The sequence below is a fragment of the Aegilops tauschii genome, chromosome 5 (assembly GCF_002575655.3).
Source record: "Aegilops tauschii subsp. strangulata cultivar AL8/78 chromosome 5, Aet v6.0, whole genome shotgun sequence".
NCBI classification, from domain to species: Eukaryota; Viridiplantae; Streptophyta; class Magnoliopsida; order Poales; family Poaceae; genus Aegilops; species Aegilops tauschii.
Window position 1 is genome coordinate 552,797,112 of NC_053039.3, and position 71,716 is coordinate 552,868,827.

The 71,716-nt window shown below is 44.7% G+C and overlaps 4 protein-coding genes across 4 annotated transcripts; 3 read left to right on the forward strand and 1 right to left on the reverse strand.

The window, feature by feature from the left end:
• Positions 1 to 5,917: 5,917 nt before the first annotated feature.
• On the forward strand, positions 5,918 to 10,796 carry LOC109752770 (elongation factor 2). The gene is made up of 3 exons (XM_020311701.4): positions 5,918 to 6,063; positions 7,411 to 7,539; positions 8,115 to 10,796. The coding sequence occupies exons 2-3, from the start codon at positions 7,449 to 7,451 to the stop codon at positions 10,553 to 10,555; spliced, it is 2,532 nt and encodes an 843-aa protein (XP_020167290.1). The 5' UTR covers positions 5,918 to 6,063; positions 7,411 to 7,448; the 3' UTR covers positions 10,556 to 10,796.
• A 3,081-nt stretch (positions 10,797 to 13,877) lies between these two features.
• Positions 13,878 to 18,903, forward strand: LOC109752678 (elongation factor 2). Its single transcript, XM_020311608.4, has 3 exons — positions 13,878 to 14,037; positions 15,474 to 15,602; positions 16,239 to 18,903. Exons 2-3 carry the CDS (start codon positions 15,512 to 15,514, stop codon positions 18,677 to 18,679), a joined length of 2,532 nt encoding a protein of 843 aa, XP_020167197.1. The 5' UTR covers positions 13,878 to 14,037; positions 15,474 to 15,511; the 3' UTR covers positions 18,680 to 18,903.
• Positions 18,904 to 54,288: 35,385 nt separating this feature from the next.
• On the forward strand, positions 54,289 to 54,684 carry LOC141023146 (uncharacterized). The gene has a single exon (XM_073499478.1). It carries the CDS (start codon positions 54,289 to 54,291, stop codon positions 54,682 to 54,684), a length of 396 nt encoding a protein of 131 aa, XP_073355579.1.
• A 1,052-nt stretch (positions 54,685 to 55,736) lies between these two features.
• LOC141023147 (uncharacterized) lies at positions 55,737 to 56,420 on the reverse strand. The gene has a single exon (XM_073499479.1). The coding sequence runs from the start codon at positions 56,418 to 56,420 to the stop codon at positions 55,737 to 55,739; it is 684 nt and encodes a 227-aa protein (XP_073355580.1).
• Positions 56,421 to 71,716: the final 15,296 nt, after the last annotated feature.

The following is a 71,716-nucleotide window of genomic DNA, read 5'->3' on the forward strand; positions in this document are numbered from 1 at the left end:
TCGGGTTCAGTAACGCGTAGCCTGCAGTGCAATCGCTCGGGTTCAGTTAGAGCCCAACGCCTCGCTCGGGTTTAGTTAGAGCCAACGCCTCGCACACACGCGCGTACGTGTACGAGAGAAACGCGCATCGCTCGGCCCCCGACCTCCCACCGTAACCGGGAACTCCCCGAAATTTTCCTCGCCCTTGCTTCTACCACGGTTTTTTTCCGTCATGGACGGCCCAAAGAATGTCATGCAGCTGCGTCTCCGGCCCGCCCAGGACGAAAAGCCCATTTTCTGTCATAATTTTGTCATAGAAGTAGGAGCCCACCACATTTATGATGATACCGGGTTTGTCACAATTATCGTCATAGAAGTGTCATATGTATGACAGAATTTTTTTTCGTTCGGCCCAAAATGTCACGGATGTGTCTTTTTTTTGTAGTGTGGGCTGGCTAGCTGGGTTGCGCCGGCTGGCTGAGGCCCGGGGGGCAGGGGGTTGTGGCCTTTTTTACTTTTGTTTTGTTTTTCTTTTGAAAAAGTTTTCTGTTTTGTTTTATTTCCTATTTATTGTGACCTTATAAAATATACAATTAGCTCCTACATTAGTGATCCTAAATATACCACAGCCACTAAAAGTTTTGTGCAAATTAAAATAATTTGCATATTTTTATCATTTTAAAAGGCATTTAAATATTTGTTTTAGCCATTGATTTATTTATTTTAGTGCATTTAAATACTTTATAAAAATGTTGGTTCACCACCATTATTAACAAATGATTATTTACCACAATTTGAACATTTTAGTATTGACTTTGGATTTTTTTATTGTTTGACTTTATTTTAAATTTGAATTTTGGTTTGGTTTGGATCAACCTGGGACCTAGCAATAACAAAAGTGATGACATGACATCATTAGCATGGGATTACTGTAGTTTAATTATCTGGCCGTTACATATGTATCATAAAACGCGATGATTTCTTCTCTTTGATGTTATTTCTGAACGAATAGGTACTTATGGACTTGGAGTTAGGGTTGCAGGAGCTGCCAGGGACCCACAAGCCTGTCAGGCGCGGCATGGGGGGTGGGCGCGCCCCCTGGGCTTGTGGAGCCCTGGTGGCTCTCCTCTGGTAATTTCCTTCGCCGATATTTTATATATATTATGAAATAATTCTCAGTAAATTTTCAGCTCAATCTGAGAACTTTTATTTCTGCACAAAAAATAACACCATGGCAATTCTGCTGAAAACAACGTCAGTCTGGATTAGTTACATTCAAATCATGTAAATTAGAGTCCAAAATAAGAGAAAAAATGATTGGAAAAGTAGATACGTTTGGGACGTATCATGAACCATGACTTTGTTCAAATGAAATTCTAAGAAAAATTTAGGGGCTTGAAGTTTTGAGAGAACAAGTGATACGCCTTAAACGTATCTTATTTTCTAAACACTTTTGCTCTTATTTTTTACTCTAATTTTCATGATTTGAATGAAACTAACCCGGACTGATGTTATTTTCAGCAGAACTACCATAGTGTTATTTTTGTGCAGAAATAAAGTTTCGGATGGAGCAGAAATTTGACATATAATTTTTCTGGAATATATAAAAATACTGGTGTGAAGATATACCCGAGGGGGGCACCATAGAGCCACAAGCTCCCGTGGCGCCCCTTAGGGCGCGCCACCCAGGCTTGTGGGACCCTCAGGACTCTGTTCGCCCTACCTCCAACTCCATAAATACAATCTTGTGGAGAAACAAATAAGAGAAAATGTTTCATCGCGTCTTACAATATGGAGCCGTCGCCACCTCCCGATCTTCATCAGGAGGGCTATTTTGGAGGCCGTTTAGGGCTCCGGAGAGGGGATTCGTCGTCATCATCATCACCAACCCATTTTCACCATCAATTTCATGATGCTCGCCGCCAGGAGTGAGTAATTCCTTCGTAGGTTTGCTGGACGGTGATGGAGTTGGAAGGGCTTGATCCCTAGTATCGACTATATTTTGAGATTAATGTTGCTATGACTTTTCTATACTCAATGCTTATCGCTAGCCCAACCGCCCTGATTTCAGATCTGAACACTCTATGTTTTCATGAATATATTTGAGTTCTTGATCCTATCTAGTTATATGCACTTGTTATTGTTATGATCCATAAACCCCAAAGTGACAACAGTTTGGGATACTCTCCGGGGATGACTGTGATTCGAGGAGTTCATGTGTATTCATCATATGTTGATGCTTTGTTCTGGTTTTTTATTAAAAGAAGGCTTTAATATCTCTTAGCTTCCTTATGAACCCCGCTGCCACGGGAGGGTACGACAACAGATGACATGCAAGTTCTTATAATAAGCATGTATGACTATATACGAAATACATGCCTATATTAAATTGATGAATTGGAGTTGTTGTGTATCACTCTAGGTTGTGACTGTTATATGATGAATGTCATCCAACACAAATATCCATCGCTGATCCAATGCCTATGCTTTGCTCATATTGATTTTGCTAAGTTACTATTATTATCGTTGCTGTTAGAATCACTTCAAAACTGTTATTGTTACTCTTCCTGCGACTACTACTAATATCAAAACTATCAAACTACTGTGCCACTAAATACTTTGCTGCAGATATTTAGCTCTCGAGGTGTGGTTGAATTTACAACTCAACTGCTAAGACTTATAAATATTGTTTGGATCCCCTTGTGTTGAACCAATAAATTGGGTAAAATACTACCCGCGAAGACTGTCGCGACCCCTTATACCATTGTATTTCCCCCTTGTTTTACTATTCCTGCATTTTCATTAGGGGGAGAAAAAATCATGTCCTTGTATAAACATGATTTTTTGAATAGTTTGGTATAATTTTGTTCACTTTCCCTTGTTTTATTATTCTTGCATTTTCACCCGGCAGAGTCGCTCATTTTTTTGGACGCCTATAACGAATGAGTCATTCATTTAGGAGGGGAGATCAATGCGAACGAATTCGTTCGGGGGGAGAACCACCCCCGGCGGGAAGGCACCTCCGCGTGACTCTACAGCCTGGTAGTGAAAAAGCCGAACTATTTTTTTGTTGTGCTAGACTAAAGCTCAGATTTTGCTATGCTACGAAACAATAATGTCAACAACTTTAAAAGCACAAAATATGCCACGGGTAAAAAGATTTGTTTTTCAATGACCCAAAAGAAAATTTTCCATGGAAGATTCATAGTAAAAAATGCCATGGTATGTTTAATTAATTTTCGTTATATTGTATACACAATTTGAACACAAAATTATGTGTGAGGTATTTGCCATGGTGTGGTAGTATAAATTGCCATGTTTAAAAAATACAATTGCCATGGTACTAAAGAATAAAATTTACATCACAAAAATTAAAGAAAAAAGGGAATTTGCTATGGTCCATCATCTCATACATAATTTTTCATGATCTCAAAAACTAAATTTGTAGTGGATTAAAATTTTTATCACACTACATATAATGAAATGTTTATGCATGGAAAACTTAGTTAGTTTTTCTTCAAAAAAATATGGCAAAATTAGAAGAGTTTTCACTAAAACACATGTCAACTTTTTGAAAATGTAACGGTACATGGATTTTTGTTAAAAAGATGGCAACAATATACTCATGAAAAATAATCTAGGAAATCCATACTGCACAACCAAGAAGTTGCCATGCTATATAGTGCATGAAATAAAAAATTTCCATGGCAATACATGTTAAATATTTGACATGGCTATTTAGGTAAAGTTGCCATGTCAATTAAGCTAAATTTACCTTGGCAAAAATAAAAGGTAAAACTTGCCATGGCAATGAATGTTAAGAGTTGCCATGGCGATTTAGGTAAATTTGACATGTCAAGTAAAGTAATTTTGCCATGGCAAAAATAAAGAGTTAATTTTATTGCCATGATTTTTACCATATACATGAAGACACAAAAAATGCCGATTGAAAAATGCCATGGCAACTAAAAAGTAAAATTTGACATGGATGTAAAGGTTAATTTGCCATGGCAAGTAAAGAAGTAAACTTGCCATGAGCAAAAGTAAAAGTAAAAAAGTTGCCATGTATGTAAAAAAGTGAATTTCCATGTATGTAAAGGTCAAGTTGCCATGGCAAAACAGAAAAGGTTAATTTGGCATGGCACTTTTAAAAAGGGTAAATTTACCATTGGCAAAAAGAAAGGTAAAATTGCCATGGTTATAAAGTAAAACTTACCATGGCTATAAAACTAAATTTACTATTACATAAATTGCCATGAAGGTAAATAAGCCATGGCAGAAAGGAAAAGTAAATTTTAATTAGCCATGATCGACTAAAAAGTAAAATTAGGCATGTATGTAAAAGTTAAATTGCTATGATATCATAGATAATTCTGCCATGGTAAAAAATAAATGTAAAGTTAAAATTCGCCATGGAAAAAATAGAAGTATAAATTGCCATGTCAATAAAAGTTAAAATTTGCCATGGAAATTAAGGTGAATTTGCCATGGAAAAAGAAAAGTAAATTAATTAGCCATGATGGGCTGAAGTAAAAAAAATTGACATTATATGTAACAGGAAAATGCCATAGTAGTGTAGATATTTTTTTCATAGCCAAAAAAATATTGACATTATATGTAAAAGGAAAAATGCCATATTAGTGTAGATATTTTTTTCATAGCCAAAAAATTGCAAATTTGCCATTAAAAAGCATACATTTCAATGGAATAAAACTTCCCATGGCGATTTATGTTAAATTACCATGTTAAAAAGGTAAATTTGTCATGTCAGCATAGATAATTTTGCCATGGCCAAAAAAATGTAAAAGTAGAAACTGCCATGCTAATAAAATTGAAATTTGCCATGGCGATTTACGTAAAATTGCCATGTCAATGAAGGCAAATCTGCCATGTGACTAAGATACAATTCTAAAAATATCGTTAGATTTGCCATCGTCTTAATCAAAATTTAGACATAGGCCTAAAATGTCAAAATGCTTGTACGTTGAGGGACATGGCTACAAATTATGAACAAAAAAATGACATGTCATATGCATATTAAAATCTTGCTATGACGTTTCAGTTATAATTCCATTCTTTGTGTAAGAAAATTGCCATGAACATATTCATTCATATATTAAAACAACACCTGGCATGCTCCATGCTGGCTCTCAAAAACATTCATAGCAAAAAATATATAAAAAATTGCCATGGCAAAACTAGTTACAAAAAAGAGAGATGGTAGGAGGTTTTAAATTGAAAATTTGCCATGGCAAATGATATCTAATTCGAAATGATTTGCCATGGTATATGCAATTAAATGATGTGTAATTCATGAGAAAATGTAGAAGAAAAGTGGTGAATTAATCACTAGGGTGGAGCTGCATCGCTGGGCGGCGGCTAAAATGAAAGCTGGCGATTAGTGGCGGAGTCCCCTCCCGGCGACGCTCGGCAGATGCTCGGGCTCTGCCAAAAAACTTCCATTAGATTACAGTAGGAGCTGGATAATTAATCACCAGTCTTAGTGGCAAATGCCCATGAAGCACATCCCGTTGTATTATGCCCAGGCTCCATGGAAGGGCTAGCTCCATCACCGGCGACGGTGGAATTGGAGCTGGAGAAAGTGAGGGACGGCAGGGAGAGAAGAGGGGTAAGGTGGAGCCGTACGCGTTCGTTTCGGTCGCGTGTCGCACCGAACAACCGCGAAAAGTGACGTGGACACTGAGCTAACATTAAGATTAGTGCGAATTAAACGGACGGCGGAAACAGCGTTCGGCCTGAAACGTCCAAAATCTGACGTTCGGCACTTATTGTTTCCAAGAAAGAGTCGCTCGTTCATCTCACATCACTCGGCTGGTCTCTGGGCCATCCCTCGGGCCGGGCCACACACGACTACCCTTCACTTCCGCGGGCCGCAGTCGCGTGCCCATTCCCCCCTTTCGGCCCTCACGTATCCGGGCCGGGAGACTAGCACTATATATACCGGGCAAGCGATGCCGCCCTAGGGTTCTTCCTTCACCCCTGCTTCCATTCTCTTCCTCCGGGAGCGCCGCCGCTTCCTCATCTCCCACCTCTCGGCTCGGGAGCCGGAAGCGAAACCCCAAGGTGAGCCGGACCTCCCCCTCCTTCCTTCCTCCCCGCGCTCCGGTCGCCTCGTTGGTGCGTCGCTTCTCCGTAGTCCGTGCTAACTGCTGCCTAGTCGTTCGATCGATTCCACCGGTTTTAGTCTCCTCGCTAGCTCGACGCGCTTCAGTTCACGTCGCTGGATCTGTCGTCGTTCTTCCGTGTTTTTCATGTTCTCAAGCGCCGTAGATCTACTGCCTTGTTCGTCCTGCTCGCCTGTTCGAACGGTTTTGTTCTGACGTCTGTAGATGCGCGCTAGGTTGTTGTTCCGTCGTGATTCACGTGGATCTGTTGTCCCGGTGTTGGTTTTGGCCATTTTGCTATGCTGTTGGTTCATGAGGTTTGCTAGAATGCTCGATCTGTAGGGTATTTGCTCGCTCGCTTGCCTGCCTATCGTAACCTGGTCGGTGTTATTCTCTGCTCTCATGCTCAGATCGGAGAAAATTGTATCACTGCTTTGCATGTTCATTTTAACTTGAAAGAGAGCTACCGATATTTATCATCTGTGTGTTTCAGTGTTTTATGTAAGTTCAGTTCAGGCACTCTGCATGAATTTCGGTCTGATCTGATCATTATTTCGTTTGGATGAATATGTGCTAGTATTTTCTGTGTTTTCCTTGGTATTTGATGGTTGCACCACTTGAGAGTTCCAACTCAATGACGTTCTGTTCCATTATTTATAGCGTTTATGTTGGTAGTTACATGATATCACAGTCATTAGCGCATAAAACTGTGATTCCATGACAAATCAGCCTCTATTACATTTACCCAAGTCTTGACTTTGTCTGTAATCACCTTTACACTGTTTTGCCATTTGACATAATCTTCTGGAGAAGTTTTTATCTATGTACCACCCCTTTATAAGCTCCACAGACCTGGAAGTACTTGGGGTTTTAGTTAGTGAATCCATTTCCTGTTTTTGCTTCATAGTTGCTTCAGTGCTTTTGCATGTATGCTCTGCATAATATTTCTTTGTTATTGCTGTGTTGTTTTTTCTCATACTGTGACTGTCAGTTCTCTTAATATTGTTTGGGCTTGCTTTGTTGCTGCCTTCTCAGTGCACTTCTATTAGTCCTAATATATTAAATTTAATAAGCTCAGTTGACCATATTATATATTTCAGGGGATGTTGGTGGAAGTGTTGGTTAAAGTAGTTTTGTAGCAGTGTATGAACCTTATTGTTGTACACCAATGTTAAGTGCACTTTCGAGTGGACAATTGTGGTTTTAATTACTTGGACATCCATTATTATATTACTGCCAGATTTCATGTATAGTTATTCGAACTGTATTAGTGCTTGATTCTGATAGCTTGCTATTCTTTGAACAGGTACTGTAGTCCTGGCGTGACATTCAAAAGCAGTCAAGATGGTGAAGTTCACAGCGGAGGAGCTCCGTGGAATTATGGATAAAAAGAATAATATTCGTAACATGTCTGTTATTGCTCATGTTGACCACGGTATGTGATTGAACAGTGTCAGTTGTCTCTAATTATAATGTTTATACAGTATAATCTTTTAGATTGATGTTTTTGTAGCCTGCTCTTAGTTGTGCCATATTATTTCTAGAACCTGGATCTCTATATTAATAACTGTTTCACTGTTTTAATACAAGTTTCAGCTCTTGCTGTCTCCTGGAGCTTATTCTTACTGCTTGTATGATTGATTAATGCTTTAACAAGCTTAAATGCAACTATTAGAATATAATCGCATGGCTCAAAATCTCCCCAGTTTGGTGTATGCTCCTGCTAGTTGCTGAATGTATTTCAATTTACACGGTTATACTTAGTAACACAAAAATGCATTTCCTTCTATTAATGTTGTTTGCAATGTCCCACCAGATTTTGTTAACCATGTTACTAAATACCTGGTTTGTCCTCTTTTAATCATGGTTTGTTTCAATGTACTTTAATGTTGTGCTGTACTTTACATCTCTCAGTGGTTAATATGTTCAAGTGTATATTAATGTATATCACGTTCAACTGTCAATCTGGATGCTTTTGCACCGTCCTCACCCATATTTACATGTTTGCAGGCAAGTCTACGCTTACGGATTCCCTTGTGGCAGCTGCTGGGATTATCGCCCAGGAAGTTGCTGGTGATGTTCGCATGACTGATACCCGTGCAGATGAGGCAGAACGTGGTATTACAATCAAATCCACGGGTATCTCTCTGTTCTATCAGATGACTCCTGAATCACTTGAGATGTACAAGGGCGACAGGGATGGGGATGAATACCTGATCAACCTTATTGACTCACCTGGTCACGTTGACTTCTCTTCGGAAGTGACAGCTGCTCTTCGTATCACTGATGGTGCTTTGGTGGTGGTTGACTGTATTGAGGGTGTCTGTGTGCAGACCGAAACTGTGCTGCGCCAAGCTCTTGGTGAGAGGATTAGGCCTGTCCTCACCGTGAACAAGATGGACAGATGCTTCCTTGAGCTTCAAGTGGAAGGTGAGGAAGCATACCAGACTTTCTCCCGTGTCATTGAAAATGCCAATGTCATCATGGCAACATATGAAGATGTGCTCCTTGGTGATGTCCAAGTGTACCCGGAGAAGGGGACTGTTGCATTCTCTGCTGGTTTGCATGGGTGGGCTTTCACCCTTACAAACTTCGCTAAGATGTATGCCTCCAAGTTTGGAGTTGATGAGGCGAAGATGATGGAGAGGCTTTGGGGTGAGAACTTCTTTGACCCAGCCACAAAGAAATGGACCTCCAAGAACACTGGGACAGCTACCTGCAAGAGAGGTTTTGTTCAGTTCTGCTACGAGCCAATCAAGCAAATCATCGCCACCTGCATGAATGATCAGAAGGATAAGTTGTGGCCTATGTTGAAGAAGCTGGGTGTGACCATGAAGAATGATGAGAAGGACTTGATGGGCAAGGCTCTCATGAAGCGTGTGATGCAAACTTGGCTGCCTGCCAGTCGTGCTCTGCTTGAGATGATGATATTTCACCTCCCCTCTCCTTCAAAGGCACAGAGGTATCGTGTGGAGAACTTATATGAGGGGCCTCTTGATGATATATATGCAAATGCTATCAGGAACTGTGACCCTGACGGTCCTCTTATGTTGTATGTCTCTAAGATGATTCCAGCATCTGACAAGGGTAGATTCTTTGCCTTTGGACGTGTTTTTGCTGGGAGGGTTGCAACTGGCATGAAGGTCCGTATCATGGGTCCTAACTTTGTTCCTGGCCAGAAGAAGGATCTGTATGTGAAGAGTGTCCAGCGTACTGTTATCTGGATGGGAAAGAAGCAAGAGTCTGTTGAGGATGTTCCCTGTGGTAACACTGTTGCTTTGGTTGGTTTGGATCAGTTCATCACCAAGAATGCAACCCTGACAAATGAGAAGGAAGTTGATGCCTGCCCAATCAGGGCAATGAAGTTTTCTGTGTCCCCTGTTGTGCGTGTTGCCGTTCAGTGCAAGGTGGCATCTGATCTTCCTAAGCTTGTTGAGGGTTTGAAGCGGCTGGCGAAGTCTGACCCTATGGTTCTCTGTAGCATTGAAGAGTCTGGTGAGCATATCATTGCTGGAGCTGGAGAGCTTCACCTTGAAATCTGTTTGAAGGATCTGCAGGAGGACTTCATGGGTGGTGCTGAAATTATTGTTTCCCCTCCCGTCGTCTCCTTCCGTGAGACTGTTCTTGAGAAGTCCTGTCGCACTGTCATGAGCAAGTCCCCCAACAAGCATAACCGTCTTTACATGGAAGCTCGCCCATTGGAGGAGGGATTGGCTGAGGCTATTGATGATGGCCGCATTGGCCCGCGTGATGATCCTAAGGTTCGCTCCAAGATCCTGTCCGAGGAGTTTGGGTGGGACAAGGATCTCGCCAAGAAGATTTGGTGCTTTGGACCTGAGACGACTGGCCCCAACATGGTTGTTGACATGTGTAAGGGAGTGCAGTATCTGAATGAAATCAAGGACTCTGTTGTGGCTGGGTTCCAATGGGCATCGAAAGAAGGTGCTCTGGCTGAGGAGAACATGCGTGGCATTTGCTTTGAGGTCTGTGATGTTGTTCTGCACACTGATGCTATTCACAGGGGTGGTGGTCAGGTCATCCCAACAGCCAGGAGGGTCATTTACGCTTCTCAGCTCACTGCCAAGCCAAGGCTGCTGGAGCCTGTGTACCTGGTTGAGATCCAGGCCCCGGAGAATGCACTTGGCGGTATCTATGGTGTTCTGAATCAGAAGAGAGGGCACGTGTTTGAGGAGATGCAGAGGCCTGGTACCCCGCTGTACAACATCAAGGCTTACCTCCCGGTCATCGAGTCGTTTGGGTTCTCAAGTACCCTCAGGGCGGCGACATCTGGCCAGGCTTTCCCCCAGTGTGTGTTCGACCATTGGGACATCATGTCTTCTGATCCTTTGGAGGCCGGCTCCCAGTCCGCGACCCTTGTCACAGAGATCCGCAAGCGCAAGGGTCTCAAGGAACAGATGACCCCTCTATCTGATTTCGAGGACAAGCTCTAAACTTTTGCTTCTGTTACATGGTCTAGTTTGCTTTTGCTGCTAAGAGAGCTGCACTATTATCTGTCTATTGAGTCGTCGTCGCTGTATTGCTATTGGAATGTACTCCTATCTGTCGTGATACTGGCACTTTGTTTTGATGTCTGTCGATGTTAAAACTTAGATTATATATCTGTCGCGATACTTTTGATGTCTATCAATGTTAAAACTTAGACTATATATCTGTTATGGTAGTTCTTGTTGATGTCTTGTTTGCTTTTGTGTTATATCTTGAGATCTCTGCCTGGTTCTTTATTTTGCTCTAGTCTTGCTCTATATTTTTAATGATCTTGAGAGCTCCTCTACTTGCAGTATTTCTTCCTGCTCTTATCATCATTTTACCTTCCATGTTTTATGCCCATCAAAATGTGTTCCATCTTCTGTCAGTTGTATTTCAATCTATGCTGTACTTGTTTTTCTCCATTTTCACGAGACACGCACTGATGATGAGAAATTGCTCCCTAGTGCTAGATACATCTGTTGAGCAAACAACATTTCAGACGGAGGATGTAGTACATTAGAGGAACTTGCCGAGAGAATATACTGTAGTAGAAGCATCTGTTAATGCCGAGAGTATCCGAACTTGTATCTCTTCGGAATACTACAGATTGAACCTTTGTAGGCATGAAAGAATATTCACATAATTTTCATGCTCAGTAACTCTCTTACTCCACGGTCATAGCAATATTGAGTTCTGAAGTTGTTCATGGTAAATTCTGGCATATAATTGATTTGTCTGCTATTTCTTTACTGTTACTGGATGCAATGTACTGAGTAGTTGTACACGGGCTCTATGTAATTATGACACTTGCAAATAAGCTTCAACCTTTTAATTTTTGCTGAAACATAGGCATGCCATTTAATGACTTGTTTTCATGACCAACTTTGCCACAATTAAGCTTAGGCAAAGAGTGGCTAACAAAATGTTTACTACAAGTGTGGCAAGATTTGGCAAAAAATTTGAGCCTATGACATGTGGATCATATAGCTAGAAAAGTGTGGCAGCTAAGTGTGGCAATAAACTAAATACATGCCTAAGATGTTGTGGCACGACTAAGGTTAGACGCGGAAACCTTACGCTGCAAATCAAACATACCTTAACTAAAATAAAGTGATCTCAGGTTTCTTAATTTGGACACGATGTTCATAAATACAAATAATACTCTCTCCGTATCTAATACTAAAACGTGACTTGATACATCCGTATTTAGACAAATCTAAGACAAGAATTTTGGGACGGGGGGAGTAGATGATTGGCTTTGGTCAGTGTGTTCTGGCCGCTTTATGGATGCTTACTTTTATCTTTTATGAAATTTCAATACTTTTCAAAAGACAAGACAGACTTTTAATTGCCAACAAAAATAGTACGGGAAAATAGGGCTGAGGCTCGTCCATCAAATTCTCCGCTAAAAGGGAAAATATAAAGTGGCGGAGCTAACAATAATTTTGATTGATTGCATTCATCTTTGGATGAAAGCTTAGTTTGAGCATGATTCTCCAAAAATATTACCTAAATGATAAGCTTAAAATCCGTAGCCTCCTATTCACCATCTCTAGTCAATCATGTCGATCATTTCAATGGATATTAGAGTTATGGATCTTTATTACGGCTTACCGCCTAAAGAGAATAAGGTCGATGCCGGGAAATCCACCGGTGGTGCCCCTATGGTACATGGTGAGCTTCCCGTCACCACACAACTGTTGCCTTGACCATGGTGGACTTTACGTTAATGTTGGATTTTTAAGTCCGCCATGATAAAAGAAGTTCATTCCATTTTCAAGGAAGAGGTGGGCTCGAAAGTCAAAGCCTCTACATCCGCACAATCCTCATTTGCTCCAAGTGAGGTTCGTGATGTGGACGATGTAAGAGAACATCTTGCTCTCCCCGAACCTACAATTGCACCCCTCGCAATTCCATAGAGTGCCACTACACACTATGACCTATCCAACATCCGGATATTAATCATGTTGGGCCTCCGCCCCCTTTGAAAGCTAACACATTTTCTAAGCGGAAACTCACTCTGGAGTCTCACATTTACAGTGCCTCTACACAACTCTCATGGGTGATTGCGAATGGTTTCAAGCCCAAGGACCCATCAAGCCTTACACCAAGGGAAGCCGTTGATGATCGATTCATTACCACCGCCTTCAACATGCTCCGGCTTGCCACCACCGATGAGTATGCCAATTCCATTGCTATCTTCAAGCCCCCCAAAGAAATTTGAGATTGCATTGAGGATATATTTGAAGGACATGACAATGTTCAGAGATCTAGGTTGGTCATTGTTCGTCAATTTGTCCATAAGGAATGTGAGAGAGACCACTGAAGAGGTGTTCTGGAGATTGAAGTCACTTGTGTTGGATTCGAGAAACTTTTGGAGCCATGGTCTTTACGAATCATACTATGATCATGATGATCCACCAACATCCCGACTATGACCGAATGACTCCCAATCGAGTTGTGTCTTCTTTTGGAGATCAAGTCCAAGAACACAATGGCGATTGATCAAGAAATAAAGAACTCCAATCTAGCGCTAAAGGCCAAGAAGGTGGTCGATGTGCTACGAGAGAAGAAGTTGATACCTCGTGTCAGGTTGACTTTGAGGAAGACTTGACCCTCTAGGTCAAGAAATATTCGGGCACAAAAGCAAAGAAAAGGGGAAGCATCTTAAGGGAACATCCTTTGGGAGAAGAACGTGCCACAATCTTATTAATGTTACATGGAGAAGATTTCGTTTTGCGATTGACTTCTCTCTCGCGCCATCCGCCTCGCGAGCCGTCCGATCAAGGTTGATCGTGCTGCACTCATCGTATGTCACCCGTCCACCTGGGGCCCATGCACCACCGTCCGCATTATATCCAGCGCAACAACGAGAGCCACTCGCTCCCCCCCACATGAGTGAGATCCCCATTTTTCCTCTTCATATTTGAATCCCTCTTTGCACGGCCCCGTCGGAGCAGCCGCAAGCGGCATGTAGCACCTGACGGGGAACCTGCTGCACCCTAGCAGCCGGCGACCCACAGCACCCGCGTCGGCGTTGCCCAGCATCGTCGACCGTTCCCGTGCCCTATGTTGCCGAGCATCGTTGGCCGTTGCTGCGGTCGGTGTTGCCGAGCACGTCTGCGCTCAGCTCTCATCTTCTTTTTTTTTTGAGGCACGCTCAGCTCTCATCTGAAATTCTCACCACGCCTGGACATCATCCCTTTCGGCCCGACTCCACAGTGGACAACAGACAGGCCAGCTTCACTTGCGGGCCGCATTTCGCGTGGCCGGCCTTCCCCCTCCGCTCCGCGCGCATCTTGGCCCGCACGGAACCAACAAAATAGCATATATAACGGCCAGCAAATGCGACCTAGAGAGTCCTCACTTCCTTGAACCCTTTCCATTCTCACGGATCGGGAGCGCCGCCGCTTCCCCACCTCTCGTCTCTCGGCGAACCCCCAAGGTGAGCCGAACCTCCCCTCCCGCCTCCTCCCCCGCGCCCTCCGGCTGCTTCTCCGGCTGCTCCGTCGGCGGGCGCGTCCCTGCTAGCTAGCTACTGGCTGCTACCTGGCCGACCGATTTCACGGGCTCTAGTCCAGCCTCCTCGCTAGCTCGATGCGGTCCAGTCCCCTTTGCTGGGTTCGTGGCCGCTGGGATTATTCCTATGTGGTTTCGATGCTCTTAGACGCGGTAGATCTGCTGCTTCGTTCGTCCCGCTCGCTTGTTCCTGGCGACGACTTTGTGCTGACGTCACTAGATAGATAAGCTCGTCGCTTCCGATGCGCTTCTGCGGTGGCTAAGGGTGTTTGCCCCGTCGTGTTTAGCGAGGATCTGCCCGCTCCGCCGTGGTGGACGGCGATCTGTTTTATGTGGTGTTCCGTTAGCTTTTTTCGCCATTTTTTGCTGCGCTGCTGTTCATCCACGGGCTCTTAGCATGCTCAAGCTGCAGGGTTTTGCTCACTCGGTTGCCTGCCTGCCGTACCCTGGTTGGTTTCGTTCTCTGTTCTCATGTTCAGGGCGGAGGAAATGGTGATGCATACCTTTGCTTGGCATGTTTAATTTAATTTGATTGTGTATATAGAACGGGAGACTCTTATAGAATGGTGTGTCAGTTCTTATCTACTTATAGTTGAGGTATTATGGGTGAATTTATCCCTCATCTGTTTTATTTGGTTAAATTGATCCTATGTGACTATCTTCTGGTGTTCTTCTCAGTGCTCCCCATGCATGGTTGGTTGCACCTATTTCAGAGCTCAACATTATGACCTTCTGTGCATCGCATTGTTTCTAGTGTTTACAGTGGTAGTTACTACTACATGATAATACAGTCAGCACGTGTGCATAAAACTAAAACTACCTTCTGTCACAAATCAACTTTGCATAAAACTACGATTCTGTTTCGAATCTGATTTGTTTTCTCCATCCACATATGATTGATTCATGAGAGATGTTTCTATGATCCACAAAGTTATACAGATCTGTAGGTACTTGAAGGTTTAGCTAGTGAAATCCATTACCTGTTTGTGCTTCATACTTGCGCACACTTCAGATAATGGACTGCTTTTCTTTCTTATCTTTCTTACTGTTTTGTGCTTTCTTTCGCATACTGTCATGTCGAGTGCTCTAAAAATTGGTTGCCATTGTTGCTTTCTGGCTTCCTTTTGAACGCACTTTGGGCAATTAAGTTTTCAGAACATGGTCTTCAGTTCCCATAAGTTAGTTTTAGTATGCTTGGTTGACTGTAACACATATTTCATTTTAGTGGGTGTGGTTGTGGAAGTGTTGGTTAAAGTATTTTTGGTACTGTACTTGAAGCTAATGTGTGCCCAACAGTAGTAAGAGCCTTCTGTTTATTCAGTTGTGGTTTTAATTACTTAATTTTTGTTCCATTCTGAACAGGAACTATATTCCCAGCGTGATATCCAAAACCAGTCAAGATGGTGAAGTTTACTGCGGAGGAGCTCCGCGGAATTATGGACAAGAAAAATAATATTCGTAACATGTCTGTTATTGCTCATGTCGACCATGGTATGTGCCTGAACATACAGTTGTCTCTAATTATTGAGTTCATACAGTAGAATCTTTGTTAATCAATGTTTTCAGCCTCTTAATTTTACTGTATTTAATTCTAAATACTGAAACTATTTAAATGGGTCAATTTAACAAGTGGAGCATAATTAGTTTCATCCCTAAAACCAATCCATCTTATTGTGTCCTGGAGTTTACTACCACTGCTTATTATATGATTGATTTCTGCTTCACCAATATGACTGATTTCTGCTTCACCAAGCTTAAATGTTACTGTTGACATACCATCCCAGGGCTTATATCTCCCCAGTTTGGTGTATTCTCACATTGTCCCTGAATGCATTACACTTGTAGGATCTGAAATTTACATGATTGTACTTAGTTACTTCAATATTGATGTCCTTATATTCTGTTTGCAATGTCCCACTAGATTTTGCTTAACCATGTTGCTAAAAACCTTGTTGAGCTTATTTGTACCTTCTTTTGTTTCCTGATTGTTTGAAAGTACTGTACTGCTGTTTCCTACTTCTGCCTTATATGAGTTAACATGTTCAATTTTCTATTCATATAGGTTGTGTTCAACTGTCAAACCAGATGCTTGTGCACTGTTCTCACATATTATTTACATATTTGCAGGCAAGTCTACGCTTACGGATTCCCTTGTGGCAGCTGCTGGGATTATCGCCCAGGAAGTTGCTGGGGATGTTCGCATGACCGATACCCGTGCAGATGAGGCAGAGCGTGGTATTACAATCAAATCCACGGGTATCTCTCTTTTCTATCAGATGACTCCTGAATCACTTGAGATGTACAAGGGCGACAGGGATGGAGATGAATACCTGATCAACCTTATTGATTCACCTGGCCACGTTGACTTTTCTTCGGAAGTCACAGCTGCTCTTCGTATCACTGATGGTGCTTTGGTGGTTGTTGACTGTATTGAGGGTGTCTGTGTGCAGACCGAAACTGTGCTGCGCCAAGCTCTTGGTGAGAGGATTAGGCCCGTCCTCACCGTGAACAAGATGGACAGATGCTTCCTTGAGCTTCAGTTTGAAGGTGAGGAAGCATATCAGACTTTCTCCCGTGTCATCGAAAATGCCAATGTCATCATGGCAACATATGAAGATGTGCTCCTTGGTGATGTCCAAGTGTACCCAGAAAAGGGGACTGTTGCATTCTCTGCTGGTTTGCATGGGTGGGCTTTCACCCTTACAAACTTTGCTAAGATGTATGCCTCCAAGTTTGGTGTTGATGAGGTGAAGATGATGGAGAGGCTGTGGGGTGAGAACTTCTTTGACCCAGCCACAAAGAAATGGACCACCAAGAACACTGGGACAGCTACCTGCAAGAGAGGTTTTGTTCAGTTCTGCTATGAGCCAATCAAGCAAATCATCGCCACCTGCATGAATGATCAGAAGGAGAAGTTGTGGCCTATGTTGAAGAAGCTTGGTGTGACCATGAAGAATGATGAGAAGGACTTGATGGGAAAGGCTCTCATGAAGCGTGTGATGCAGACTTGGCTGCCTGCCAGTCGTGCTCTGCTTGAGATGATGATATTTCACCTCCCCTCTCCTTCAAAGGCACAGAGGTATCGTGTGGAGAACTTATACGAGGGCCCCCTTGATGATGTATATGCAAATGCTATCAGAAACTGTGACCCTGACGGTCCTCTTATGCTGTATGTCTCCAAGATGATTCCAGCATCTGACAAGGGTAGATTCTTTGCCTTTGGACGTGTTTTTGCCGGGAGGGTTGCAACTGGCATGAAGGTCCGTATCATGGGTCCCAACTTTGTTCCTGGCCAGAAGAAGGATCTGTATGTGAAGAGTGTCCAGCGTACTGTTATCTGGATGGGAAAGAAGCAAGAGTCTGTTGAGGATGTTCCCTGTGGTAACACTGTTGCTTTGGTTGGTTTGGATCAGTTCATCACCAAGAATGCAACCCTGACAAATGAGAAGGAAGTTGATGCCTGCCCAATCAGGGCAATGAAGTTCTCTGTGTCCCCTGTTGTGCGTGTTGCTGTTCAGTGCAAGGTGGCTTCTGATCTTCCTAAGCTTGTTGAGGGTTTGAAGCGTCTGGCCAAGTCTGATCCTATGGTTCTCTGTACCATTGAAGAGTCTGGTGAGCATATCATTGCTGGAGCTGGAGAGCTTCACCTTGAAATCTGTCTGAAGGATCTGCAGGATGACTTCATGGGTGGTGCTGAAATTATTGTTTCCCCTCCTGTTGTCTCCTTCCGTGAGACTGTTCTGGAGAAGTCCTGCCGTACCGTTATGAGCAAGTCCCCCAACAAGCACAACCGTCTTTACATGGAAGCTCGCCCGTTGGAGGAGGGATTGGCTGAGGCTATCGATGATGGCCGCATTGGCCCGCGTGATGATCCTAAGGTGCGCTCCAAGATCCTGTCTGAGGAGTTTGGGTGGGACAAGGATCTCGCCAAGAAGATTTGGTGCTTTGGACCTGAGACGACTGGCCCCAACATGGTTGTTGACATGTGTAAGGGAGTGCAGTATCTGAATGAAATCAAGGACTCTGTTGTGGCTGGGTTCCAGTGGGCATCAAAAGAAGGAGCATTGTGTGAGGAGAACATGCGTGGTATCTGCTATGAGGTCTGTGATGTTGTTCTCCACACTGATGCTATTCACAGGGGTGGTGGTCAGGTTATCCCAACGGCGAGGAGGGTCATTTACGCTTCTCAGCTCACTGCCAAGCCAAGGCTGCTGGAGCCCGTGTACCTGGTTGAGATCCAGGCCCCGGAGAACGCACTTGGTGGTATCTATGGTGTGCTGAATCAGAAGAGAGGCCACGTGTTCGAGGAGATGCAGAGGCAAGGTACCCCACTCTACAACATCAAGGCCTACCTGCCTGTTATCGAGTCCTTCGGGTTCTCGAGCACCCTGAGGGCCGCGACGTCCGGCCAGGCCTTCCCCCAGTGTGTGTTTGACCACTGGGACATCATGGCCTCCGATCCTTTGGACCCTGGCACCCAGTCGGCGACGCTCGTGACGGAGATCCGCAAGAGGAAGGGTCTCAAGGAGCAGATGACCCCCCTATCCGACTTCGAGGACAAGCTCTAAATTTTGGGGCTTCGAGGACAAGCTCTAAATTTTGGGGCCATGTTTTGGTACTGGCTCTTGCTGTGAAGGGAGGCGCGGTATTTTTCTCCCTATGTGTCTTCCTTACTATGTTGTTGTTTGTATGTGGTGCTACTGAGACTATGGTTTTGATGATGGTTGTGGTGATGTAACAGATGTTAAACTTAGATCATACATTTCTGGCATCCCATGGTGGTTTATTTTTACTGTGCTGTGTTTGCTTTTGTGCTAGATCTTGCTTTCATTTACGTATATTTGACTGTCGTCTCTCGCAATTGCGTGGTGCGTGTTGTTACGTTTGTGAGTTCCAGCCATTGTTGCGTTCTGGTTCATTCATAATCTCTTGGGCTGTTTTTTTCTTTCCTTTGCTCTTAGTTTCATGTTGTTATGATGATTTCCACCAGCCCCTTGTGTTCTTGCCCGGCCGCTCTCTATTTGCTGCTCTGTGGCTGAGCAGTATCGTTTTGCGATAGAAGCTTTCAGTCTATTATACTATATGTGAAACTCAAATGCTTGATGGTTTTGTTTGTTATGATCTATTTTTGGAGTGCCATTGCTACTACAGTACGTACATGGCAGAGAAATGCTGCTGATATTAATGATCTGTATCAACGCCTTTCAGATCTTACCACTGTAGCGAAATTGGCTGATAACCCGCGTTACATTTTTTACGACGGGAATCGGAATGAACATAGCTAGAGAGCGCAGTGCTTGGCAGTTGTTGCCCTGGGTGAAGATCGTTGCGGCAACAGCAATGGAGGCCGCATCTTTGTGTACAATCAGGGTGACCAGTGCCGGCTTTTGTCAGCTGGTCTTTGTGTTCAAAAAATTCACAAAGACTCTTTGTCAAAGAGCATATGACAAAAGACAGCACCGACAGACATGGAAGATGAGGGCCGGCAAAACAGAACCGCATCGCATATGCGGGAGTATATTCCTATTCCGTTTCTCAAGCGACGCGTCAGCGATGACGTGCGACCGGACGACTGACTTAACCAAGCAAGCACCAGAGGCATATGCCGATTGGAGCAGTTGAAGCGCCGCCAGGGAAGACCAAAAACCTGTCCTTTGCATAGTTTGTACTGCATTCCATGGTTTTACCAGATATGGAAAAATATCCAATTATATCAGTCCTTAGAGCATGTACAATTGTTGATAAGACTGTTTTATCTTATGGCTGTAACGTTATTTAGAAAGGACAATAAAAAATGATGTGCAATTCGTTATTCTTACTTACCCTCGTCTTCAATAACTAGATATCTCTAATATGTCGTGAGACAATTGTTTCTAAAAATTCTTTTTTTGGGGGGACAGGACAAGCGTGTACAACCCCTAAAAATTCAAAATACACACGAAGAAACAAAAAGGAGAAATTCAGGTATGAATAGGCCATTTTGCTTTTGTCTTCGTTTTACACTAATCATGATGGATTTGTCTTTTATGTTTTTCAATGTGTATTTAGATTTTGGATCTGAGTTTTTTTAGGGATTTGTATACATATGTGTTGCGAACGTTCATAGTTTTTATCAATTTTTTCAAAATGTTCAAATTTGAATTTCATAAAATTGGGAGCATGTAAGGTTTGGTGCAGTGGCGGAGCTTCATGGGGCCCAAAGGGGGCCATTGCCCCCCTACTCTATAAAATCTCTTTAAGTGTACCCCTAATTAATTGTTGGCTTGAATATCCAAGGTTTATGACCCCGCGAAAAGAAAAAAGAAAATCCAAGGTTTATGCATAACTTGTCTTCGTCGCGCCCTCAACAATCTTCATCAAGCTCTTCTGGTCCCTGATGCTTTCTGCACCAGATATATCTTTCTTCCTGTGTTAGCGCACATTTCTTTCTTCATGCTCTCAAACAATTTTTGCGATGGGGACACCGGCTTCCAAGTCATGTTGATTGGTTAGCACGCACTCTCGAAACATGTTCTGGACGAGTCGAGGCATAATTTTTGCTACATCTTAATTACTTTTCTTTAAAAAATCCATTTACTTCAATTTTTTGATAAAATCCATTTACTTCGTGGATGCTAGTAAGAATTATCATGGGGGGGGGGGGGGGGGGGGGAGGGATAAAACGTCGCACATGATCGAGGTACAGACTGGGCTTATAGCCCGCTTACATGTCAGTTTTGCCTATATGGAGGGCAGAGACATTAGAAGATGACGGAAATGATTCTCATGCAAGAGTTTAACTATATGCGTACTTCTATGCAAATACAATAAATATGAAGAAAGAGATAGAGAGAAGGTGAAAAGAAGTACTACTCTTATAGCCAAACTTGTTGTATGAGTGACTATAAGTGATGATTATATATGACATGACAACATCAGATAACTAGTAGTTGATTATACTATTAACCATGCTATAATCAGGGGATCGTATTCCTCATTCTCCATACGCGGCTGTTATGATCCCGTGCTTTTGTGAGCTTGGTTGAACAGTAAAATTTAAAAAAACAATTTAGAAATTTCTGGATTTTTTTTATGAAACTTTGACAAATATTTTGATAGCTTGCAGAATTTCATCGCTAGATGAAATTTGTGTAAAATGTGGCAAAAAACAAAACCGATGTTCCAAAAATATTATTTTCAAACGCATTTTGGCAATTCCTTGTCCTATTTTTTTTTCTCTGACGTGAAACGGAGATCCAACTGGCCCATGAGACGGAAAATCTGGCGATCTTCTTTTACGGATCTGGTCAATTACCTCTGTAACCACGGCCCCCTAAACCCTTGCTCGATCTCCCCCAAATCCCAACCGGCCGATCATCATGCCGCCGTCACGGCCGCCACGTCGCCGCTGCGGCCGACGGCGGCGCTCGGCCACCGCAGCAGGGACGGATCCCTCCGCAGGCGGGAGCAGAGGGTGGCTCGCCGCCCGCCGCAGGCCGTTCAAGCGGCCCGGGCCCGAGCACGGCGACCAGGCGCTGCCCCTGTGCGACGAGACCCTGCTCCTCGTCTTCTCCGCCCTCTCCGACGCCGGGGACCTCGTCCGCTGCGCGTCCACCTGCAGGCGCTGGCGCCGCCTCGTCTCCTCCGACGCCGCCTTCATCTGCCGCCGCGGCCCCCCGCGCTGCGACCGCTTCGCCCGCCGCCTCGCGGTCGGCGTCTTCCTGCACGGCGCCCGCGGCCGCGGCCGCTCCCGCGGCGACGGCTTCGTGCCCTTCACCAAGCCCGATCTCTCGATCGCCGACGGCGGGGTGCCGGGCTCGTCGTCGCGCGTCGTCGCGTCCCGCAACGGCCGCGTCGTGATGGACCTCCGCCGCGCCAAGAGCGCCTGCGTGCTGCGCCTCTGCGTGTGCGACCCCATGACCGGCAACGCCGACCTGCTCCCGCCCCTGGCCGGCAAGGACCGCCCGGGCCCGTACGCGTGCGCCCTGCTCACCGCCGACGACGGGCTCCACCTCTACGACGCATGCGCGGCCACGTCCCCGTCCCCGTCCTCGTACCGCGTGCTCCTCCTCTACAACCACCGCAGCTACACGGCGCTCCGTCGCTACTCCTCGGACGACGGCAGCTGGGGCCCGGAGGTGGAGGTGACCGGCGCCCGGATCGCGAGGGGGCGGCAGCTGGGCGTCAGGGCGCACGCCACGCTGGTGCGGGGCGGCGCGGTCTGCTGGTACGGGCTCGGCATCGCCGTCAACCCCGCCACGCTGCACACGTCCAGCTTTGGCTACACCGTGCAGGCCTTCGAGTCGCCGCCGCGCCGCGCCAAGGCCTCCCTCGGCGAGGTGGACCGGCTGCTGGGGCTGATGCCGGACGGGCGGCTGTGCGTGCTGGAGTGCAAGGCCGACGCGGTGCGCGCCTACGTGGTCGTCTACGCCGACGCGGTGAGGAACGGCGGCGTGTCGGGGAGGAAGGAGTGGCGGTGGACGCTGAACGCGGAGCTGATGGGCCTGCAGGCGGTGAGGCTGCGGTGGTTCTGCGAGCAGAGCGGCGTGGCGCTCTTCACGGCGAGGAACCGGGGCGGCAAGACGCAGGTGTACGCGGTGGACGTGGAGACGATGCAGGTGGGCAGGGTGGACTGGTCGGGGGACGACGGCGACGGCGGCGACGGGGACATGGACGTGTGTGGGTACGAGATGGACCGGGTGGCCATGCTCGCCGAGCTCGACCACTCCGCTGAGCTCCATCCTGCTCCTCGGCAGCTCTGATTCAACATTCTTTTCCTTATTTTTCCCTTCTTTTTCTACAAAATTTCATTGATTTCTGCAATGACTGCAAATTGTAGTTTTTGTATAGGAGTATTTATAATGCTTTTCGAAAAATCAGTACTAATACTGCAACCCAAACTGGTTCCATTATCGCCACTGTCATTGTTCTCGCGAAAATTGGATCTGGGTCACCAAATGAACCAAGCATCTCATACAGGTACATGGATTGTTTGCATATAAACACCAATGAACTTCTGACTAAAATTTTCAACTTTTAAGGGAACAGAAACCACTTCTGACTAAAATTTTCAACTTTTAAGGGAACAGTTAAATTTATAGCAGTAACATAAAAATACAAAACATGATTTCTTTGGCAGCAAACATCGGTGAATATTCTACTCCCTCTATAAAGAAACAGTTTGTCTAATTCACATCTAGATGTTTTTTAAGGATGTCACATCTAACCTCCCACAAGTAAGGCAACAACAAAGAACAAAAAAACTGGGACAAAAAAAAATAGACTACAAGCGTAGTGGAGATCAGGTTAGATGTGACAACATCTAGATGTGTCCTAAACAGACCCACAAAAAAATATATTTCTTTTCGGAGGGAGTACATACTTGGAAACTTCTTGAAAAAAATAACACTCCTAATACTCTGTCAATAGCAAAATCAATGCTCCAGAAAGAATATTTTTGAAAGCATTTGATTTTGTAAAACAAATCCTAGACCTCCACGAATGTGATTTCATCACGAAATTTGCATGCACATAGAAAACTAAGCAATGTTCGTTGTAAAAAAAATTCAGACTTTTATTGTTCATGAGCTCTTGAGCTCGAGATTATAAGGGACCCTTTCACCCGTTTGCATTGTTTACACACCGAACACAATCATCATTCATCAGCCAAGCAACAACTAAACTGCAGCAACATCATCGCCTTGTGTTCTCGAGGGTCCTCTTTGCAATCTTCTTGTCCTACTGCGCATTCAAATACCCCCTTTGTCTCAAAGTGTAAGGCATTTTTTTAACACTTGAGATGGAGCGAGTATGTTTTGGAAGGGGCATTTGGAGCATTAGAGCATCTTCATTAGAAGATGTATATTTGGAGATGTAAAAGCAGGTGATGTATAATTTATATCACCAAAAAATACTTTTTACATCTCAAAAAAGTCCAAACTTCAAGAGACGTGTATATTTGGTAATGTAGAACTACTACTACAACAAATGATGTATTTGAAGATGTAAAACTAGTACAACTACTGTATTATTCGAAACATAAATTTAAATATAGCAAGTTCATTTGAAGCAAACATAGTTCTTAAACATAATTAAACATAGTTCAAACTACTACATGAATCAGACTACTACTACTCCGAGCCTACTCGTCGTCACTCTTGAACTGCTCCTAGAACACCTTCTTGTTGGGGTTGTCGCAGTCGTCCTCCTCCTCCTATGAGTCATCCCAGTCCGACGAGTCAGACTAGACGGGGATCACCACCGAGGCACCGGCCTCCTCCACCTCCTTCCTCACCGTCTTCTTCTTCTGATCGGTCTCGCGCTTCCTGGAGAACTCGCGATCGGTGTGGACATACTCCGGATGCTCCCGCGTAAACCTCGCCATTGCTGCCCTGTCACTATTGCTGGGAGCAACGAGAATCACCGGCTTCTTCTTGTTCTTCTTCTCCTCCTTCTTGTCCATCCGCCGAATCTTGTGATTCTTCGGCCTGATTAGCTTCGTGTCTGCGTGAACCTCAATCCCCGGAAAGTTCATCTTGCGCCTCGGCCGTCCGAAACGCCACACGGCGATGTCGTACGCACACGCGGCCATGTTGACGGAGTCGAACGTGCCAATCCAGTAGCGATAGCCATCACACTGGAACTCCACGCCGAAGTTCTCGCACGGCTTCTTCCGCACCCCTAAGAAGCTTGTCTTGCTCTTCGACACTTTCTTCGGCGGCATGGCGGTGGCGCGGCTGCGGCCGAGCGTCGAGCCGAGATGGGCACCAGCGGCTGAGGTGGAGACGGGCGCCGACAGAGGAACTTGAATTGGGCGGCCGAGCTTCAAATCGAGGCGAGCAGCGGGGCGGGGCAGCGGCAGAGCTCGAAACACACCGGTGAAGCTCGGATCGGGCGGTGAGGGAGCTTCAACTAAGGCGGGGGTGGGGCGGCGACGCTCCAATCGGGCGGTGGTGCGGCGGGACAGGGGGCGAAATGCGGCGCAGTCAGCGACACAGCGAGGTGGGGGTGGGGAGGCCTGATCTAGCGGTAGTAGGCATAGAGGTGGTTGCACGGTGGGTGGGGATGAGGGGGATTGGCGGTTGGCACGCTGCTGCTGATTATACATTACCAGGTGGTTGGTGATGCAAATTTTCATCTCCAAGTTTTGTAATTAACATCACTTAGAGCACCTCCAACCGCGCCCCCCAACAGGCTCTCCCCAGGTGAATTTTTAGCGCCGGCGGGCGAAAATCGGCCCAGTCACGCCCCCAGGAGTCATTTTTTCGCCGGGTTGGGCCAAAATAACAGTCGGCGCACCCGAGGTGAACCCGGCGCGCTGGGGGCGCCGGCACAAGCGAAAAGGGGCGTGGGGCCGCTGCGTCGGTGAGGGAAGGGCCTTTTCCCGCCGTTTCTTCCCGCTTTCCCCCGGATTCCCTCTCATTCCCTCCATTCTCTCCATTCTTCCTGCCAATCTCCTCGCAGCCGGCCGCCATGCCGCCGAACAAGTACGTGGTACCCCGCGCCGCGACGAGTGCCATCTCCGCCGTCGCCCAGCCGAAGCAGAGGAAGCCGAGGGCGCCGCCGTCCAAGCCCCCGGACATGTCGAACGCCGACTGTAGGGCGGAAGTTCATCGCCGGGAGGCTATCACCACCGACCGGCGGAACAGGGCCAACGCCAAGAAGGCCCGGGACATCGCGGCTGCGGTGGCGGCGGAGCAGCCAGAGCGCTCGGCCGAACAAGCAGAGGCGGCTCGCGCGGGGACGATGAATCCACCCGGCGGCCATGCCTCGTACGCGCCCTGGAGCCAGCAAAGCATCGGTTCTCTGGACGGCTTCTCGTCGTCGCCCCAACCCTGGGGCTGCACGCCGTCGCCAGGCTACGCCGACGGTGACGTGCACGGTGGGTTCAACCCCAACATCACCTTCCCCCATGGTCACCCGGCCCAGCGGACGCCCTCGCCCGCCTTCGCCGGTGTGCAGTATCCTCCCTACACCTACTCACCGCCGGCCTACGCATCCTCCCCGACGCCCCCTCTCCGCCGTGGCGCGCTGCCCTTCTCCCAAGCCTCCACGTCGCATCTCGGCGACACCGACGCGGCCGAAGCCGACATGGACGACATCATCACGGTCGGCTCGGCCGCCGCCGCCGCGTCCCCCGGGTTCACTACCCAGGACGACACAATAGACCTCAACGGCGACATGGACGACGACCTCGACTACGGCGAGGAGGAGCCGGAGCTAGAGGAGGAGGACGAGCCGTCGCCTGCTCCGGTGAGGAAACGGAAGAAGAAGAGGGGGGCGGCCAGGACCGGCGAGCCACGCATCAAGTGGGCGTCCAAGGAGGACGAGTGCCTCGCCGAAGCGTGGAAAGTCGTCTGCCTCGACCCGATCACCGACACGAACCAGAGCATCGAGACATATTGGGACTGCATCAAGGCCGAGTTTGACGAGCGCAAGCTCGTCGACCCCTACTTCAAAGGCGTGTACATGCAGCGCGGGGCGAAGGCAATGGCGAACCATTGGGGGCTCATCCAATCAGCGTGCAACAAATGGCATGGGATCGTCGAGGAGATCGCGGCTCGCCCGGAGAGCGGCGCCAGCATCGAGGATCAGGTATGGCACGCCGGCCTCTCCCTTTTCCTTTCGCCGGTGCGCGCCTGAATGGTCATTCCTCGGCAACTAGTGCGGATGTTCACCATGTTTCGCCAGGATAGCAGTGACCAAGATTTCAAGTACCTCCACGTCTTCAAGAGGATCGAGAAGTGCGAGAAGTGGGCGGATGTCCGGCGCACCCTCGCCAAGGCCAAGGAGACCTACAAGCCGGGCGCGGGCGACGGGCGCCCCGAAGGCAACAAAGGGGCCAAGAAGGGGAAACACGCCGACTCGGCCACCGCGTGAGTGCAGGAGTCCATTGAGCACTGCCTCGCCGATGCACAGGCCTGGGCCGCCCTGCGTGAAGAGAAGACCGAGGCACGGTGGTCGGCGCTGATGACGAATAGCGCCGTCAAACTCAACCTACTCCGGACCAACGTCGCCGCGAAGAAGAGGAACACGGACTTGGCTTTCCTCATGGGTGGGGCGGACATGCTCCAGAGCAACGACGAGCAGCTCAAGGCGTGGTACATGGCGGAGTGTGGCCTCATCCTGAACCGGCTGCCGCCATCCACGGCATCGCCAACTGCCACGCCCAAGCCGACGACGCTGCCAAGCCCGAGCGATGATGCCTCCACGGCGCCCAGCAGCACAGAAGCCGCGCCGACGCCGCCCAGCACAGAAGCAGCTCCGACACCGCCAAGCCCGCGCACGCCGACTCCGCCGACGCAAGAGGACAACCCCGCCGTTTGATGCGTTGTCCTTTCCTTTTTTTGTACGCCGAACTTTTCATCCGATCGCCGAACTGAGCCGCTGATCGCCGGACCTGTGGCGTTCTTTTGTGAGCGGGAATGACCAAGTTTGAATTTACCGCGTCTTGAGGGGCGGCGCCTGGGGGCGTGGCTGGGAGCCAGATCGCCCCCAGGGGCCAATCTAGCGCCGGTTCGCCCCCATGCCGCTCTTTTTCGACGACCTTGGGGGGCCAACGGCTGGAGATGCTCTTAGAGGAGGTGATGTAAATTGTTTTACATCTACATCATCTGTTGGAGATGAGTTTTTAGGCCTCGGAGATTTAAAAGTTAGTTGTTTTTACATCTAAATTTTCTATGGGAGATGCTCTTAGAAAAGAAAAAAAAAGGTTTCACAGGCCGCCTCAAGCTCGTTACCAAGAAAAGTGCTAAAATGATGGCACCATGTGTTGGTAGCTCAATAGAATTTAACTCTCTATAGGTGCGAGCGATGTATGAATCTAGATACATGAACGTTTTTCAGAAGAAGTTCATATTATACCGATAATTCAAAATGGTACACAGGCTCACTAACAGTGAACAGTAAATTAAAGAATAGCAAAATAATTCAAAAATATCTGAAATGTTTACACATGAAAGTTGAGAGAATCTTCTTAACACGTGCAAAATTTCAAAGTGTTTGGACATTTGATGAGCTCGTCACAAAAAAAATCCAGTCCACACAGTGCACTTTTTAAAAGTTTCTTTGACATGCCAAATTTGTTATTTTTGCCATGAGCTCCTAAAATTTCCAAACACCTTGAAATTTGAGAGCAACTAGTTAACGAGCGCTCCTTCGGAGCGCTCGTAACAAGCGGTTCGGGAGCACTTCACGCGTGACAAGTGTCGCGCGCGGAGCGCTCCCGCAAGGGAAAACTAGCTGGCGCGGTTGGTTCCCAGTTTTCCCTTTCCGGTTTGTGGTTTCATGCGTTTTGCAGTTTGACCCTCAAACTATCAGATTTTTCCGTTTTCCCTTTCCGCGCGATAACACAAAGAAAATACCAGTTCGCGCGGTTGGTTCCCTGTTTCCCTTTTTCGTTTCCCTTTTTGTTCCCACTATATTTTCGGGTAATGGAGATTTATGGGGTAGTTATGGGTGGGGACTACCAACACTATCAAATGTGGCCTTTCAAGTAAGGAAAAAACAACAACTTTTTAATGCAAAACGGCAGTCTTCAGAATCGTTCAATCGTGTAGAATTTTGTATAGGCACAGGTGTACACTACCAGAGGCATGGCTGTATAACTTTACTAAATTGAAGAACAGCGCCTCCGGCGCGAGGGAACCTCCTGCTCGCCTTCGGCTCGTTTAATTTTCATAAACATCTTGAAGGGTGGGCTTAGGTCGAAGTGTGTTTCGGTCGTGCGGCGTGCTGGTTCGTGCGGCGTGTTGTCCGTCATGGTGTGACACGGCGCCTCCGGCGCCAGGGAACCTCCTGATCGCCTTCGGCTCGTTTAATTTTCATAAACATCTTGAAGCGGGGGCATAGGTCGAAGTGTGTTTCGGTCGTGCAGCATGCTGGTTCGTGCGGCGCGTTGTCCGTCGTGGTGTGACACGGCGCCTCCGGCGCCAGGGAACCTCCTGCTCGCCTTCGGCTCGTCTAATTTTCATAAACATCTTGAAGGGGGGCATAGGTCGAAGTGTGTTTCGGTCGTGCAGCGTGCTGGTTCGTGCGGCGCATTGTCCGTCGTGGTGTGACAAGGCGCCTCCGGCGCCAGGGAACCTCCTGCTCGCCTTCGGCTCGTTTAATTTTCATAAACATCTTGAAGGGGGGCATAGGTCGAAGTGTGTTTTGGTCGTGCAGCGTGCTGGTTCGTGCAGGGCGTTGTCCGTCGTGGTGTGACACGGCGCCTCTGGTGCCAGGGAACCTCCTGCTCGCCTTCGACTCGTTTAATTTTTATAAAGCAGGTCGTGCAAAAGGCAAGCTCCTTTGTTTCAAAAGGCACGAGTTTGAAGCATGTGCAGTCACGTCTGCTTAAGAGCTAGGCATGGTTGAGGCTCTATAGGTATGTGCTTGCATGCACATGTGTGTATCCTACGAAGGCACTGGTATGTTGCCTCCAGAGGCATGGGTTTGAAGCATGTGTAGTCACGTGTGTGTAGGAGCTAGCCATGGTTGAGTCTCTAGAGGAATGTGCGTGCATGCACATGTGTGTATTGTCCGAAGGCATTGGTATGTTGCCTCCGGAGGCACGGGTGTGAATCATTTGCAGTCACGTGTGCTTAGGAGCTAGCCATGGTTGATGCGCTCTTGGTATGTGTGTGTGTGGATATTGCCCGGAGGCATGATGACCCAGGCTTTGGTGGCACAGGGCCATGTCGCCTCTGGAGGCACGGGAGGGTGGTCTCCAGAGTCACGCGTAAGGGTTCGTTTTGTGATACACTGCTGTCGTACAAATAAGAAGAGGCACTGTTGTTTATAGTGTACTGTCACTCTCTGATGATGTTCTCTTTTCAACATCAACACGTAATTTCTTGATAGAATTAGCCTCGTGGGCTAAATCAAAAGTTTTAGTCTTCATTCTTGCTAAAGATCTTGCTAATCTCGTCACCCATTTCACTAGCTTTGACTTGATTCATCTCGCTACTTAAGAGAATGTACATTGCCTCTGCCCTCCAGTCTTCGACCTCATCCTGTGAAATTTTGCCGAGAAGAGAAGTATATTATTAGAGTTGGTGCATAAAAGTTGTTTATAAGTGAATATATATAGACTTGCTGTCAAATCTTCCAGGTCTTCGACAAACTTTTCACCATTGTAGAGGAATGCAAGCTTTAAAACATCAAATGGTGATTCGCCCTTTTCTACCACTGGAACATCTTGCACGGTATGAATCTGCCATCTTGCTTTCTTTGGATTCATTGTTTGTTCAAGTATGGTGTTGAAGACTTCTTTAATCCTAGGTACCTGGGAATTGCATTTTGTAATTTTTTTAATACCGCAACTTGTAAAACTGAAAAATTGTTATGTACAAATGCTTACGATTGCCGACTTATGAGCGTGATATTCCTGAAACTGTGTTTTTCTTTCTTTTTGAGCGTCTTCATGTTCCTGAAGAACTCGACATGCTTCATGTGGATCCAATTTATCCATGTCTATCTTTTCTTTCTCAAATTCCTCTGGAGTCGCTTCTCGAGGATCAATAATGTGAACTTTGTGTTTATATTTGTCCAGCACATATAGTACGTAGCGGTCATGCTTCTCCATTGGAATGAATATCTGCGTACAAAATACTTGTTGATTTCCTGAAAGTTTAATATAAAGTAATTTGATAGAGCGCATATTTTGTGATTTTGTCGCGGAGGAAAGGGATGTTACCATGTTTGCTGTTGAGAGTTTTTTCCGTTGATTTTCTTTGAGATACATGGGAACCAGCTGATTCTTTGTTTTTTGCAATTCACTTTTAAATTTTGCAATAATAGTTTTGTCTTTATTTAATTTCAGTATATGCTGCAAACAATAATTATGATGAGAAACACTATTAGAAAAAAGAGCCGTGTAACAATATAAAAAGAGTAGGTGTTGCAATATAGACAAGATTTTGGTTTTTAAAAGTTTACCTCTACAAAGTTTGGGCCTAATATTACTTTGTCACTCTCTTTTGAATCTTGTCTGCTTTCCCAGATTTCTGCTATGTCATCGAGCACCCTCTTTTCCATATGATGTGGTATGTTCGCCTGTGCTGGTCTTGGACCAAATACTGCCTTCAGTTGGGCTCCAGTAAGTTGCGTTCTTTCACTGTCCCTATGGACGCGCCTAAATATAGTTTTGCTGCGATAGGGAGATAAAATAATTTTGGAGGTCACGATCAGTGAGAAACAGATTTTTACATTATTTTTGGCCTCGGTCCAACTATTTTGAGGTGCAATAGAAAACAACTCACCTTTTGTATTCCTCCTGTCAGCTGTCGCTCATGACTAGTTGGAAGAGGTCGGACGCCTCCTTTGTGTGTTGGAAGCAATGAGAATGTTTTGGGTATGGACTGGTGGATCGTCCTTTTTTCCTTTTTGTTTCATCTGTTTCTGTCAGCGGAAGCAGATATGTAATATGTAAGCTCTCATGATATGAAAGACACTGGTCAACCATGGGATGGGTAGGTCATTACAAAAAAAAGATAACCAGAAATGATTTTCTTACCTTTGTTGGTGGAAAAGAAGTTTGAAGTTTCTGGTTTGAATTCTTTGATTCTTCCAGGTAGTTGCTCGCACTTTACTTGGTTTGTTTCACCAAATATGGTTGTAAAAAGGAACTCTGGTTTCCACTCGGCATATACGTTGCTATGCTGCATTAAGGTCATCAGAAATTCTTTTTCTTTTCTTTCATGAGATAATTGAAGTATTCAAGTAGTGCTGCTTATAAAAAATAAAATTGTTGCTCTTGTACTATTCACTTACATGGAATACTCATCATCTTTTATGAGATCAATGCCATTCCAGTATTTTGCAAATTGAACCATGAAGTGTCCGCATTGGGTACCCTGCTGTTTTGGCACGTAAACTCTGTTAGGTGTTTCTGCTATCCTCGACCAGTCCGGTTCGCTGTTGGCTCGTAGTTCCGCTTCGCCGTAATGCTTCTTCATGAGTGCGTGCATCCTTTTAATCTGTGATTGCGGTTTGGTTTTATTGTTGGATTTTGCCATTAATAAAGGGAATGCAGGAATTGGAAAACCAATTAGAAAACCAAGGTTGAATTGACGTACCAGTTCTGGGTGATCCTTATGGTGTGTTTTCCATGTATTTTTTCCTCCTCCGTGTTTGTAATTCAGTGAGTCAAGTATGTCGATGGAGTTCGTGTACTTGTTGAGCACGTACAGTGTGAAGTGTTTAGCTGTGTTGTGAGGTATCATAATTTGCGGTGTTTGGAGACAGAGTAAGTTAAAGTTCATTCTTGTCAGGAGAATTAAATGACATGTAAATGTGCAATCTGTAGGAAGAATGAATTATGTTTGTATATTTCTACTAACTTACCAGCTTATTCTTTAAAAGTTCCTTCCCTGTTACAAGGGGTGCAAACTGTTTCAATGCTTCGTCCTCATTGAATTCTGCTAGTCCTCCTTCTTCTCCAGTATTAACACCGAGCACAATCTGCGATCAAAAAGTTTTCTACTTTTTAGTTCAATCTTTGTAATAACTGAAATGATGCAAGTGTTTTTTTCAAATTGGACTTCATACGTTTGCAAATTCTACGGGGAGTATGGCTTTATCGGTTGTGTTGTATTGTTTCTGCACTGTCCATTCTTCGAACAATGCATTTGCGATGGAGCCCTCCATCTGTCCTGTATCTCCTTTCTTTAGCTGTTCCATTATTTGTTTTCCTGTAATCCAATCGGGTCGCTTCGAGCTAATATATACGTTTAGTCTGCAAGCAGAAAAAGTTTATACATTAGTTAGGTGGGTTTAAAAAGGAGCAACATTTCTTTGTTTTTTTGATGTGACAAGAGAAAGTACTTACTCTCCGCATTCGTCCTATCCTTCTTTGCTGAATAGGTATTCATGAAGTGCTCTAGCTTTGTTCATAAATTTGAAATCTCCTGGGACAAAAGTAGGAATAATGATTTTTCCATGGAGCCTGCTTGAAGGCTTTACCGGCCTCTTCTTTACCGAGATTTTCTTGTCTGAGCTATTCTCAGATGATTGAGGCATTGAATGTTCTCCTGATTCTTGCTGCAAGATTGTCAGATACGGCTTGACATCTTTGTTGAATTCATAGCTTTCATAGTCATTCAGCCATGTTTTGATTACATCGAATTTATAGCCCATCTTTACATACTCGTGGTATTCGTCTAGTTGGAGCGGGTTAAGGCTTAAAAGAAATTCATCAACTTCTTCATGCTTTTCCATTGTTTTGGGTTTTAGGAAGTCTAAAGAGATGGTGCTGGAGGTGCCTTGCTGATTGCTTGTCGAGCCTGTTTCTTCTTGAATAAGAACAAGTTGTTTCTTTTGCTCGGAAACCTGTTCTTGTGTATTTGGTACGTCGTTGCTTCTGTCATCCTCTTTTAAATCAGTGCCTGTTTGTTCAAGTTGCTCTATGCTTGGGATATTGCTGTTGATATTTTGCTCGTCCGTTTCCTCTTCAGCATGGTGTGGTATCTTGTTGTCTGGTGGTGGTTGATCTGGTTCTATTGGTGGATCCTTTTCTTCGTGGTCTGTGCAAGATTCTTGGGCGACGGCGTGGCTACTGACATCCATAATCTCTTTGCGTTTACTGGATATATCAATAACTTCATGCTCTTGTGTGGTTGTTGCATGCATAATATGTTCTTTTGGCTCGGGATTTGGCGGAAACTCTTCTAGTACGCAACATTCTGCCTGTTGCATTTCTTTGTCTCCCATATCGACTTCATACTTCAACATATCTGTTAGAATCAAAAAATAATAATTTAAAAAAAATCATTACTTCTTCTAGTGTGACAAAATTGTAAGGTTTAGTTTCTGAAAAGACTAACCTGTTGTACACTTGATTTATGACAGTTTGGTATTCCCTCTATGTTGACTGATTAGTTGATATAGAATTTTTTTCCTCAACTCTGGTACTTGTTCTGGCTCTAAGGTTGCTGCTGTTCCATCATTGGAGTAGTGCTTTAGGTTCATGTACATATAGAATGCGCAGCCCATTCTGCATGTAGAGGAATGGTACTAGTAAGATTGTTGCATTCAAGAAACAGAAAGAGGAGAAATGTTGGAGCAATGGTAGTGGTAATTGTTGCATTGAAAAGACGAAAGAACAGAATTATTTCAGTAATTGTAGTAGTGAATCTTGCATTGAAAAAAAGAAAGAAGTGAAATGTTGGAAGTGCTTACATGTCTTCTCCTTGAAGTGGCACCTGCAGTTTGACCTTTTTGAAATGGTCGATGCTTTTTTATGAAACCTGTAGCTCTGTGCTTATGTGCTTCCAGATTTTCATCAATTTGCTGGTTACATTATTGAAGAATTATATTGTGCATGGATGTGCAGTTGAAGAGTCAAGGAGTTCAAAGCGATGTTTTTGCATGTTAACTGTAATGGTGAAGTAATGACTTATAGTTTCGTCTTGCTCAAACCCGCGCAACGAACATGGTAGAAGGAACTGCAAAACACAAAATAAAAAGAAAACATTTGGAAATCTTCTTATATTTAGAAACATAAAATAAAAAGAGAACTTTGCATAACATATACGCAATTGTGTTTTGTTTTTGAAACAGCTGATCTGCTTACCATGTTATAATCTTGAAGTTTTTCTTCTTCTTGCATGTTGTAAAATGATCTAAGCCTGGCAGGTAGTAATTTTTTTCTAATGTGTTGTTGATCATTATTTTTGTAGCACATTGGATCTTCGTCGTCGGCTTCCTTTATCGAGTGCTGCTTGTTTCATCACAGATACAAAAAGGGAATTTGTCAGTTCAATTATAGGGGAAGTTTATCTATTTATAAAGTCATATATATTGTTTTAAACGTGATTCTTTTGCTGTGATCTTTACTTACAGTGTTGCTTAATGACATAATCTTTCGCCCTCTGCCATTGAGTTGTTTTCTCAAGATTGTTAGCATGGGCTCGATTGCTTCGTTGCATACCGATTTACCGACCTTGAAGCTTTGGGCGACATGGCCTAGATAGACATCAAACTTGTCCGTCGTAATGAAAAGCTCATCCCTGCAAAGTATATTTAGAAAAATGTTTTAGTTTACACATGATACAGTCAAAATGATCGTGTGTAAGAATGTGTTTTGTGTTAGTTGCATGAACTTACATTTCTCTCTTTGTCCATGGCTTGCATACAGCGTTGTACAGGTCTTCGATGGCTTTGTTGACGGAATCACTATCTTTGCCCCCTTTCTCCTTTGTGCCTGCGATGATTTTGAATTTAATGTAAATATTTCCAAGTCACAAGATCACAAGATAGCAATTAAGTTTCTATTGTCTTGCCTGCTTCGATGCTAGAAGATATGTCCTGTCCAGTGTTGTTCCTTTCTTGTTCTCCTTCTGCTTCTTGCGGCATGTTATGTTCTTCTTTTTGCGTTGTACCCTTTTGTTCAGTTTCTGCTCCATCCTCATTTGAGTCATCTGTGCTTTTCTTAGCATCATGTTTTTCCTTGTCAACCGTCATGTCTTGCTGGTGGTCTTTTCCGTCTTGTTTTTCAGTCTTGACCTGGTTGGCACTGACCTCTCTGCCAGGGGAATTGGCATCGTACGACAGTGTAGGGTTTTCTTTGATAGTTTCTGGTTCTTTCTCTGGAACAATTTGTGTGTTTGTTTCATTGGTTGTATCTCCGTGGTTGCCTTCTTCGTGTTTCTGCGTTATCATTGAAAAAGCATTGAAATAATTTAACTGGCTACTTTATTTTAATTATAGCAGCTGTTATGGGAAAATAGCGAAGCGCTCGGTGCATGCTTTGAGCTATTTTGATTGCGATTAAGTTGTCATTTCGTGGAAACATTTTGTGCAACTTCACCTGTTGAGCTGTCGTTGGTGATGCTGACTGTTCCACCCGTTCTTCGTTGAGTGTAGTTTCTTGGGTATCCTCTTGTTCTTTCTTTTGGTGTTCACCGTCACTGTCATGGTTTTTGTCTTGCAGCTGTTCAATCATAAAGGTGGTAAGTTGGAGTGCATTTGAGTTCTCATGGAACTACTTTATATTTTCGTAGAATCAGCATATGTAACTTTACCTCCTCAGTCGTTGCTGCTTCTGTTGTCTCTGCTTTTGTTCTCGTTGCTGCTGCTGACTGTTGTGCTTGTTCTTTGTTGAGTGGAGGTTTTTGGGCATTTCCTTGTTCTTTCTTTTGGAGTTCATCGTTGTTGCCGTCGTTTTTGTCTTGTAGCTTTTGAAACACACAGGTGGCTAAGTGGTAGTGCATTTGAGGTTCCACAGAGCTATTTTATACTTTCATAGGATCAGCTTATGTAACTTTACCTTTTCAGTCGTTGTCGTTGCTGCTGTCTCTGCTGCGTGTTTTTCGGTGAGTGAATATCTTGGGGCTTGGTCTTCTGTGACGTTGATGTCTGCCGTTTGAAGAACATGTTGTCCTTCTTCACTGGCCTCCTTTTGCTCATTTGTCTCCTCCCTTTGCGATGCAGGAAAGTAGTGAAATGTGAAATGCGTATTTTTGAACTATAAGATCGTTCAGAGGTATTTTGTGTTTTCACCTCTGTACTTGTTACTGCTGATTGTTCTACGCGTTCTTTGTTGAGTGGTGGTTTTGGGTCCTTCTCTTGCTCTTTATTTTGCTGTTCATTGTCACTGTCCTTGTTTTTTTTCTTGCAGCTGTTCAAACATAGAGGTGGCAAAGTGAGAGTGCATTTGAGTGAATACAGATGTGGTAGGTTGGAGTGTATTTAATTGTGCACACAACAATTTTATAATTTCATAGTTGCAGGTTTCGTAACTTTACCTTTTCAATCGTTGACGTTGCCACCGTCTCTGGTACATGTTGTTCGGTGAGTGAATTTTTTGTGGCTTGGTCTTCAGTGGCATCGCTGCCTACCGTTTGAAGAACATCTTCGGGTTGTTCATTGGGCTCCTCTGGCTGTGTTTGATGGTCTTGATTGTTGGTGCTCTCTTGAGCTTCTTGTGCTTGCACCAACAGAAAAAATATTTACGAAATGGGTGCATCTCTGACTGTTCAGTTACAATTTCTTTTTTATAAGACCTCTTTCTCTGGAGTTGCAGGACTGTCTACTACTGGAACTACGGCTTCTCCTTGTCTCGTGTTGTCCTCTTGTTTTTCTTGTTCAATGTCTGTGCCAGTGCTTTCGCTTGCTTCCTCTTCCTGTTTAATAAAAATTGAAATTATAGATTGAACTTCATTTGTGTCTGAGCTTTGTAACCTCACCTCTTCAGATGTTGTTGTTTGAAGTTCTGTGTGTTTTATAGTTTCCTTTGGTTGTGCTGCTTCTTGATCTTCGAGATCAACGTACTCGTTTGTTTCCTACATTTGTTCAAAGAAAAGGGTGAGACATCCCTTATAATCCTTGTATTGCGGTGGCGGGGTGTATTAGGTAGTTCAGACATCATAAATGTTTTGAAAAGGGGTTGTTGTTGTTGAATTTTTACCTCTGTGTTGATGACTGGGTTATTCGTGCCTGCATCGACTGTTTCTTTGTCAGGTATAACAGTCTCTAGTTTCTCATCGGCTGGGATGTCTTGGGCTTTCTCCTTTGTACTCGTGATGGTGATCTGCAATGTTGTGGCACTGGAAATCTCTTGTACACAAACTTCCTGTTCTGTGACGCCTTCGTCTGTTTGAGGTTCACTATGGGGTTCAATTTCAACAGGGTTGTCTCTTGGTCTTGCAGTGCTTGTGATACCTGGAGATCAAATAATATGAGTTTGCGGTTCACTTTCTTTCCTACCATTATGAGTTTCCGGTGTGGTGTGTAGTGGGCTGTGGAAGTTTACCTCCTCTTTGTTGTTTTCTTCTTCTTTGCCGTTTTTATGCTAACGGTTGATTGTGGGTCATGCTCTTGCATTTGGTTGGCGGGACTGCTGACTTGATTGTTCTCTAGCTGAGCCTATATTTTGTTGGAGGTTTGTCAGTTAACTTATAACTCTATCCAGTTTTGAAAGGAAAAAGGATGTTCATACTGACCTCTTCACTGGTTCTGACGTCGATCGTATCTTGTGCTTGTGTTGGGGTAGTTGTTGTTGTAGCATTGTCTGTTGTGAGGTTGCTTTGTTTGTTGCGTTCATTCTTGTTTTTGGGGTTATTGACATCATCCTGCTGTTGGAGTTCATCTTGGCCTGGCGTGCTATTGGTACATTCCTGAAAGCATTGAGACAGTTCTTTTCAGTTGAGGTATGAAAACAGGGGTTTGCTTTAGGGGGCGGATGGCACCATGCATTACTATTTATTTACCTGTTTTTGCCGCTTTATCTTCTTCTTGTCAATGCCCATGTCCCTTGATTTTGTTCTTCTCTTCCTCTCTTCGTCTTCTTCTTCTTTCTTTCTTTTTCTCCTTTCTCTTGGTTCTGTTGTCGCTACGATTTCATTCGTGCGGTTGGCATCGACTAGTCTACTTGAGGCTGCTCGATCTACTTGCTCTAGTGTCTGTAGGGTCGCGTTGTCTGTCAGGTACCTTGTGCAAACTATTTCCTGAAATTCTCTGAGTTGTTCTAAAGAATCCATCAGGGCCATTGTTTGTTGCACGACTGAGTTCTTGTTTTTTATCCAATCTCTCCTCTTTTTCGTTGCATTGGTGTTCAGCCCTGGTGGTTACTGCGGGTAGCTGTTCTGCTTCATGGAGCACTTTTTCCAACAATTTCTTTATCCTTTGGAATCTTTCTTCTGGTCCTGTGCTGATGCTTTTGTTTGGTTCCCTGCTTCCACTGGTGCCGACACGTGGTTCGCGTCGGCGCTTGGGTGGAGGTGGTAGCAGTTTGGTTGTGTGCTGGTGTTGCTGTTGTTTACGATGTTCTCCTGCTATCTGGTAAATTGAAGATGAAGTTGATGCTGTGCTGGCATAGAAGATCCTCTCTGCTGTTCCTTTCCATGTCTGCATCGTTTCGGTAGAATGGAGTTGATTAGAATGGAAACCATTTTTAAAAAGGGAAGGACTGATTTATGTACAGCAGAGCTATACCTTTATCTTGCCAAATTCATAGTCATCTGGCCGTGCTTTTCCGTCCCTTTTCATGTCTGCTCTAGCTATTTTCGCTAATTCACTCTCTTTGAGATGGTTTGCTCGTGGTAATGAGGTCTTGTCCATTGTCTTTGCAATCTTCCGCATTTCTTTTGTGTCAGTTGGCAGCAGTAGGGAGTCGAGGTACATGATTACTGGTCCCTGTGCCAAACTGATACGTCTCCGTCGTATCTACTTTTCCAAACACTTTTGCCCTTGTTTTGGACTCTAACTTGCATGATTTGAATGGAACTAACCCGGACTGACGCTGTTTTCAGCAGACTTTCCATGGTGTTATTTATGTGCAGAAACAAAAGTTCTCGGAATGACCTAAAACTCCACGGAACGTATTTTTGGAAAATATTAAAAATACTGGAAGAAGAATCCATGTCAGGGGGCCCACACCCCGTCCACGAGGGTGGGGGGCGCGCCTGCCCCTCCTGGGCACGCCCCCTGCCTCGTGGGCCCCCTGACGCTCCACCGACCTCAACTCCAACTCCATATATCCGTGTTCGAGGAGAAAAAAATCAGAGAGAAGGATTCATCGCGTTTTACGATACGAGCCGCCGCCAAGCCCTAAAACCTCTCGGGAGGGCTGATTTGGAGTCCGTTCGGGGCTCCGGAGAGGGGAATCCATCATCGTCGTCATCATCAACCATCCTCCATCACCAATTTCATGATGCTCACCGCCGTGCGTGAGTAATTCCATCATAGGCTTGCTGGACAGTGATGGGTTGGATGAGATCTATCATGTAATCGAGTTAGTTTTGTTAGGGTTTGATCCCTAGTATCCACTATGTTCTGAGATTGATGTTGCTATGACTTTGCTATGCTTAATGCTTGTCACTAGGGCCCGAGTGCCATGATTTCAGATCTGAACCTATTATGTTTTCATGAATATATGTGAGTTCTTGATCCTATCTTGCAAGTCTATAGTCACCTACTATGTGTTATGATTCGGCAACCCCGAAGTGACAATAATCGGGACCACTCCCGGTGATGACCATAGTTTGAGGAGTTCATGTATTCACTATGTGTTAATGCTTTGGTCCGGTACTCTATTAAAAGGAGGCCTTAATATCCCTTAGTTTCCATTAGGACCCCGCTGCCACGGGAGGGTAGGACAAAAGATGTCATGCAAGTTCTGTTCCATAAGCATGTATGACTATATTCGGAATACATGCCTACATTACATTGATGAATTGGAGCTAGTTCTGTGTCACCCTATGTTATGACTGTTACATGATGAACCGCATCCGGCATAATTCTCCATCACCGATCCAATGCTTAGGAGCTTTTCACGTATTGTTCTTTGCTTATTTACTTTTCAGTTGCTACTGTTACAATCACTACAAAACCCAAAAATATTACTTTTGCTACTGTTACCGTTACTTCCATACTACCTTGCCACTAAATACTTTGCTGCAGATACTAAGTTATCCAGGTGTGGTTGAATTGACAACTCAACTGCTAATACTTGAGAATATTCTTTGGCTCCCCTCGTGTCGAATCAATAAATTTGGGTTGAATACTCTACCCTCGAAAACTGTTGCGATCCCCTATACTTGTGGGTTGTCAAGACTATTTTCTGGCGCCGTTGCCGGGGAGCATAGCTCAATTCTTTGAGTCACTTGGGATTTATATCTGCTGGTCACTATGAAGAACTTGAAAGACGAGAAAACAAAAATTTATCCCTCAACTACGAGGGGAGGTAAGGAACTGCCATCTAGCTCTGCACTTGATTCACCTTCTGTTTTGAGTAAGCTTGCGACACCTAAACCTGCTTCTGCTATTAATTCTGATATGTCGCATGTTGTTGATGATGCCACTTCTGCTATGCATGATACTTATGATGAAACCACTTCTATGCTTGATACTACTGTGCCACTTGGTGAATTTCTTGATGAACAACTTGCTAGGGCTAGAGAGAATGAAATTATTGAAACTGATAATATCGATGATGAAGACTCTACCCCTAATAAATATGAATTGGCTGTTGTGCCTGAGGGCTATGTTATGGATGAAGACATTGCTAAAGCTATTTTTGCTTGCAAAGATAGATATGATCTTAAGAAGTTATTAGCTAAATGGAAGCAGCAATCTCTTAATGCTAGAATGAAACCTGACCCTGCTTTTGCTACTTCACCTATCTGTGTTACTGATAAGGATTATGAATTCTCTATCGATCCTGATATAATCACTTTGGTTGAATCTGATCCTTTCTATGACTATGAATCTGAAACTGTTGTGGCACATCTTACTAAATTAAATGATATAGCCACCCTGTTCACTAATGATGAGAGAAGTCGCTACTTTTATATCCTTAAAATATTTCCGTTCTCATTAAAGGGTGATGCTAAGACATGGTTCAACTCTCTTGATCCTGGTTGTGTGCGTAGTCCCCAGGATATGATTTATTACTTCTCTGCTAAATATTTCCCTGCTCATAAGAAACAAGCTGCTTTAAGGGATATATATAATTTTGTGCAAATTGAAGAACAGAGTCTCCCACAAGCTTGGGGGAGGCTTCTCCAATTACTTAATGCTTTGCCTGATCATCCTCTTAAGAAACATGAAATACTTGATATCTTTTATAATGGACTAACCGATGCTTCCAGAGATTTCCTGGATAGTTGTGCTGGTTCTGTTTTCAGGGAAAGAACACCAGATGAAGCTGAAATTCTATTGAATAATATGTTGACTAATGAAAATAATTGGACACTTCCTGAGCCAGCTTCTGAGCCTATTCCTAAACCAACTCCGAAGAAGAGGGGTGTTCTATTTCTCAGTCCTGAAGATATGCAAGAGGCAAAGAAATCTATGAAACAAAAAGGTATTAAAGCTGAAGATGTTAAGAATTTACCTCCTATTGAAGAAATACATGGTCTTAATTTACCGTCTGTTGAAGAAATAGATGATCCTAATCCATTACCTATCGAAGAAACTCATGGTCTTGATAACCCGACACAGGGGCTGTTATTGATTGCAACAAAGGCAATGTCACTTTTCATGTTAATGGTAATGAGCATACGACACACTTTCCGAGGAAACAACCTCAAGTTCATAGTATTAATTCTATTGGAAAAATTCCATCGATTATTTTTGGAGGTTTTGAATTTCCTCTTCCTACTGTCAAGAAGAAATACGATATTCTTATTATTGGGGATGTGCATATCCCCGTTGAGGTAACATAGTGTTATTTGAAATTTCTTCGGTTTCATGTTATTCGGAATGAGTTTGTTAACAAGACTTGATCAACCTTGTTAGTGGACTCCTTTTGATGAGCATGAGATGGATGAAATTAGAAAGCACAACCTTCTGTACCCTCCTTTTACTTTCTGTTATTTAGTTGAAATAAAGTAAAAATAGTATTTTTCTGTCTGTTTTCTGAATTATCCGTGCAATATAAAAATACCCCGAAAATAAAAGTTCTCCAAATGCCCTGAAATTGAAATATGATTTTTTCTAGAATATTTGAGAATATCTGGCACTGAGAACACATCAGTGGGAGCAAGCACCTGGCCACGAGGGTCCAGGGCGCGCCCCCTGCCTCATGGGCCCATGGTGGCTCCCCTCCACTTATTCCTGCACCCACACACTTCTTCTTCCTCCCAAAAAAAATCACGATCCAGCTCAAGCCCGAGTTCTAGCTCATTTTGCTGCGATTTTCGATCTCCTTGCTCAAAGCACCTCTCACAAAACTGCTTGAGGGGATTGTTCCTTGGTATGTGACTCCTCCATTGGTCCAATTAGTTTTTGCTCTAGTGCTTTATTCATTGCAAATTTGTACTGCCTAGGTGACCATGTTCTTGAGCTTGCATGTCAAATTTATATGGTTCCAAGTAGTTCTAATGCATGATATAGTCTCTAGGCACTTGTAGGAGTAGTTGCTATCAATTTTGTTGAGCTTGGTTCACTTTTGTTTGAAGTTACTAAAAATTTCAGAATTTTTCAAAAAATAATGAAGAGATTTTTGAGGGGCTCATCGAGCCGAAGCTCGAAGGAAAAGCAAGGTGAAGAAGCAGAAAGGCCCAAATATAATCTACCTCGCACCGTGGAGGTTCGGCCGTGTGAATGGCCTTCCAACGATTTCTTGAGAGCAACCAGGATTTATGTTTTTTTTATGAATTGGCTGAGAATGCAGGCCTCACCGACTTCCTCCGTGACCAACACGAACAGTATCTCTTACTCACCAATACTTTTGTGCAAAACTTCTACTATTATCCTAAGGAATCACCTCCTTCAGTAGAGTTTCATTTATATGATGTGGTTAAGAAGATGTCATTAGATGAATTTTGCAAGGTTTGCAAAATACCTTTCGAGGGTAGTTTAGAGGAACCACATCGTAAAGATGTGGACGGGTTTATCGACACTATTACTTTAGGGAAACTAGGAAGGTTTCCGATGCAAGAATCACTAGCATACATTTTCCTGTTTTATGCTACTTTGCAATATTTGCTAGTCGTTGCTTAATTGGTCGCGGAAACTGTGGAAACCTTAGTGTTCCTGATATTATTATTTTGTTCCATGGTTTATTCTGTGATAATACTGTTAGTATGGGTGATATTATTGCCAAACGGTTAAGTCTGAACCGTACAAAGGGTCCCATCTTTGGAGGTATCTATGCTTCACACCTAGCTGCACATTTTAACATACCCATTAGGCACTATGAAAAGGAAGAAAAATTGCTGCCCACTGTTTATCTAGATTATAAGAGTATGGTAGCGCATGATTTTATTGTTAAGAATAGGGAAGGGGCGCTTAAATACAAATTGTTCTTTGATAAACATCATCCTGAAACTATTACCTTGCCTGCTCCTTCCTTGTTTGATTTATCTGCAGGCCCGTATCTTGTTCCGCTGGCGGCCATTCACGCCTACCGGAACCCTACATCAGCTACAGAGCCAGAGCCGGAACCACAATTTGATCCTCCACGACAGTCTAACTATTATTGGGATCCGGAGATGATTGCCAACCAGTGCCAATCAGGGTCTTCTTCATCTCAGTACGACCCCAACTACAACTATGGATATCCGCCAGGCCACCCGTGGCAATAGACCAACTTAGGCCAAAAGCCTAAGCTTGGGGGAGTACGTATTTCCCATCGACATTACATTTATGTTCACACATTCATTGCTAGATGTCGGTGCTCATACTTTTTCACTGTAATATCCATGCTAGTTTACTTTCTTTTTCTCCTTTCTTCTTGTGTGTTTATTAAACCTTAAGAAAACCAAAAAAAATTAGTTGTAGCTTTAAGCTAGTTTACTTTCTTGCTGTAGTAGTAATAATTAAAAAGAAAAACTCAAAAAGATTTCCCGTTCTTCTTTTGCTTGTTGGGAGCTTTCCCGTGTAAATAGTTTTATTTCTTTTCTTTTCTTTGGGGGTCAATAGGAGAAGACCATAATTAAATTGTTGAAGTGGCTCTTATATGCATTATTGTTGATTTAACCAAGAGCCCATATTGCCTTGTCTTCTCCTGTTTATTGAATGCTCGCAGATTCCAGCTTAGTCCAATGCACGTGCACTCTTATTATTATTCACATCATTCGGTCGTGCAAGTGAAAGGCAATTATGACGATATATGATGAACTGACTGAGATGAGAGAAGCTGGTATGAACTCGACCTCTCTTGTTTTTGTAAATATGATTAGTTCATCGTTCTTGATTCAACATATTATGAATAAACATGTTTGCAATGACAATTAGAGATTATAGTTGCTCGTGCCATGCTTGATTAGCTATGAGTTATAATGGTTTACCTTGTGTGCCAACATGCTATTAAAATGGTTGTGATGTGGTATAGCGGGGCCTCCTTTGAATGATTTAAGTGACTTGACTTGGCACATGTTCACGCATGTAGTTGAAACAAAATCAACATAGACTTCACGATATTTATGTTCATGGTGGATTATATCCTACTCATGCTTGCACTCAATGTTTATTAATTTTAATGCATGTTCATGACTGTTGTCGCTCTCTAGTTGGTCGCTTCCCAGTCTTTTGCCAGCCTTCACTTGTACTAAGCGGCAATACTGCTTGTGCATCCAATCCCTTAAACCCCAAAGTTATTCCATATGAGTCCACTATACCTTCCTATATGCGGTATCTACCTGCCGTTCCAAGTAAATTTGTATGTGCCAAACTCTAAACCTTCAAATGAAATTCTGTTTTGTATGCTCGAATAGCTCATGTATCAACTAGGGTTGTCCGTATCTTCCATGCTAGGTGGGTTATTCTCAAGAGGAGTGGACTCCGCTCCTCACTCACGAGAAAATGGCTGGTCACCGGGATGCCCAGTCCCATGCTTTATGCAAACTAAATCAAAATAATTGCAAACAAAACTCCCCCTGGGACTGTTGTTAGTTGGAGGCACTCGTTGTTTCGAGCAAGCCATGGATTGATGCTTGTTGGTGGAGGGGGAGTATAAACTTTACCATTCTGTTTGGGAACCGCCTATAATGTGTGTAGCATGGAAGATATCGCCATCTCTTGGTTGTTATGTTGACAATGAAAGTATGCTGCTCAAAATATTATTTATCTCTATTTAAAAATCGAGCTCTGGCACCTCTACAAATCCCTGCTTCCCTCTGTGAAGGGCCTATCTATTTACTTTTATGTTGAGTCATCACCCTCTTATTAAAAAGCACTAGCTGGAGAGCACTGCTGTCATTTGCATCCACTACTATTAATTTATATTGGGTATGACTATGACTGGATCTCTTTTACCATGAATTACAATGTCTAGTCAGTCCTTGATCTTTAAAGGTGCTCTGCATTTATGTTTTGCAGTCTCAGAAAGGGCTAGCGAGATACCATCTTGTTATATCATATCATGATTGTTTTGAGAAAGTGTTGTCATCCGAGATTTATTATTATTGCTTGCTAGTTGATTATGCCATTGATATGAGTAAACATGAGACCTAAGAGTTATTGTGAATATGGTTAGTCATAATCTTTGCTGAAAACTTGAATGCTGGCTTTATATATTTACAACAACAAGAGCAAACAGAGTTTTTAAAAGTTTTTTCTTTATCACTTTCAGTTTATCAACTGAATTGCTTAAGGACAAGCAAAGGTTTAAGCTTGGGGGAGTTGATACGTCTCCGTCGTATCTACTTTTCCAAACAATTTTGCCCTTGTTTTGGACTCTAACTTGCATGATCTGAATGGAACTAACCCGGAGTGACGCTGTTTTCAGCAGACTTTCCATGGTGTTATTTATGTGCAGAAACAAAAGTTCTCGGAATGACTTGAAACTCCACGGAACGTATTTTTGGAAAATATTAAAAATACTGGAAGAAGAATCCATGTCAGGGGGCCCACACCCTGTCCACGAGGGTGGGGGGCGCGCCCCTGCCTCGTGGGCCCCCTGACGCTCCACCGACCTCAACTCCAACTCCATATATTCGTGTTCGAGGAGAAAAAAATCAGAGAGAAGGATTCATCGCGTTTTACGATACGGAGCCGCCGCCAAGCCCTAAAACCTCTCGGGAGGGCTGATCTGGAGTCCGTTCGGGGCTCCGGAGAGGGGAATCCATCGCCGTCGTCATCATCAACCATCCTCCATCACCAATTTCATGATGCTCACCGCCGTGCGTGAGTAATTCCATCGTAGGCTTGCTGGATGGTAATGGGTTGGATGAGATCTATCATGTAATCGAGTTAGTTTTGTTAGGGTTTGATCCCTAGTATCCACTATGTTCTGAGATTGATGTTGCTATGACTTTGCTATGCTTAATGCTTGTCACTAGGGCCCGAGTGCCATGATTTCAGATCTGAACTTATTATGTTTTCATGAATATATGTGATTTCTTGATCCTATCTTGCAAGTCTATAGTCACCTACTATGTGTTATGATCCGGCAACCCCGAAGTGACAATAACCGGGACCACTCCCGGTGATGACCATAGTTTGAGGAGTTCATGTATTCACTATGTGTTAATGCTTTGGTCCGGTACTCTATTAAAAGGAGGCCTTAATATCCCTTAGTTTCCATTAGGACCCCGCTGCCACGGGAGGGTAGGACAAAAGATGTCATGCAAGTTCTTTTCCATAAGCACGTATGACTATATTCAGAATACATGCCTACATTACATTGATGAATTGGAGCTAGTTCTGTGTCACCCTATGTTATGACTGTTACATGATGAACCGCATTCGGCATAATTCTCCATCACCGATCCAATGCCTATGAGCTTTCATATTGTTCTTCGCTTATTTACTGTTCCCTTGCTACTGTTACAATCACTACAAAACCCAAAAATATTACTTTTGCTACTGTTACTGTTACTTCCATACTACCTTGCCACTAAATACTTTGCTGCAGATACTAAGTTATCCAGGTGTGGTTGAATTGACAACTCAACTACTAATACTTGAGAATATTCTTTGGCTCCCCTTGTGTCGAATCAATAAATTTGGGTTGAATACTCTACCCTCAAAAACTGTTGCGATCCCCTATAGTTGTGGGTTATCACAAACCATTGACATGCTTTTTGTTCTTTTCTTCCTGAGGCAACATCCTGTGCTTCTGCCATATCTTGGCTCCTTCCTTAATACTTTTGACTATTACCTCGCAGAAATCCATCTTTGCCATTTCTGGATAGTCCATGTCCTTGACCATTATAGCTTGTTTGCTGAAGATAGCATCGCTTGACCCGCAGACAACATTGTGGAAAAAATAAGGAAAAAAATATTTTAAGTGATTTCCTGTTTGAATGTTCGTCATCTAGTTCCACCAATATTTCTAGCTTCTTGAACAGTTCTTTTGGCGTGAAATTTGTATGTTTGAAGCCAAGGTCTGACATCAGTTCTTTCTTTGAAGTTGGGCTAGTCGCTGGCCTTGGTGCTGACTTTTGCGTGCCGTTTGGGTATCCAAACACCTTGTGGATAGCTTCCTTGGTAATCTTGATTTTTTTGTCTTCGGTACCATCACCGAAGGTTATTGTCATGCTTTCTGTGTTGAGGTTGTCGTAGATGTGTGCTGCGAGCGGTCTGCAGATGGAGCCCGTTATTTTGCAGTTTTCTGTGCTGCCAATCCTGTCGTCCTAATATCTTGCTTGTGACGGTCTTTAGGTAAATTCCATGCTTTCTTGACATGAGCGAATGCTGCCCCTGCCTTGATTTGGCATTTCTCTTTGTTTGTTTCTTGTTGTTCTTCGTCAACTGTTGGTGCTGCGAATTCTTTTCCGCTTGTCTTTCTCCTGTTTCTGTCCTTCTGGCCTGATTTGGGCTGTTTCAGAAGAAAAAAGAAAGGATTTGTTAGAAAGGAACGTTAGATCCTGAGTGCTGAATAGTGGTATTCAAAATTAGTACATAAGTGTGTTTTTACATCGTCGTCCTGTTCTGTGTCGCTGTCGTGCTCTTCGGCATCATCGCCGTCTGTAGGAATGAAATCTGCATCATGTTGTCTGTCATCGTCGTCATCATTGGTATCTGAACCTTTGCTATTGGTATCATCTTGTTCTTTTTCTACCCTTTGTCATTTGTTTTTCTTCTTGCGTTCACCTTGTTTCTTCGTGCCGGTTGGTGCTGTTGGCGGGAGTACCATTAGAGGTAATGGCTGATGCTGAAAGGTACTAGTGTCGACGATGTTTTCAGCATTGTCCTTTTGCTTTCGCCTTTTTGCTCCAGGAGTAAAAACAATGCTGGTATCTGATTTTCTCTTTTTTTTGCTTGTTGCTAGATGTTTAATCCTGTTGAGCCTGGTGTAAGTTACCATTTCCGCCGCAGGTGGTTTGTTCTTCATGTTTTGTTCTGTGTCCTTTTCTGACGAATGAGGAGACATGCTGTGTGTTTCTGCGCTTTCAATATCACCGTCTTCGTGTCCTGCATAATGACCAGGTAACAAAAAAGGATATTCTTTTGTCCGAAAATAATTGATACACATTTAAAATATATATCTTCCACGATTATGCATAAGGAATGTGAAACTCCCAAAGGGGATTTTTAGTTTTCTTTTTTTGGGTTAAGAAAGGTTATTACTACTGTTACCGATTGAGCTAATCAGGGGATGGAAAAAAAATATTAATTATGGTTATAAGTGCAGCTGCGGAAGTGAAGTTAGGGTGAAGCATTTTCGGAGACAAAAATGCACTCTGCAGGTGATATTTCATAATGGGAAGAATATCATCAAGGAGAGTTGAAGATTTATTGGGTAAGTTAAAGTGTTTTTGAATTAAAAATAAGATAGTGTGCGAACATTTTTAATGTTTTTTATAAAGAAATGTATAAAAACTGGCAGGTAGTTTTATTTGTAGACATAGTTAAGTTATTGTTGTCAAGGATAGCAGTTAAGTTATTAATGTCTCAATATAGTTTTTTTATATCGATAGTGGACACTTTTGCTCAAACCTTTGACAGGAGCTTGCTGGATTGCATGCTCTTCAGCAGGGTCTTCGTCAGTATTTTGCTGGGTTTTAGCTTCTTCGTGAGGATTTCTCATTGCTGCATAAAAAATGGGCAGGTGTTAGAAGCAGAGTTGAGTGTCACAGAAAAAAACCTGCATGGTGTGAAAACAAATTTGTATGGATAGAGAGGCACGAGTTGTTTTACCCTAGAAGCACATGGTACACCTATTCTTTGTTCACGGTTTTTCACACCAGAGGCACTTAATTTGAAAAACAGTTACATTGAAGGGACATGGGATGTAGAAAATCTCGTATGGTTATCAGGTTTGGCCTCTCAGGATGCTTGAGGGGTTTGGATCCATCGACCTATTCTAGTTAGTGATGTTTCAGGTTTAGTACCTTTGAGCACATATCGTATGGCGGAGAGTAGTAGTATTTCTATTAAATCTCATCTCTGCGCTAGTTCAATTTGTTAGACAAATTGATTTAGGGTATTGGAAAACTCCTTGGTAGCGGTGGCTAGGGTTGCTGTTCCTGGAAGTGGAAAAATCACTATGATCTACCCGGTGGAATGGAATGGGATAGAATGATAATTACCTTCAATTACTTGTGCGGTGTTCTTCGCTTCCATCCGCTTATTGTGTCGTTGCTCTTTTTTGTTGCGATTTCCGCCGCTGCTATTGAAGTCCTCGCCGTCGGTCGCCACAGCCGGCGGGGTTATTTGTGTTGTTGCGGGCAGTGTGTGGCTGTGTGTATGTCGGATTGGAGGGTGGTTGGCGAACGCGATGGCGGTTGTCTGGTGACGCAAACTCGATTTCGGATTTGTGTTTGTGTGCAGAAGGAAGGAGGAGAGCGTGCGGGAGTGATGAAGGTTTCAAGATTTACTTTACGGAAGGGGAAGCAAGCTAGTAGAAGAGGGAGAGAGATGGAATCCATTTAACCGTCTCTTATCTTCGACCGTCCGTTTGAGCATCAAGATTCGTTATGTTTGGCTTGGGTTTTTTTGTGTGCTACAGTATTATTTTTTTAGTGTTGAGTCTGGTAGTGCTGAAGTGGAGCCTCTCTACAGGCATGTGGATGCAGGCACACGAGGCACGGAAGTGCAGGTTCTACAAGCATGTAGATGCAGGCACAGGAGGCACGGAAGTGTAGGTTCTACAGGCAGTTAGAGAACCACGGGACATGCAAGTGTCGCGTGAGGCATGTTGACGTAAGCATCGGAGGCACGGAAATGAAGCCAACACAGGCACGGACATGCTGCTTCTCGAGGCACGGGTATCAACCCTATGGATGTACAAGAGTGCGGTGGCAGAGGCATGTGTTAGAGTGCTCGGTTAAAGAGGCACGGTTGTGAAGTCTCAGGAGCGACGCGGGCGTGGCAGTGGGACCATGTAAGAGTCATGACGCATGTTACGTTAGGCACGTGAGGCACGTGGGTGCAGGCACGGAAGGCGGAAAAGGTGAATCCACAACAGACACGTACGTGTGTTTTCTCAAGTCACGGGTGTGCACTCTCTAGATGCACAAAAGTGTGGCGGTAGAGGCATGGGTCCGACTACTCGGTTAGAGAACCACGGTTGATAAGTCACGTGGGTGTGGCACTACGGGGCACGTAAGAGTCTCGGCAAGTGTCACGTTGCGCACGTGGGTGCAGGTACGTAAGGCACAAAAATGAAGGCACCACAGGCACGTACGTGCACTCTCTGGATGCACAAAAAGTGTGGCGGCAGAGGCATGGGTCCGACTACTCAGTTAGAGAACCACGGTTGTGAAGTCACGTGGGTGTGGCACTACGGGGCACGTAAGAGTCGCGACAAGTGTCACGTTGCGCACGTGGATGCAGGTACGTAAGGCACAGAAATGAAGGCACCACAGGCACGTACGTGCACTCTCTGGATGCACAAAAAGTGTGGCGGCAGAGGCATGGGCCCGACTACTCGGTTAGAGGACCACGGTTGTGAAGTCACGTGGGTGTGGCACTATGGGGCACGTAAGAGTCGCGGCAAGTGTCACGTGAGGCACGTGGATGTAGGCATGTGGTTGTAGGCACAGGAGGCACGACATTCAAGGCAACGCAGGCACGGACTTGCGGCTTGTCGAGGCACGGGGTATCAACCGTGTGGATGCAAAAGAGTGCAGTGGTAGACGCATGTGTCAGAATGCTTGGTTACTGAGGCACGGTTGTGAAGTCTCAGGAGCTACGCGGGCGTGGCATCGGGACCATATAAGAGTCACGACGCATGTCACGTTAGGCACGTGGGTGCAGGTATGGAAGGCACAGAAGTGAAGGCAGCACAGGAACGTACGCGGACGCTCTGGATGCACAAAAGTGTGGCGGCAGAGGCATGGGTCCGACTACTCGGTTAGAGAAGCACGGTTGTGAAATGGCGTGGGTGTGGCACGACGAGCGCCGTAAGAGTCACGGCAAGTGTCACTCGAGGCACATGGATGTAGGCACACGAGGCGCGGCATTGAAGGCACAGGAGGCATAGATGCAGGTACAGGAGGCACTGAAGTAAAAACACTGCAGTGACAGACATGAGGCACTTAACTTGAAAACAGTTACAATCAAGGGACAAAGGACAAAGAAAATCTGGTGTAATTACCAGGTTTGAGCTCTCAGTATGCTCGCAGTGTTTGAATCGCTTAAGGTATTCCAGTTAGTGATATGGCAGGTATAGTACATTTAAGCACATATCGTGTGGCGAAAATTCCTTAGCGGGGAGCAGTAGCGTTTCTATTAAATCTCGTGTGTACGGTACATCAAGTTTTTAGACAAGTTGATTTTGGATAGTGCAAAACTCGGCTGTTGTGGTGGCTAGGGTTGCTGTCCCTGGAAATGGAGAAATCACTACGATCTACCTCCAGGAATGCAATGGGATAGATTGGTATTTACCTTCGATTGCTTGTGTTCGGCTTCTCGCCTCCATTGGTCTACTCTGTCCGTTTGTCTTTCTTTTTTGTGATCTCCGCCGTCGGTGTTGAAGTCCTCGCTTCGTCGCCGCCGGGTGGGTACTTTGTGTTGTTGGGCGCACCGTTTCACGGTGTGTATCTCGAAGTGGGAGGGTGGTTGGCGAAACGTGATGGCGGTTGTTTTGTGAGGGGAACTCTACTTAGAATTTGGGCCCGTGTGCAGAACGGAGGACGAGAACTTGTGTGAGTGCGGAATGTTTCGAGATTTACTGTGGAAGAGAGGAAGCAAGAGAGTAGTGGAGGTGGGAGATATGGAAATGATGGAACCGTCTATAATCTTCAACGGTCTGATTTTAGCATCAAGATTCGTGCCGCCTGGGTGTGGTTTTTTTGTTCGCTATAGCATCTTAATAGACATGTGAGGCACGGAACACCAGGCTCTACAGGCACCGACATTGGAATTATAGAGGCACTGGTATCAACTTTGTGGATGCATAAATGTGTGGTGGCAGGGGCATGCATCCGAAGACTCACTCAGAGAGTCACAGTTGTGAAGTCTTTAGAGTTACGAGCGTGTGTAGCACGGGCACGTGATTGTCATGCGTCGGGAAGTGTGGTAGTAGAGGCATGGGTGCGAATACTACTCAGAGAGTATCGGTTGTGGGTCCACATGTGTGAAGTCTCTATAGCATTGGTCATGTGGTAATAGCGGCATGCGTCGAGAAAGGTGCAAGCAGTTCAACATAGTACGTGCTTAGTAACTGAACGGAGTGCACACTATCTAAGCGTGCCAGTGCAATATGTGCTTAAATGGCTTATGCAAAAACATTTGTACGTGCACCAGATGCTTTGACGGTTGCTTTTTCCCAGCAACTGCGAGCACTGCCACTCGGCGGTTGCCCCGACGCACAGCAACGGTGAGCGCATGTCTACCGCCCTCACTACACGACGAGGCTGCGTCCAACCGCCTCCTCCACGACCCAAACCTTGCCACAAAAGGGCAACTATGCTTCCATAGCCGCTCAATTCCAAAAACACCATTGCCGCTCCATCTCAACTAGCAACTCCTCACAATCTCTGTCTCAAGGCCGCCATCGCTGGAGGAGCGTAATGGCGGAGGAACCATCTGCCAAGCGTCCCCGTGGTGAGACGTCTGACCAGAGCACCGAGGTCGACGACGTTCAGGTCCTCGGTCAGAAGCACGACTAAAAAAGGCACCTAAAGGAGGTTGACATCCACGGCAAGGAAAAGCTGGATGTCGTATGCTCCAGCAATCCTGACGAAGCCGACAAGATGATCAGCAGGATCCTGAAGAGGGTCTGCGGCTTGTACCCTCAGTACATCGGCGTTGATGTCGAGTATACCAGGGAAGACGAACCTCCGCAGAGGGCAGCAGTTCTACAGTTATGTGTGGAGGAACTCTGTCTTGTATACCACATCACCGCGGCAACAAAATTGTGAACCATCGTACAAATTCAACCTCTCCATGCTTCTGTGTAATTAGCTATGCACCTTGAAATTTGATTAAATTGTTTTATTGACTTGATGTATCAGTGAAGTTTCTGAAGTAGATGCAGCAGAATAGATTTTGAACCTGACTCACCAGATCAGTTTATGTATTTGATGCACTAGATTAATTTATGAATTTGATGTACGAGATTATTTTCTGAACTTGATGTTCTAGTGTAGTTTTTGTTCTAGTGTAGTTTCTATACTTGATGTTCTAATATAGTTCAGTTTCTTGAATTGATGTGGTAACGTGGCTAAGAAGCAGATAAGTCATTGATTCAAGTGTAAATACCAAAAGAAAAATAACATGCTGTGCTTGTATTTTATTTCTGAACTTTGCATAGCAGTTTCTGAAATTTTTCATCCATGAATTATACATACTATATAAGCATGTACTTGATGGATACTTGATGGATCCACCTTAAATGTATCATCCCCCTTGAAGGCCCAAGAGCCTGCGCCCGTTCCTAATGGAGGACAGGTTCTACACCTTTGCTGGCTTCAGTATTGAAGGTGACAAAGAGATGCTGCGAAGATCTGGTTTGGAGATCAACCCCGACAAGTACATCGACATCCAGCGCAAATGGGGAGTTCCGTTCAAGGGAAGAAAGAGGTACCACTCTTTGGCTGATGTTGCAGGGAGCGTGATCCACCCATTCTACAAACAGATGAAGAATAACATTGACAGGGTTGAAGACCATAAACTGTGGGGGATCAGCCCACTGCCAAATTACCTCATCGAGTATGCAGCGATAGATGCGTACGCCACCTACGAGTCGTGGAAGAGAATTGAAAACATCAGAGAAGGTCTGGAGAGTGCAAAAGAGGCAGAGAAGAATTATGATGATCCCTACTACGGCTGCTAGTGATGACGAAAACATAGAAAACTGGCCTTGGAGTTGCTTGTGTTTCTGCTTTTGCTTGCTATTGTTTCAGGTTCGTAGTTTACTTCTGTTAGAACGAAGCAGTTTTAATGTCATGTGTATCAGGTTAAACAAGTTTGCTTATGTCAAGTTTGTAGTTTGTTTACGTGATTGAACAAGTTATTTAGCTTGCTAAGAACTATGTTTATTCAGCAATCATGTGATTTTGAAGTAGTTATGTTGCTCTTTACTCTAAGAACAACAAAATACAAAGCAATCTTTGGATGATAAATACAGTTTAGTTGTGCACACAAGCGCGGCTTCTTGAGGAGTGGCAGGAGTGGCATGGGTCGGAATACGCAGTTAGCGAGGCACATGTTTGCAGTCTCTAGTGCCACCGGCGTGTGTTACTACAGGGGCCGGAGGCACGGAAGTGAAGTCTCTATAGAAATGAAGGCATCACAAGCATCCAGAGGCACATGGACGGAGTAGGAGAGGTGAGCTTCGAATACATAGTTACAGGGTCACGGTTTGGAAGTGTGCAGAGCCAAGGGTGTGCGACACCATGGGGCACCTAGATGCAGGTACGCAAGGCACGGGATTGCGACTTCATGATGCACGGGTATCAACGTTGTGGATGCACAATAGTGTGGTGGCAGAGGCATGTGTCAGAATGCTCGATTAGAGATGCAGTGTTGTGACGTTTGTGAAGAGACACGGGTGTGGTACCGCGACCATGTAAGAGTCGAGGGGCGTGACATGTTAGGCACGTGGATGCAGGCATGGAAGGCACGGAGGTGAAGTCGCAAGAGGCACGGAAGTGGGGTTTTTGTTGTTGCGAACAGCTATCAATCCTGTGGATGTACAAAAGTGTGGTACCAGAGGCATGCTTCCGAATACGGAGTTATGGAGTCACGGTTGTGAGGCCTCTAGAGAGTCATGCGTGTCTTTCATCACGGGCATGGAGTGGTGTGGGGTTTTGAGAGGCATCACTGGCCCTCAACCCTCGAGAAGGAGCAATCTTCTAGATACTTTCTTGGCCGGGATCACCTGCTTCAGTAGTCGTAGTCGCTCCAGGACCTGGCGCGCTTCCTAGACTGCTCCTTCTCGAGTTTTGCCCGGCGGAGCCCTTCCTGGATGGTGATGAGGCGGCTCCGTATCTCGTACGCAGCGTAAGCGTCTTTTGCCGCGTACTCGATGTTCCTCATGGACAGGGGCATGCACGCCCAGCGCTTGTGTTCTGCGTTGGTGAGCTTCTTCTTCATGTCGTTGTAGTAGTCGTGGACAAGCATGCCTGAGACATCCCCAAGGGAGTCCAGAGACTTGGTAGTTGTAAGCACCCTCCATTCCTTCTGGATGTCGACGAAGTGGGCTATCTCCAGTCCGACGCGGCCGAGCATCTCTATGTCGCCGTCGATGGAGAAGCCAGCAAACGTGTACCTGGGGTTGGTGAGGAAGTTGTCGAACCTGGTGCAGTTCTTCTCGGCGGCGCTCAGTTGGAAGAGCAGCACCGGATGATCCTTGCCGACGGAGAGCTGGACGAGGGCCGATTTCTGATCTTCGCCAACATCGTTGGTGTACTCCACATCAACTCCGACGATCTTGTGGCGCTCGAACTGGAGGTGTCGCTCGTACTGCTCGATGGTGGTCGCCGCCTTGTGCAAGTCGTTGGTGTGGATCACGTGCAACTTGGTCTTGCCGTGGGCCTGCACCTCCATGAATTCCCTGGTGAATCCCATGGCCTGGAGCAGTTCGTCCTCCTGCAACCTGGTATTTTGTGGGGAACAATGAGTGGGAGCGCAATGGCGATTTCTGTTGTTTGTGTGTGAGAAGGCCGCGGCGGAAGTCTAAATTTAAGGGCGGGGCAGCCTCAAAGGAGTGCACGATCTCACTGTCGATGCGGTTGTGCACATCGTGGGTTGTGGATCGTGGTTTCATCTTCCTGTCGGTACGGTTGTGCACATCCTGGGTTTTTGATTGTGTTTTTTCTTTATAAAAAATAAAAATAAAATCAACAGTTATGTTTTTAACAACCGTTGTATCTCCAGCAAGTCGGGGAGAAGATCGTTGTCTTGCGTAGTTTGCTGTCAAATGTCAACTTTTACAATTTATCTCGTGAGGCATGCAGGGGCAGTATGTAGAGGCACGAGTCTCTTACCAAGAGAAGCATGCTTGAAGTGGCTGGATTAACTCTCAGACACACGGGCGAGCTACATTCACCGGGAGTGGCAATTGTTTCCAGTGATACATTCGGTGGGAGGAGCAGTGCTGTGTTTTTTCAGAGGCACTGTTGTGTGTCTGTGTTGCAACCGACGCTACGAGATAGACAGAAAGAACGAGAAGCAACGAGAGGCGTGGATATGCAGTTGCGAGAAGCACTTATACAACGAGAGGCGCAACTAGAGGCACATATATGATGCTATGTGAGGCACGGACATGAAGCTACGTGATTGCACGGACGCCAATTCGTGCTGTGGTGCTACGTGAGGCACGGGCCCGAACATTTAGCCGTGCACTCAACTACATGCGCAAAAAGCCACAGATTTGTTTCTGAGAAGCACCGGTCTCCATGGTTTTACCGCAAGATGGGATTCGACATTTATCCAGGGCATTCCGGGTTTTACAAGTGTAGGAAGAATCATTTTCACTTATATGTTCTGTGGCAGAGGCACGGCTATTACTTCTGTGACGAAGGAATGAACGTCGAATGTACGTGACGTGAGGATTGACAATAGGCGTCCGTTACTGTTTTTCCAGAATGTTTTTCAATTAACTGTGAGAGGCATGAATGTGTACGCCGAATGTACATGAAGTGAGGATTTACAATAGGCATCCGTTACTGTTTTTCCAGAATGTTTTTCAATTAACTGTGAGAGGCATGAATGTGCCGACGGAACAGGCACGGTCATGTCTGAAATAGTTGCAAGGTGGTCCCTAAGGTGTTCTGAATGTATCACCTATACGCTTCACTGTAACAAGCACGGTCGTTATTCTTGTCGAGGCACGGTCTTGAGAGGCATGAATGTGCCGACGCGACAGGCACAGTCATGTCTGAAATAGTTGCAAGTACGAGATGGGCAGAAACAACGAGAAGCAACGAGGGGCGTGGGCATGCAGCTGTGAAATGCACTTATACAACGAGAAGCACAGCTAGAGGCATAGGTACGATGCTACGTGAGGCACAGACATGAAGCTATGTGATTGCATGGACGTCAATCCATGCCCGTGTTCTGTCAAATGTTTTAAGTGACACTTTGTCAAGGCATGGATGTTTAAGGTGACAGAGCCATAGGGGAAGGCACTAGTTTTTTAGGAGAAGTGCTGTGCGGTTGACAAAGTTGTATGTTTGAGCTCATCGCAACAAACTTCTTGGCATCACGCTATTCTGCAGAGCACCATAGTGAAAAATATGTATACTACTGACGTGGGGAGCTAGCAACGTCACTAAACTATGCAGAAACATACTTCACCACAGCCATTCATCCTCCATTATTAGTCAGCGAATCCTTTTATTATTATCAGAGATAAATAAAGTAACCCACGTAAGTGTTTCACCTTCTTTGACCGGGAATTTTCACCACCGTCCTATTGGACATAATTATATGCTCAGTTACATACCATGACATACCTAAATAACAAAACTGGTGTGTACAACCTGTTCAAAAACCAGACATAAATTACTGAACTGTGATATACGAAGTATAGCCACCGGCAACGCTCTATCAGGAAAGGTCGTTGATTATCATCCGCAGCAGCTTCATGTTTCCCAAAGTTGGCCACCGCTTTTCAATTGTGATGAGGACAATTGAACCAACCCTTAGCTGAGCTTCCCGGGCAAAATCTGAAAAACCGGTCACCTCCATTCTGCCGTCGATTCGTATGGAGTACGTTGTGCTAATGTCTATTGCATCATACACCTCTGTTAGGCTGATTCCACCGTTTTGAGGTAGATATCCTAGGTTCATCTTTAGAAGCCTCACAACGGCAGACGGGATTCTCTGCAGATTGTGTTGATATTATTAGATAAAATCAATGTACAAGGACATAAAACATCAAAAATAACAAACAAAACCATGGCAGTGGATCAAAACAAATATTCAATGACTAACCAGACGACCATTTATGACATTGGTGACGTTTAGACGCTGCACAAAGGGTATGGTGGGGAAGTCGTCAGACTCAAACACAAAGTATATCATCTGTCCAAATTGTCTGTATGAGAGGTTTACACCTCGACCAAACACTGTTTTCCCAATGTACTCCCTCTCTGAATCATTTAGAAAATCAAGAGTTGCATGGAAAAAATAACTCATTTTCAAACGAATTTGTTTAACCAAATGAACTCGCTATTAAAGTTTAAAAGGAATGGTTAAATTCAATGCATGTGATCAAGTTGGGATGATAATCAACAGAATTTCATAAAATGTTTCGAAAATAACTTCGACTGTAAGTATGGCATTCATTTAGTGGACAGAGGTAGGAGCACCAAAGTATGCTGATAAACATAGTTGATAAAACAGGATGGAAGTTGGTGCACTTACCTAGTGATGGTTTGGGAAGGGGCCTGTGAACTCCTCGAGAATCACTGAGTCTCAGATCTATCTCAATGGACAGACTCCCAGTATTCAGGTTTATGATGATTAGATCTCGATAATGAAGATCGTAGTCACTAATTAACTTTTCCCAGCCAGGTCCATGAATTTTAGACCGGTTAGGTTCATCGGTGATGCAGATCTCATATGACAGATCCTCGTTGGTGATCAGTACTGGATTCCTTTGTTTTCCTTCTTCTTGAAATGCTTCCTCTTTCCACTGATAGATTGAAGAAGTGACTTGCTGCCTACAATAGCATGGCACATACTGTGCAAGCAAAAAAATCTTCAAACCGGCAAGAAGGAGTCCTTGAATACCGACATGTATAATCAAGACAGATAGCGCTTATCATATATCTACAAATTGTTTTCAACAGGTTGCCATTTGATAAAACAAGGTATATTGGAAAAATGAAAACATCTCGTTAAATGCTTAAATGTAGGCATTCCATTCCAATAATATGGGAGAAACTTTTATTTCGTGCCATCAGAAAGATACAGTAGTTGGTAGTAACTGATGGGCGGCATGGGGTGCCAAACATTTCTCCTTACTAGGCATGTCTTGTAGCATCGAGGAAGAGACACTGTTATCGCGCTGTGAAGAATGCCTGACTCCAATCCAGGGCAACCGAAGTTGGTACATATATCACAGCACATGGTTTCCCCTGGAATACGTTGCAAAACAACGTTTATATGAAATTCTCAACACAAGGAAAATTATATTATCTTGAAAAACTATTGGGCTAAAGGGGCACTTTTCATAAATAGTCGTTCACAAACAATTCCTAAAAAGACATGTGCAAAGCTTGACAGTTCTACAACGATAGTAAAAACAGATGAAATATGAATTTAATTAAATCAGTATTCTATTTTCCAAAAATGGTTGCTTAATTCATCACAATTCAGTATTAACTATTTTTAGAGCAGTTCACAATCCTGGCTGTCAATGTCAATCAGTGAAAGGATCTCTGTTGCTTGGTTATAAAAGCAGCTTTAGCAAATGTATATTTCAAGACAAGACAAGCAAAAAGCAGAAACAATAATCTATCACCAGGCGGCTCAAAAAAGTGTTTGTAACAATAAAATTTTATCTAAATTTGTCAGAGCTGCACCCAGCAACGTCATCCGCAACCCTACCCTACCGTCGCCGACGCCAACCACCCGAACATGTGTGGCTAGGTGGTATTTGAAACGGGTGATCTATCAACGTTAACCTTGTCCCCAGCCTATAGGATCCCAAACGTCGACTCCCAGTCAACAGCACCCCAAACGCCAACCTCCAGCACCCTGTGACCGGTTAAGCAATAGAGCGCAACGTCTGGCCACTCCCTTGGACTTCCGGCCACCGCCCTTGTTTGCAAGACCTAACGGGCTTTAATTTAAACTACCAACCTCCCTCGGCGAAGTTCATCGCTCACCTGGGACTTAGACGCCGCAGGTCGCTGCAGCTCGTAGCGTTCTCAAGCACAAACGCCGACTCCCAATCAACCCCACACCTAAGAGGCATGGGTCGTGTACAGGTTCGGCCTTGTACTACGCGGATTTTGTTTAGATCACAACGAAGTTCTAGGAAATTCCTAGCATAACAGCGTAGATGCGTCGCTTTCAAACACAAAGAGACGAAACCAACAGAGAGGGAAACGGATCGTAGCAAAAAATTCACATAGAAATTAAGAGAAAATGGACTAACCCTAGATCTAGAGGGAGAATCGAGAGAGAAGAGACGATGAACTCTACAACGGCTGAGTGGGAGGGAGGGTCTGGGTTGGCACAAAACAGAACCGACAGTTATAATACGCGCCTGCTCACTCACATGGGGCTACTGTACAGCGGCAAAGATAAGACTATTGGCTTATTAGGAGCATAGAGGCACGGACTGACGGCCCCAACACGCACGGATTTACATGCTCATAAGGCACGACTTTGTTTCTGTTTTCCAAATTTTCTCAGTGACGCGTTCACTGAGACACATGCGGTCTTTAAGCAGTCGCGGGACGGTTGTGCATGTCCATGACGCACGACCATGCTTCTGTTTTCTGAAGTATTTTTCCCTAGCACGGTCTCTCGGAGGGACAGGGACGTGTAGCCACAGTGCACATCATCCTGTAAGGATAAGAATGAGACGCGCGAAAGGGCTTCTGTATTCTAAATGTTCTCAGTGACGTTTTCATTGACAGACGCGCGGTCTTTAAGCAGTTGGCGCATGGTTGTACATGTGCACGACGCACGAACGTCTTTTGTGTTCTGCTAGTTGTTTTTGCATGACACGACCACTCTGAGGGACAGGGGAGTGAAGCCACGGTGCGCACGGTTCTCCAAGGAGAAAATGCACTGAAGTGCCTCTGTTTTCGTAACATTTTAAGTTGCTTGTTCACTCAGCTAGGCACGGGTGTACGTTTAAATGATGCAAGACCGTGCTACTGTTTTCCGAATTGGTCTTTTCTAACACGGTCTCTCGGAGGGACATGGTGTCTGCAATTAAAAGGGGCACATAATCTTTCGCTTTGACGAATTCTTCGGATGCATCAGTTTTCTTCAATATGATAATGAGAATGGAAACCCAACATCTAAAAAATGGTTGGAGGTTCGTTGCTCACCTTAAGTCATTATCACAGCATTCCAAATGTTTTTAGTGATGCGTTCACACGGACGTATGATTTTCACAACCTCTTGATGCACGTTCGTTTCCTGTGGGGTGCATGGACGTCCTTCGGAGAGGCGCGGTTGCAGCAGTTGCAGGTTTGCAGTAGACGCATGTTGCTTTTAAAAGACAGAATTTTATGCCAAGCAACTGAGATAAACAAGAGGATACTAGTTTGATTTTTTAGCATCTGTGTGAGCTGATTTCTTTTATCATTGGGTCCAGAAACATATGACCGATATTGTAAACAGAAAGCATGTAATTGATATCATAAACATTCATATTCCTATTTTAAAGAATACGAGCTTATTGCCTGAAAAAAAGCTTACAGACGGTACGGTTCAAAACGAGTGAAAATTGTTTGACCATGTTTACACAATGCACTCATTCAATATAGCAAGTACATCTCTCCAGACCTGTTTTGAGCATCCACAGTTGAATGGATCTGGCAAATCCAAATATTCAACACCTGTGTTTTTGAATCCATGTGCATGCTTGCAAGTTGTTGTTAATTTAAGCTTGGCACAATTAGAAGCCCTTTTGTCCATCGGTAGTACTTCTTCTTGCCGTTTGTAAAATTCACGAGTGAAATCTCTGCGTAGGCTAAACTTAAGCCTGATGGTCAGTAGCATCCTAGCATTGAGAACAAAGAATGTCACAAATTCAGTGTTTGCATCTGTGACTTCGTAGTCTTCCAGCGTTAATGTCCTCAAACAAATGTCGTGATTATTGAGAAACACCCGCTGCTTTTGGCGCCATTTATTTGTTATACCTCTTTGATCCCATCGCCCCCCCCTAAACACACATGAAGAACAAACTGAGCAGTTAGTGCCACTATATTATGTATATTGTGCGCGGGCTTTCAACGTGTGTGAAATCATCACCTCGATAAACAAGTTCTGCAAGCATTGAAAGCATCACAGCAAGTCAACAATCTCATCGAGATTAAAGCATGTCTATGAGATAAACAAAGTCTTGACAGAATCCAACACCGCGTGTAGGCTACTTATGCAGAGACCCTTCATTGAGCACATAACGTGATACTATTAGCTCGTGGATGTGAATCTCATGTGCTTTTGAATAACGCAGGTCAAAGTAACGTGCAGAGGCAGTACCTCAATAACTGTAGACCCAATGAGGATATTTGTTTCATTGGGTAATTCAGAAATTTTTCCCAGGGTGTCCAACATAGGCGCGGACAAAACTGTTATTTGTAGTTGTGCATCTACAGAATCATGTAGCAGTCTCCGGAGGGAAGGGGCATCCTCAATGATCAGTTTTCCTCTGTCGGAACGAATGCCAATGCTTACAAGCCTAGCTGAGTTTATTCGTAGACAGCAGAATTTCTTGTTGCAAACAAGCAGCAGGCACTGCAGGGCAGGGCAACCGTTGTGGATGAACTTCCGCAAGGAGACATACAATATATAAGCCTCCACCAGCGAAAGTCTCCTGAGGAGTGGGAGGCAAAACCTTTCTACTAGAGTATCTTCTAGTTTGCACATGGCGAAGGTGATGGTGTGGAGAGACGAGCGAAATCTCGAGATGGATGCCGGTGGCGACGGCATAGAAGAAGGGATTATGCGTGCTTGTCTGGGCCCTGGGTAGAAGAAATTTGGGAATATATGATAGAACTCTAAAACCTGGAGTTTGTCCAGATTCCGAGACAGGAACAACTCATCGACGCCACAAGGTTGGCACTGGAGGTAGCTTGTCGGGATGCAGAGGTGGCGAATCAGGCCCTCGTGATCGGAGAGGATAGATACAGGAAGACTGAAGCCATCAGCCACAGATTCTCCGCGGCAGTTGCAACTAAGATGTCGGCATTGAGTTCCGACATATGTTTCTTGGACGATTTGCTTGCCCGGGAGAACACAGATGATTTGGCAACAGATTTTTTCCAGAGATCTGGTAGAACGAGTATCAAGGATCACATGAAAGTCGAGATCGAGGGGTGCGGTGCGCCATATGCGGCGCCACCGAGATGCGAGCACTTGTGTGCGGATGCCTTCCTTTATGGGCAGACGAGAGATGATCTCGCCAAGGATTGCGTTCGGGAGATCGCTGATGCGGTCCGGACCAGACTCAACATGGTTCTCGATCCAGTGGGCGGGCCATAGCCGCTCCTCTTAACGAGCTTAGAGGGCACGGGTACAGCCGCGAACCTCGTCTTCTTGTTGCTAGAGTCATGCTTCTTCATCTCCATTGCCGAGCTCGTGCCGCCTCCGTTGCAGCTCTCTGTGCGGTGGATCTGGAGAGAAGGTTAGGGGTTTTACGATTCACAAAGACGACAATATATATACATACCTAATCTAGAAGATTTCAACAGACGTGGTGGAATAGTCACGGCTTCGACAGACGTGCGTCTTGATGAGGCACGGCTATCAACCGTCCGGATACACAGATGTTTGGTGGCAGAGGCATGGGTCGGCATACTCAGTTAAGGATGCATGGTTGTGCGGTCGGTAGAGACACGGTGGTGTGGAGCCACGACACGGGGGCAAGTGTCATGTGAGGCACGTGCGTGCAGGCGCTGGAGGCACTTAATTGCAGTCTGTACAGGCACTGACCCCATTGAAGCTTCTACAGACACAGGTATCAAGTCAACTCCCTGGATGCACAAAAGTGTGGTGGCAGAGGCATGGCTGCGAACTCTCAGTTGAAAAGACACGGTTGTGAAGTCTCTGGATCCACATGCCGTGTGTCTCCAGGGGAACGTAAAAGCCACGACTCGTGTCACGTGAGGCACAAGGGTGCAGACTCCAGGGGCACCGAAGTTTAGCCTCTACAGGCATGCACGATTGTCAACCATGTGGATACACAAACTTATGGTGGCAAAGGCATGGATCTGAATACTCAGTTAGTGAGGAACGGTTGTGGAACCACACAAGGGTGTGGCATCACGCGCACGTAAGAGTCACGACAAGTGTCATGTGAGGCACGTGGATTGAGACACCGGAGGCACGGAAAGGAAGCCTCTTAGGCACGAGTGTGAACCCTCTGGATGCACAAAGGTGTGGTGGCAGAGGCATGGGTGAGAATACTCTGTTGGAGAGGCACCGTTGGGAAATCTTTGGACCCACGGGCGTCTGGCTGCACGGGCACGTAAGAGTCACGGCTTATGTCACGTGAGCCACGTAGATGCACGCGCCGGAGGCACTGTTGGGGAGCCACTACATGCATGGGCGTGGCGTTTCTCGAGGCCTGTCTCGGCATAAACCCTCTCTGGGTGCACAAAAGTGTGCGTAGAAGGCGCCGAAGTGAGGCCTCTACAGGCACGTGTACCAGCCCTCTGGATACTCAGTTAGAAAACCAGGATTGTGAAATTTCTACACAAAGTCTGACCTTAAGACGAAGAACGGCCGTCATGTCACGACAAGCATGGTTTTATGGGCGTATGAAGCACGGACGTGCTTCCGTACTGGAAAGGTTTCCACTGATGAGTTCATTATCAGGAACATGGTCCTATACTAACAAGAGTCATGGTCGTGACTATAAATTCTCAGAATCTTTCCGTTGAAACATTCAATGTGCAAGGCACGGACGTCCCGTGGCACGGAGCACGAGTTTACAACTCAGAATCTTTTCGCTAAAACACACTATGAGCATCTTGTTCGTTCTAACAACAAATATATTTATTGTAGCTTCAATGTTTTTTCCCTTCCAGCTGCGTACTGCTCTACTTCACATAACCAATCTGGCAACATGATATAAAGCCATATCAAATGGCACCATATTAAATTGCTTAGCTGGTGTCGCCTGTTAGAAGACAAGCACAATTACAACACTTTCTAACCAAGGATTGTTATGGCAAGCTTACAGACGGTGCAAAAAAGTACAAGGGTTGTCTGTTCATGTTTGGACAAAACGCACGTTCAAAAGGGCGCAACAACATGTAACCCTGCAAGCTTGAACAACTAACTCCAGCTCTGTATTCAGCAGTCACAGCTGAATGGGTCCGTCAAATCCAGGTATTCAACAGGCGTGAGTTTTAAATGAAAGAACCAGTGCTTGCACGCTGCTGATAATATAAGGCGAGCACGTTCAGAAGCCTTTTTGCACCACAGAAGATCCTTTTGTTGCTTTTCGAAAAATTCTTCCATGAAGTCTTGGTGAAAGCGATAGTTAAGCCTCATAGTCTCAAGCTTGCTTGCACTCAGAACAAAGAATCTCACAAATTCAATGTTTACCAAGCAGGGTTCATAGTCATCCAGCGTTACTGTCTTCAAACGAAAGCCATCTTGTTTGACAAACGGTCGGTGCTTACGACGCCATGTATTTGTTTCTCCGTAACAGAGTCCTCCCTAGATGTACATGGAGATTGAAAATACTTGAGCTCTAAAAATAGAGATTTTGTCGAAAGAGGAGATGAATGATTAATTCTATTACCTTTGTCCTTGTAAAGTATTTATTGGAATTTTTGTAAATACGGGTGTATGTAATACTAAAACATGTATAGCCACGGGTGAATCAATTTACAAACGAATGTAAGACAAGCTTTTTAAGACATATAGTAGAAGTAGTACAGTATGCATGTTATGGGCTTTCAATGTGTGTGAGAATCATCACCTCAATAAACAAGTTCTCAAGGCTTTGAAAGCATTGCATCAGGGAAACAACGACGTCCACTTCAAAACACATCTTGATGAGCAAAGTCTTGACCGTTCGAAGCACTGTTGACAGACAGACTGCCGGCAAACCCTGCATGGTGCACGTACAACGATTTTAAAAATTGAATGAAAGGTTCTATTACATGAAGCTTGTTTACCTGGACAAATGCAGCTGAAAACCAGGTACCTGGATAACTGTAGGGTTATGCGTGACCTTGGATTCAGAGAAAAAAATCATCGAATTTCCCCAGAGTCTCCAGTTTAGGTGTAGACATGACAGTTATCTACAAGTTGCTGCTGAGAATATCGTTAAGCAACCGCTGAAGTGACGGGGCATCCTCTATAACAAGTTCGCCATGTCCACAGCGAATTCCAATGCTTACAAGGTTATGTGAGTTTATTCTTATGCAACAACTTTCTATATTCCAAGTAAGCAGTAGGCACCGGAGTGAGGGGGCAACTAGAGTGGATCATGCTTTCAAGCGAGATGTCTGATATACCAACGTCCACAAGTGAAAGTCTCTTGAGCAGTGGTAGTTTAAGAGCCTGAACGTAACTGTGTGGTATTTGGCAAAGAGCAAAGGTGGCAGTGTGTAAGGAGGATGCAAATCGAGAGAAGGACGCCGGTGCAAAAGGCGCAGATGATGGGTGTGTGAGTGGTCGTACGACACACTCTCTCATGAAATCTGGGAACATGTAATAGAAATCGAGCACCTGGAGGTTGTTCAGTTTGAATGATTCCATCCAGGCGTCGACGGCGGAGGGTCTGGACTGGAGGTAGCACGCCGGTATACAGAGACGGTGAACTGCGCCCCCATGGGCGGAGAGGATGGCTTCCGAAAGGGTTGTATCATCAGTGCCAGATTTGCGAGGGCACCGAGTTCCGAAGTGCCTTTCGCGGGCGAGCTCCCAGGTAGGAGGCGCTATGGAGATTTTCTCGATATGAACTATTTCTAGAGGCTTAAAAAGACGAGCGGCGGGGATCTCACGACAGTCGAGATTCAGAGGAGCGGTGGGCCATAAAGGACGCCACCGACGAGCGAGGATTCGAGTACGGATACTATCCAAGATGAGGAGACGAGAGATGATCTCACCTAGGATGACGTCCGGGAGATCGCTGATGCGGTCCAGACGAGTTTTTTTCTCGTGCTCCTCAGATCCAGTGGGCGGACCCTCACCGGTCCCCGCCGGTACCGCCAAACACCCAGAGGAATGCGTCCTCGGTGGCACGAGCCTTGCCTTCTTGGTACTAGAAGCATCGGACTCCATCTAGGAGCGATGGGTGCGGTGGATTTGGAAAAACGATTTGGAGGACGGAGGTGTTGCAACAACACCGTTTATAAAAAAAGTAGTATTTTTTAACTGATGTCATTGCGAGAACAGTGACATCGGACAGTGGCAACAAGTCGGACTCCATGCCTCCACTTGATTCACGCACATGCCTCTCCGAGCAACGTGTCACTACAAACATACTGAACACGGACGTATGATCGCGGCTCTTCTTTTTGACATGGGACGCACGACCGCAAGTCTTCTTCCTAATATGGGACCGTGCCTCCGCTTGCTCGACCAACGTGCCTATCTGAGCACACAACTCAGCTGAAATAATGACAACTGGGAGGCACGACCGTCCCCTCTTATACTATATGACCGTGCCTTCACTAACTTCACGGTTGTGCCTCTCTTACTACACAAGTCAGCTAAGTTAATCAAAGCACAGAGGCATGACCATGAGTGTTCTTAACACAGGATTGAAGCTGCACTAGGTTCAAGTGCCTCTCTTAGCAAACATGTCGAAGGAAACATGTCAAACCGAGAGACACATCCACAACAACAACAAGAACAACCAGAACAACCACAACAGCGACGACAACCACGTTTAGGATTGCATCTGCTTTCAGTACCATACTCTGAATAAGAATTTGAACTGATAAGTTCTATTAGGTATGTACTATGAGGATTTCAACTGCACTCATAGTTTGAAATAACACACGTATGATACTTAACTTAATACCATAGTAGTTAAAATTTATATGGTGTAATGCCATCCCTCCATCACTCTGCACATCTCGCGTCATGCCTTTTTTTGTAAAGATCGGTGATCACAAGTGAGAGCGAGTCCTCCCCGCGCACAGTGTGCCACTGGATACTGATGAGTACAACGCAATCAACTATCAGCCTGGCTACATTTGCAAAAGCAGAAATCCCGGCGATCACCATCCTTCCATCTTTGTGTATACAGTAGGTGACAGGCAAATCAAGGCTGCTAAAAATTTGAACAAGCCTGATGCTGCCTTTGAGAGGCAAATATCCAAGCTTCATCCTAAGATCATTGGTAACAATAGCTGGGATTTTCTGTACAATAACAAATTATTCTGGCATTAGATTAGGAGGACACACATGTTGACTGTGGTTTAGAGAAAGAAACAAAGATGTACCAAACGGTATGTGTGAACGTTGGTGAAACATAGACAATGCACAAAGGTAATGGCAGGGATGTGTTTAGCATTTAGGACTAGTTTAATCATGCTAGCCATGCCGATATAGGAAAGTTTTATACCCCGGGTGTAGATTGTCTCGTCTATGTAGCTCTTTTCCGATAAACTGAGGCCTTCAAGGGCTAAATAAATACAACCATGTATTAGCCACTATGTGTGAAGCAATGAATAGAGCAGCTAAAATAAACGAATAATGGGTTTTAAATGGGAAATTACTGTTTTAAACTGCATTAATTTGAGACCGACGAGAGTAATTCAATGTAGTTTAATGTTGTACATTAAACAAAAAATGTACAACATTAAACTACATTGTGAGTACAAAGAAAGATTTAATACATTATATCACAGAGATTAAGCACATAAATATCAACGGCATGCGACAGTAAAATTATAATAGATAAATGTTAAACCAGAACAAATATTGATAAGCGATCAGAACATACCAACGGAAGGTTTGGGAAACGCTTTGTGACCTCCTCGAGATTCACTCAACATTAGGTCAATGGGAAAGAAGAAATCTTCTGCTTGCAAATCCAATTTTATAATATCACCGTAAAACAGATCATAGTCACGTATCAAATTTTCCCATCCACGTCCATGAAACTTAGACCCGTGGTTGCCATCTGTAAACTTAATCTTGTAAGACAATTCCTTAGTAGTGTCGAACACAAGGTCAAAATCTTCGTCTTCAAAACCATCCTTGAAAGCTTCATCTTTCCATAAAGAGATTAAAGAAAGGACCTAGTTCCGGTAGTAGCATGGGACATACTGCATAAAAGTAAAATTAAGACAAAGGTATATAAATGTTTAACTGATTTTCAGAAAAAATAAATGAAAGTGTTTTTTCCTTGAAATTTCTTGGCTTTCAGGCACAGGCACAGGCACCATCTATGACATTTAATTAAACCTATACAAAACAATTGAGCTTCTAATTACATCAAGGCCTATAAAATAAAAACAAGCATGCGCAGTATAGTTTGTTCCGAAGGAATACGTGTGGTTGCTGACTGCGGAATAAAGATAACTGCAACAAATACAGTGACGAAGGTTTTTTACTGGCCACGTGATTGGTAGTAAAACTTACCAGGCATGAATCATAACAACGAGGCAAAGACATAATCAAGAAAGATTGGGCAACATTAGATTCAACACCGGGACAGTTGAGGTTCCTGCAAACACCACACGCCATGTTTGTCTGCGAGATGTAACAATATATAAGACTCGGGTTCATTAATTATTGAAGATAAATTTATTTCAACACTCCGCTAATGTTACAAAGAATTAAAGGACTGTACATCACTGATACACGCTTGTTTCAACGAGTAAGATAGAGCGAAGCGAATGCTGATATGGTGATATCCCTTGATGTTAGTGTCTCTGTAAAAAAATGAAAAAACACGCACAGACCTCCTCAAATCTACAAGCTTGCAGCGAACTAGCTGAAAAAAAAATCAAATGTTGTCCTCCAAGATTATTACCCTATAGAACCTCTTAAAAGGGGTAAGATATTAACACAAAAACTAAAATTAAAAGGGTAACATACAACAAGAATCCAACTAACAAAAATAGTGCGCAACGCGTAAGTATTAAGCAGAGGGGAAAAATTTACTGTATTTCAGAGCAAGTGGGGGAATCGTAGATCTATCTGTGTGGACTGTAGAGTGAGGAAGATGAAGCAAGAAAGACGGAAGGAACCAGACAAGAGGGGGAGCGGAAGAGCAAGTGACTTGGGAGAGAAGACGCACAAAACGATGTGTTTATGGAGTAATTATGGAGAGGGAAGTAATTTTGTGTACTCACTTGCCAAAGCTAAAACTACTGACAATAGTAAATGGCTCCTTGCCATCCCGCAAAAAAGGGCAGGGAGGGGGGTGGGGGTGGTGAGTCTGGCGAGTAGGTGGAATATTTGGTTGAGCCGGACCATGTCGAAGTCCCTCGCTTTCATTTCCCCTCTCGCTCTCTCACTATATCTCTTCCCCTCTCCCTCTCTCCCTCTCCCTCTCTCTCTCTCCTCTCGAATTCGACGCCACCTACGGCACCGCATCTGCTCACATCCTTTGGGCCATGTCGACACAAAAGTTCAGAGAAGAGGGGAGGAAGGAAGGCTTGGAATTCCTTGAGCTGGATTTTGATTTCTATGTAGATGATTTCCTGCAACATGCGGAGCGTTGAACTGGGGTTTGTTTTACCAAGAAAAGATCTGAGCTCTAAACATTCATGTGTCCTTGTAGGAGAACCCTGATACCATCGAAGACCATGATTTCTGTGGCAAAGAGCTCGACCGTCCTCTCTACTGCGTTCTCCACGATACCAAGCCTCTCAGGTGTGTGGCCTTTGAAGCAAGTGAAACGGGGAGGAGGTTGTACGGCTGTGCTGTGAAAGTTAGTCACTTTCGAAAATCCGAGCTACTTTCTTGTTGAATCAAACTGTTTGGATATAGGACATGTAGTCTTCCAAAGAAGACTGATATCTTCTTGTGTTTTGCGGTTGATTGTAGGAAACATTGTGTAGTCCTTTTACTTTACATAAAAGGTAAAGGTCACTACTTTATACATCACTGAACACAAAAGAAGTGATCTAGACACTCTAATGTTTGTTTACAAATGGGACTTCTGTTTAATCGTCAGTATATACTTCCCAAAAAACTCTCTAAATAAGTTGAATGCAGAGGTATGTCGGGACCCCGATTCTAAGTCA

What these genes read in the sequence shown, in the direction of transcription:
- LOC109752770 (XM_020311701.4), top strand. Translation starts at nt 7,449, where the DNA reads ATGGTGAAGTTCACAGCGGAGGAGCTCCGTGGAATTATGGATAAAAAG. An exon ending in TATTGCTCATGTTGACCACG is followed by an intron (nt 7,540 to 8,114) that starts GTATGTGATTGA and finishes ACATGTTTGCAG; the next exon opens with GCAAGTCTACGCTTACGGAT.
- LOC109752678 (XM_020311608.4), top strand. Translation starts at nt 15,512, where the DNA reads ATGGTGAAGTTTACTGCGGAGGAGCTCCGCGGAATTATGGACAAGAAA. An exon ending in TATTGCTCATGTCGACCATG is followed by an intron (nt 15,603 to 16,238) that starts GTATGTGCCTGA and finishes ACATATTTGCAG; the next exon opens with GCAAGTCTACGCTTACGGAT.
- LOC141023146 (XM_073499478.1), top strand. Translation starts at nt 54,289, where the DNA reads ATGGAGGACAGGTTCTACACCTTTGCTGGCTTCAGTATTGAAGGTGAC.
- LOC141023147 (XM_073499479.1), bottom strand. Translation starts at nt 56,420, where the DNA reads ATGGGATTCACCAGGGAATTCATGGAGGTGCAGGCCCACGGCAAGACC.